This window comes from Tachyglossus aculeatus, chromosome 23 (genome assembly GCF_015852505.1).
Source record: "Tachyglossus aculeatus isolate mTacAcu1 chromosome 23, mTacAcu1.pri, whole genome shotgun sequence".
NCBI classification, from domain to species: domain Eukaryota; kingdom Metazoa; phylum Chordata; class Mammalia; order Monotremata; family Tachyglossidae; genus Tachyglossus; species Tachyglossus aculeatus.
This window is the reverse complement of record NC_052088.1, coordinates 35,244,094-35,306,080: the sequence shown is the minus strand read 5'-3', so window position 1 is coordinate 35,306,080 and position 61,987 is coordinate 35,244,094. Positions and strand designations below refer to the sequence as shown.

The window sequence follows — 61,987 nt, the reverse complement described above, 5'->3', positions numbered from 1 at the left end:
ACATCTCTTGGAAAAGACCACTCTCGTTTTTGAGCCTAAAACTGCAGGAAACAGAGCCCTCTAATACACTGGTTTTCTTCCCCACAGCTGTTTGTCTGGTAAAATATTACTTTAGTTTTCTTTCCTCTTGGCATTTCCCCTCTTAGCTACTAACACCTCAACCAATGCCTTTGTTCATATTAATGTCTGTCTCCCCACTCTAGGATGAAAGCTTGTTACGGGCTTATCTGCTCATTCCGTTGTACTTTCCCAAGTGCTTCGTACAGTGCTCTGCACATAGTAAGCATTCGATAAATATGATTGAATGAGTGATTGATTGATTGATTGATTGACAGAGGTCTTTCCTGACCCTCATTCTCTGTTCCATGCAATGTGCTTTCTGTACGGAGGAAATGGAACTTAACACACAAACATTTAAGATCAAATATTGTGGGGACACATATTTCAGTGGTGACAGGAACTAAGAATAGTTATTTACAGTGTGTTAACAACCCCTACTTGTCTGGATGCAGAACTATTCCTTTTGAATTCTTGAATAACAGCTTTGTAACAGTGACATGGAATGGGTACTTTTCTCATCCTTTGGCAAGAGAATGCAACAGTTCACATTTGGCCATAAAAATTCATTTTTGAATTGGAGCTCTTTTCTGCACAAATCTTCTCTCTAGATATCTATCTGGTTTCTGTTTGACTACCATGAACCTGTAGTTTTATCATTTCCTGTTGCTTTATCTTGCAGTATATTTACTGCAGGTGGAAAATGTTCTCAGTCCTTTTTCCCTCCTTTTCCTAGAGTGAAGATAAAAGGTATCATAGAAAAGTAGATTTCAGAGTAAGCAAATGCTATAGGAAGAGTACCGTATAAATTTCTTGGGTTGAGAGAGTTGTTTTTTGCTGTGAGAGAAGATCTTTTTAAAAGATTATAAAGACCTCTGATAATAGAGAACAAATCTTGTTTCCTTTAAGGAATTTCAGATCATGTGGGTAATTCATATATCAGTCCTTCTTTGTAAAACAATCCTAGATTTCAGTGGTGTAAGACATATTCATTCATTTCATCCATTCTCTCGTATTTATTGAGAACTTACCGTGCGCAGAACACTGTACTAAGTGCTTGGGAGAGTGCAATATGACAATAAGCAGACATATGTAAAAGCTAATAAGACAAACCCACCCCCACCAACCACCCAAAATGCTTTCATTTTGAAATGGAATACTGTGAGAAATTTACCTTGAATTACTTCAGTTTTCTTTGAAGGAGGCTGAAAGAGGTATTTAGGCCTTGATTCTTACTTCGCACATTTTAATTGCCATTTAATTACTATTTTGATTTTTCTAATTTCAAACTGAAGTGGTTTTGCAAAGGGTGAATTTTAAAATTAAAGTTACATAATTCGGCAAATGGAGGAAAAATCCTCATCCTGGAATTTGCCGTATTGCTCTGGGCCTCTCATTTTTTGGAGCGATCTTTTTCCAGGTGTCTGGGGTTCTTGAAATAATCACAGGAACATAGCCCAGATGGGTGACATTCTTTACAGACAGACAACTGTTCTCCCCAGCTTCAAAGGCTTACAGCTGGCACATCTCCTCCAAGAAGCCTTCCTGGATTAATCCCTCATTTCCTGTTCTCCCACTCTCTCCTGCATCACCCTGACTCACTTCAATTATTCAATCCCTCTCCCCACCCCACAGTAGTTACTTCCATTAGAGAAGCAGCCAGAGTGGCTCAGTGGAAAGAGCACGGGCTTTGGAGGCAGAGGTCAAAGGTTCAAATCCCACCTCCGCCACTTGTCAGCTGTGTGGCTTTGGGCAAGTCACTTCACTTCTCTGTGCCTCAGTTGCCTCATCTGGAAAATGAGGATTAAGATTGTGAGCCCTCCCAGTGGGACAACCTGATCACCTTGTAAGCTCCCCAGCACTTAGGACAGTGCTTTGCACATAGAAAACGCTTAATAATAAATGCCATTACTATATCTGTAATTTTACTGATTTATATTGATATCTGTCTCCCCCCCCCGCCCCAAACTGGAAACTCACTGTGGGCAGGGGATGTGTCTGTTACTGTGTTATATCATTCTCTCCCCAGCGCTAAGTACAGTGCTCTGCACACAGTAAGTGCTCAATAAGTATGTTTGATTGACTGTACAAAATTCCACTCTCCAAAGCCACAGGAAAACTGCTGCAAGGAAAACGATGTAGCCGATGCTCAGATTTGACACTTTCTTGATAACCGTGTTTCTCTTACTGAACATTCAGAAATGAACCACAACTTTTTCTCCATGAAAACAGTCCTGAACTCTGTGTTTAAATCCTTCTGGCCATTTCCCAAGGACCCAGTCTTCAAATAATTCACCACAGAGGGAAGATTGGTTGCTAACTTTATAACCATTCATGTGTCACCTCATCAGATTTAGAAAACCTCCATCATAATTAGGACTTCTGCCTCCAGATTCCCCTTCTCTTGAAAGCCTATAACGTTTAAAGTGTTGGCTTTTCAGTGCAGAAAACCTGGTAAAAGAGGATGAATTCAATAGAATGCCTGACTGAATGGTATTTCAAGGCTATTGTGTTTCAGAGTCACACGTGAAGAGGTGATAACAGGGTATTCTGGTCTTTCTTAATGTCTCATCTACATATCAACCTCCTGGAACCAGGCTCCCAAATCAGGACTATAAGGATAGTTCTCAGAAATTAATATGTTTCTTTCCTTTAGCGAATTACAAGCCCTGAAATGGTACCCTTACACCTATTTTAAATTAAATCATTTCCCAGAGTAGTTAGTAGACAGCAAACTTGAGTTCCCTAAGACATTCATTCCATCCGTGGCAACCTTTGAAACGAACAAAAAAATCCAATTCGAACTGGTTCCCTTCTTAGACCATGGACTGCTTTCTTCAGGTGAAGCATTTCTCCTTTTGAAAGTGCAAGAATCCCACTCAGACTGGGAAGAATCCTCCATGAACATGAGTCTGAATTCTGATCTCTGGCTTCAGGACTCTCGGTCAGCTCTCTCCCTGTTGATTCATTCAATCGCATTTATTGAGCGCTTACGGTGTGCAGAGCACTGTACTAAGCACTTGATCCTCCCTCCTCTCCCACTCCATAATAATTACAGTATTTGTTAAGCGCTTTCTCTGTGCCAAACACTGTTCTAAACACTGGGGTAGACATAAGGTAAGCAGGTTGTCCTATATGGGGCTCACAATCTTAATCCTCATTTTACAGATGAGGGAACTGAGGCACAGAGAAGCTAAGTTGATTTGCCCAAAGTCACACAGCTGACAAGTGGCAGAGCCGGGATTAGAACCCATGACCTCTGACTCTGGATTCTCTCCCTTCCCATGAGGCTGAGAGGCTTTTCAGCTGAGGGGCCTGGGAGCCAGAGGACTTGGGTTCTAATCCTGCCTCTGCCACCCTTCTGCTGTGTGACCTTGGGCAAGCCACTTCACTTCTCTGTGCCTCAGTTACCTCATCTGTAAAATGGGGATTGAGACTGTGAGACCTACGTGGGATGAGGACTAATAATAAAAATGATGGTATTTGTTAAGCGCTTACTATGTGCCAAGCACTGTTCTAAGCGCTGGGGAGACTACAAGGTGATCAGTTTGTCCCATGTGGGGCTCACAGTCTTCATACCCATTTTACAGATGAGGGAACTGGGGCCCAGAGAAGTGAAGTGACTGGCCCAAGGTCACACGGCTGACAAGTGGCAGAGCCGGGATTAGAACTCGCAACCTCTGGCTCCCAAGCCCAGGCTCTTGCCACTGAGCCACGCTGCTTCTCTGACTATGTCCAACTCAAATTGCTTGAATCTACCCCAGTGCTTAGCACAGTGCCCAGTGCATAATAAGCGCTTAACAAATACCATCATTATTATACACCCTCTAAAGATGCTGGGAGGATCAGAACTCTGACCAGGAGGCATTACGTGGGACTCTCCATGCCCTATGTCTACCACACTTACCCTGATCTCGAGAATGACTAATACAATCAATCATTCCATCATATTTATTGAGCACTTACTGTGTGCAGAGCACTTACTAAGCTCTTAGGAGAGTGCAGTTCAACAGAGTTGGCAGAGCTGTTCCCTGCCCGCAAGGAGCTGACAGTCTAGAGGGGGAAAATATGACCTACTTTGAAGATAATATAATAAAAAATATTATATAACACTATAAGAAAAATACTCTTTGTCAGATCTAACAGTCAGCATTAGCTACAGTGACATTGGAATAAAAATGGGCCCCCTTGAACTGAATAGGATAATAATAGAGAAGCAGCATGGCTCAGTGGAAAGAGCCCGGGCTTTGGAGTCAGAGGTCATGGGTTCAAATCCCGGCTCTGCCAATTGTCAGCTGTGTGACTTTGGGCAAGTCACTTCACTTCTCTGTGCCTCAGTTACCTCATCTGTAAAATGGGGATTAAAACTGTGAGCCCCCCCTTGGGACAACCTGATCACCTTGTAACCTCCCCAGCGCTTAGAACAGTGCTTGGCACATAGTAAGCGCTTAATAAATGCCATTATTATTATTATTATTATTATTATTAACAGTAATAATAATTGTGGTATTTGTTAAGATCTTACTATGTGCCAGACGCTGTATTAAGCCCTGCAAGGAAATCGGGTTGGATGCAGTCCCTGTCCCATGTAGGGCTTACAGTCTCAATCCCCATTTTTCAAATGAGACTCCTAAGGCCCAGAGAAGTAAAGTGACTTGCCCAAGGTCACACAGCAGATGAGTGATGGAGCCTGGATTAGAACCCATGACCTTCTGAACTTGCCGGTCTTTGCTCTATCCACTACGCCACACTGCATGGAGGGTAATGGTCAGATGGGAAATATCTGATGAGGTCTTAAAGTGGCCTCATGGAAATTTTTCATGCCTGAACAGTACAACTTGGCCTCTCCTTTCAAGTTTCCTATTGGATGGGCTGCACATAAAAAAGAAAACAACCCAAGGAAGCACTCATTTTATACCTCCCCTTCCATATAATAATAACAGTATAACTAATAATTACGGCGTTTGTTAAGTGTTTACTATATGCCTGACACTATAGTAAGTGCTGGGGTGGAATCAAGCAGTACGGGTTGGACACAGTCCCTCGTGGGGCTCACAGTCTCAATCCCCATTTTCCAGATGAGGTAAACTGAGGCACAGAGAAGTGACGTGACCTGCACAAGGCCACACAGCAGACAAGCGGTGGAGCTGGGATTAAAACCCATGACCTTCTGACTCCCAAGCCTGTGCTCTATCCATTACGCCATGCTGCTTCTCAACAGGGAATCATTCTCCCCAATTTCAAAGCCTTATTGAAGGCGTATCTCCTCCAAGGAGCCTTCCCTGACTAAACCCTCCTTTCCTCTTCTCCCACTCCCTTCTGCATCGCCCTTGCACTTGAATCTGCATGATTCATTTATTCACTAAATTGTATTTTTGAGCACTTACAGAGCACTGTACTAAGTGCTTGGGAGATTACAATAGAAAAATAAACAGAAACATTCCCTGCCCACACAAGTTTATAGTCTAGAGGGGCAGACAGACATTAATAGGAATAAATAGATGACAGATATGGATATCAATGCCATGAGGCTGGGAAGGGGAATGAATAAAGCGAGCAAGTTAGGGTGACACAGAAGGGGGTGGGAGAAGAGGAAAGGGGGCCTTAGTCAGGGAAGGCCTCTTGGAGGAGATGTGCCTTCACTAAGGCTTTGAATAATAATGATGGCATTTATTAAGCGCTTACTATGTACAAAGCACTGTTCTAAGCGCTGGGGAGGTTACAAGGTGATCAGGTTGTCCCACGGGGGGGCTCACAGTCTTCATCCCCATTTTACAGTTGAGGTCACTGAGGCACAGAGAAGTTAAGTGACTTGCCCAAAGTCACACAGCTGACAACTGGTGGAGCCGGGATTTGAATCCATGACCTTTGACTCCAAAGCCCGTGATCTTTCCACTGAGCCAAGCTGCTTCCCCACTTTATTCACCCCTCTCTTTTTATTGTTGTTGTTGCTGTTTTGTGGTATTTCTTAAGCCATTACTCTGTGCCACACACTGTTCTAAATGCTGGGGTAGATATAAGATAATTAGGTTGGACACAATCCCTGCCCAACATGGGCTTACAGTCTAACTAGGTGGGAGTAGGATTTAATCCCCATTTTGCAGATGAGGTAATAATAATAATAATAATAAGGATAATAATAATGGCATTTGTTAAGTGTTTACTATGTGCCAAGCACTGCACTAAGCGCTGGGGTGGATACAAGTTAATCAGGTTAGACATAGTCCCTGTCCCATGTGGGGGTTCATAGTCTCAATACCCATTTTATAGATGAGGTCAATGAGGTACAGACAAGTGAAGTGATTTGGCCCAGATCACACAGCAGATAAATGGCAGAGCTGAGATTAATTCTCTCTAGACTGTAAACTCGTCTGCTATACTGGTTTGTCCCAAGTGCTTAGTCTAGTGCTCTGCGCACAGTAAGTGCTCGATAAATACGATTGATTGATTGATGAGGGAACTGAGGCCCAGTGAAATTATTATCATTATTATTATTAATAATAATAATAATGGCATTTATTAAGCACTTACTACATGCAAAGCACTGTTCAAAGCACTGGGGAGGTTACAAAGTGATCAGTTTGTCCCACGTAGGGGGGCTCACAGTCTTAATCCCCATTTTACAGATGAGGTAACTAAGGCACAGAGAACTTAAGTGACTTGCCCAAAGTCCCACAGCTGACAAGCAGCGGAGCCGGGAAAGTGACTTGCCCAGGGTCACCGAGCAGACAAGTGGCAGGGTGGAACTTCTGGAGTCCCCCTCGTTCTTCCAGAATTACCAACTCCGCAGCTCTTCTGGCAGACGGGATAGAAATAAACGTACGAGGGGAAAAGGAGAGGGAGAAAACAACCAGCTCCAGACAAATGCCTTTCTGAACAAGTTAAAACCCGATCGGGTAGTAAACCAATGCCCCAGATCCGTGTATTCCACCTGCCAAAGCAAACAGAGCTACAAAGTGCCAGGCTCCATTCTCCTCCCTGCTAATCAGCCCAGGGAGAGGCATTAATGTTATTAGTCCCCACCCTGAGGTTGGCAGATATCGCATGATTTAGTCAAAGTCTCCCAGACTGTGTCGGCGAGGGGCAGACTGCCAAGCAGGCTGTCTTAACGGCCCTAAGGATAGCTGTCTTGTCAGCCAGGTCATAACAACGGGGAATGTTTCTTGGGAATCACGGCCTCGGGCCGTCCTTAATTTCTCAGTCGTAATAATAACGATAACTGCGGTATTTGTTAAGCGCTTACTAGGTGCCAGGCACTGTACTAAGCACTGGGGTGGAGACGAACAAGCCGGGTTGGACTCAGTCCCCGTCCCACATGACGCTCGCAGGCTTAACCCCTGTTTTCCAGATTCATTCATTTGTATTTATTGAGCACTTACTGCGTGCAGAGCACTGTACTAAGCGCTTGGGAAGTACGAGTCGGCAACATATAGAGACGGTCCCTACCCAACAATGGGCTCACAGATGAGGTAATTGAGGCCCAGAGAATAATAATGATAATAACTGTGGTTTTTGTTAAGCACTTACTACATGCCAGACACTGTACTAAGCTCTGGGGTGGAGAGGAGCAAGCCAGGTTGGTCCCACCTGGGGCTCACAAATTCCCATTTTGCAGATGAGCGCTTTACCAGCGTATAGTACAGGGCCTCCAGTGCTTAGTATGGTGCCTGGCACATAGTAAGCGCTTAACAGACACCATAATTATTGTGAGGTAACTGAGAAGTTAAGTCACTTGCCCAGGGTCACACAGGTTCCTTTGTAACGGGTTTCTACTTGGTCCCATCTGCAGGAATTGCTGACTCAAACGATCTTATTTATTGACTGCTTGCTGCATGCAGAGCACAGTGCAAAGTACTTGGGAGAGGACAATATAACAGGTGTTTTGGGTTTTTTTAATGGTATTTGTTAAGCACTAACTATGTGTCAGGCATAGTACGAAGCTCTACTGAGCAATCTGCAGGGTAGGCTGCTGCCATCTTCCAGTTTTCTCCCATAGAAGGTGGGCTTCTTCTCTGCTGTGTGACCTTAGGCAAGTCACTTCATTCATTCATTCATTCCATCATATTTATTGAGTGCTTACTGTGTGCAGAGCACTGTACTAAGCTCTTGGGAAGTACAAATCGGCAACTTCACTTCTCTGGGACTCAGTTATGTCAACTGTAATATGGGGATTGAGACTGTAAGCCCCAGGACAGGGACTGTGTCCAACCTGATTTGCTTGTATCCACACCAGAGTTTAGTATGGTGTCTGGCACATAGTAAGCACTTAACAAATACTATCATTATTATTTTCTGCCCACCTTATACTTTGGCACACCCCAAATCACCCCCCCTCTTCTGGCCCAGACTTAGCATTCATCAGCTCCATCTGCACTGGTCAAACTTTATAGCCAGGCTCATCCATGCCAACAACACGTAACGTTCATTCAATTCATTCAGTTTGTATTTGTTGAGCGCTTTCCATGCCAACGATATGTAACGTTCATTCAATTCATTCAGTTGCACTTACTGAGCACTTTGCATGCCAACAATATGTAACATTCATTCAATTCATTCCATTGTATTTATTGAGTGCTTATCATATGTAGAGCACTGTACTAAGCATTCGGAAGAGTACAATAGAACAATAAACAAATTCTCTGCCCACAACGAGCTCCGCCATTTCTCTGTCGTGTGACCTTGAGCAAGTCACTTCACTTCTCTGGGCCTCGGTTCCCTCATCTGTAAAATGGGGATTGAGGCGGTGAGCCCCACGTGGGACAGGGACTGTGTCCAATCTGGTTTGCTTGTATCCACCCCTGCGCTTCATACAGCGCCTGGCACATAGTAAGCGCTTAAGAAATACCAGTTATTAACTGTAGTGCCTGTTCTCAGCCCTCTGAAACTGAGCGAGGGTGTTCAACTCATCTTCCCTCCCTTCAGTGATACATTCTGGGGTACGTCATCACGAAGGCGATTTCCAAAATAAAAATTCACTTGCAGCCTTCCAGTAGGAAGCTTCTCACACGGTAGGGAGGTTGAAAATTTTATCGTTTGAGGGAGCTGACGATGGTCAGAATACCTGTCACATAATGTTGAAATCAGGGGATCGCGGAATAATGGAACAAGAAAAGACTTCAAGGGATCATTCAGCCCTGCTGCGGCTTAAATCAATTAGTCTTTAAACTACTTTGAGTTCAGCTCTCATAAGCTTTTAGGACGGGTACGGATTCAGCAACACTATTCTTTCAGGTCCCTAATCTTGCCTAATTTGCGCTTTCGAGATCTTTCCCCCAAATGCCCCATAGGATCAGGAAAGAATATTAACATTGCCAAATTGTACTTTCCAAGTGCTTGGTACAGTGCTCTGCATACAGTAAGCGCTCAATAAATATGATTGAATGAATGAATGAACATGAATCTGATTGAGCGAATTACAAATAAATTAGCACAGTGCTAAGTGCCTAGTATAGTGCTTTGCACACAGTAAGAGCTCAATAAATATGATTGAATGAATGAATGAACATGAATCTGATTGAGCGAATTACAAATAAATTAGCGCAGTGCTAATCGCCTAGTATAGTGCTTTGCACACAGTAAGAGCTCAATAAATATGATTGAATGAATTCGCCCCAGTGCTCAGTACAGTGACTGGCACTTAATAAGCGCTTAACTAAGACCACAATTATTAGCTGCAGTGCCAGCTCCTGGCCTCCCAAATAAAAAAAAAAATCAATTACATTTTTAAGTCAAACTCTCAGGGATGGAGTTCAATTATTCTTCTTGCTCACAGTCTTTCAGTTCGTGCCATTTCTTCAACCTTCCCTTCTTCACCTGTCACCCATCTTCCTTTCTCGATCACCTCCCTCTTCGGTCTGCTCTTCCACTCAATCCCCATAACGTTCTGCTCCTTGTGTTCTCTTTTCCCCCTATGGCAAATGAACCGGCCTCACTGTTTTCTTTCCAAGAAGATTGGCCCCATAGCAAATTTCTCACCTAAAAGCCCCAGCTGACGATCTGTTTGTTAGAAATATCATCTCTTTTGAAACTGTACGGAAGGTAGGAAAATCCCATTTTACGCTGCCAAAAGGAGAATCTTTCTTTTTTCGGTGGTGAGCTTCTGGAAGCATCCAAGTGTGAGACATTGTCAGCCTTTTCAATCTGGGCCACTCTCCCCCCAATTAACCCATCAAAGCCCCCTCCAGCTCTACCGCTTTTCAATGTTATACTTTCATTCTGGTTGAGAGATCTTACCGGCCCTCATTCAAGGAATGATATCCATGACTCTCCGGTGATTGTCCGGAAAGGATCGCTCTAGACCTTGGATGATTTATACATTTCCCTTCTATCTCTTGTTTCCTTTCTTCTTGCTTCCTAAATTCTACCCACCTTGGAGAGGGAAGATCCTACGCGTGTCCTAGCATCGTGAAGCATATCAGAAAACGTCCTTTTCCACGATGGGGGGAGCACTTGTTGTACTTGGATCAGTCGGTCCTTTTTTGATACGTGCAAAGTGGCAAGATGCACAGTAATCATGTTAATTGGCCACACGGCAAATTAGCCAATTTCCAAAAGGATTAATTTATAGATTAGCCTCCCCCCAAAAAAACTCAATTACTTTTACAGCCATGCATACTTCAGAGAGCTGGGTGATAAAATGCTACTTTGTTCAGCCCAATGGGTGAAACATTTGAGGACGATTCAAGGAAGAAATCATTAACCCAAAGAAAAGGAATAGAAAAAAAAGAAAGAAAACAGCAAACAGTAAAAGATCAGACTTCATTTTTCCCCCCGTTCACTTGTGCACACGTGTCTGGGTTTGATGTTCGATACTATTAGAAATAAATTTGCAGGCAATTGGCACGAGTAGCTGAATCTAATTAATTGCCTCTTAAATGTCATATCGTTACTGTGATCTTTACTGCTAACGAGGAAAGTGCGTTTTGTGTGGTAAGAAAGCAATAGGTCCACAAATCTGGCCTGTCAGGAGAGAACCCTGAGAACAGCTATTTCTTGCTGTAAAGAGTTTACAGTTCGAGATATCAGTGAATCTGAACTACCAGGCAGATAAAACCAATAACCATCCCTACTCGTTACTGGACAGTGAATGCTGATGCCAGCAGTTTTCCAAAATGGGGAAAATTAGAGAAGCAGCATGGCTCAGTGGAAAGAGCCCGGGCTTTGGAGTCAGAGGTCGTGGGTTCAAATCCCAGCTCCGCCGCTTGTCAGCTGTGTGACTTGGAGCAAGTCACTTAACTCCTCTATGCCTCAGTTCCCTCATCTGTAAAAAAAATGGGGATTAAGACTCTGAGCCCCACATGGGACAACCTGATCACCTTGTAACCTCCCCAGTGCTTAGAACAGTGCTTTGCACATAGTAAGTGCTTAATAAATGTCATAGAAAATGCAGTGAAAAAAACCCAGTTTTTCCAGATCTCTGAAGTGTGTAAGTTACCCGATAACTAAAAAGTGAAATAGTCAATGTTTATCCATCTGCAAAACTTTGTCCCTTGGGGTTCTGACTCTTTCTCTATTTTCTGAGCATTTCTCATCTCCTACTTGGATGGTGCCTTTAAATATGGCTTTGAATTGCCCCTCCTGTGCTTGAAACAACCCTGCAGAGAGCCTTTTTAATTACTCCAATGGGCCTTAACCGTTATTCTGCAAAGTTTCCCTTCTATTTTCCTTGATAGCACAACCAAATCGAGCCCCCTCATTGATAGCGTATCCATCTTAGCTTTAATAAATATGCAGCTGTACTTGAATATTGAATCTTCAAATTTCAGCCTCCTCCATGGGTTCTTATATGTCAAATGCAAATTGGGTTTTGCTTTTTCTAAAGGGTTGTCATATTCTCATGATTTCAACCCCCGATTTTTTCTAAACGACAACAGGGGCATTCAAAGGGGATTACACAACTATGAAAACCTAAAAGAAAATCCTTTACTTTGACCAACTAATAGACATGGAATGACATCTTGCTTATTTCATTTCATTTGAATCGTTATTTCCTAAAATGGGGTAATTTTTGCATAGTGTCAGGATTTCTGAGATCATGTGTGGAAATGCGATTTGAAAATAAAAGTTCTTAAAGTAAATGAATGCCCTGATTCACCCTTCCTGCTGAGAATATGCATTTCTTCTCATAAACCCTCCTCGCATTACCCCCGTTGAACTATTAACAGAAGGGAAGAATCAGTTGATTGCCAAGGAGGCATCAATCAGTGGTATTTATTGAGTGCCTATTATGCACAGAGCACTGTGCTACACATTTGGGAGAGTAATAATAATAATAGTTATGGTACTTGCTAAGTGCTTACTACACGCCAAACACTATTTTAAGCACCAGAGTAGATACAAGTCAATCGGCTTGGACTCAATCCCTGTCCCACATGGGGCTCACACTTGTATCCCCATTTTACAGATGAGGCAATTGAGGCCCAGAGAAGTGAAGTGACTTACCCAAGGTCACACAGCAGACTCGCAGGTTTAGAACTCAAGCCCTTCTGACTCCCAAGCCCGTGCTTTCTCCACTAAGCCACACTCTTTCTCCATCTGAAACATGCTCACCTCCTCGCATTGGAGAGAGCTGTGATGGTGGAAAGATGACTGGAAAGAGGAGCGTAGAGTTGGGAGGGCCAAAGGCATCAGAGATCCCAAGTGTGCTGAGTTGGTTCCTTCATTCATTTATTCACATTTATTGAGCACTTACCGTGTGAAAAGCAATGTGCTAAGCATTTAGGAGAGTACAGTATAATAGAGTTGATACCCACGATCCCTGTCCTCAAGAAGAAGAGAAGCAACAAGGCCTAGAGGATAGAGCACAGGCCTGGAATCAGAAGGCCATGAGTTCTAATCCCAGCTCAGCACTTGTCTGTTGTGTGACCTTGGGCAACTCACTTCACTTCCCTGGGCCTCAGTTCCCTCATTTGTAAAATGGGGATTAAGACTGTGAGCTCTGCTTGGGACATGGACTGTGTCCAACCTGATTAGCTTGGATCTCCCCCAGCACTTAGAACAGTTTCTTGCACATAGTAAGCGCTTAACAAATACCATTATTATTATTATTATTGTAATTATTTAGAAGCTCACAGTCTAGTGGATGCTCGTGTTTCTTGGATAATAATAATAATAATGATGGTATTTGCTAAGTGCTTACTATGTGCAAAGCACTGTTCTAAGCACTGGGGGGATACAAAGTGATCAGGTTGTCCCACGAGGGGCTCACAGGCTTAATCCCCATTTTACAGATGAGGTAACTGAAGCACAGAGAAGTTAAGTGGCTTGCCCAAGGTCACACAGCTGACAAATGGTGGAGCCGGGATTCAAACCCATGCCCTCTGACTCCCAAGTGCTTACTCTTTCCACTGAGCCACAGGAAGGAAGACTTCAGCTTGGAGTTCCATCTCCAGACTCAGGACCTTCTAGAATCCATCTGGTCTTGCCTTCTACCTTAATTTCTCCCTTCCTTATCTCTGGCTTTTTTATTTCCTTGACTGAAAGGCAGGGGATATGGCGAGAGAAGCAGCATGGCCTAGTGGATACAGAATGGGCCTGGGGGTCAGAAGGACCTGGGTTCTAATTCCCGCTCCAGTACTTGTCTGCTGTGTGACCTTGAGTACGTCACTTCACTTCTCTGGGCCTCAGTTCCCTCATCTGTAAAATGGAGATTAAATCCTCCTCCCTCCTACTTAGACTGTGTTCAACCCTGACTAATTTGTACCTACCTGAATGCACATAAGAAGAACTTAACAAAGTACTATAATTATTATGACCATAAGCTCATCCTCTAGACTATAAACTCATAATAATAATAGTAATAATGACGGTATTTGTTAAGCACTGTTCTAAGCGCTGGGATAGATACAGGGTAATCAGGTTGTCCCACGTGGGGCTCACAGGCTTAATTCCCATTTTACAGATGAAGGAACTGAAGCACAGAGAAGTTAGGTGACCTGCCCAAAGTCACACATCTGACAAGTGGTGGAACCGGAATTAGACCCCATGACCTCTGAGTCCCAAGCCCGTGCTCTTTCCACTGAGTCATGCCGCTTCGTGGACAATCAATCAATCAATCAATCTTATTTATTGAGCGCTTACTATGTGCAGAGCACTGTGTGTTTGGGAAGTACAAATTGGCAACATATAGAGACAGTCCCTACCCAACATTGGGCTCACAGTCTAAAAGACTGTGACAAGGAATATGTCTGTTTATTGTTGTATTTTCCCAAGCTCTTAGTACAGTGGACTGAACACAGTAAGCGCTTGGCAATGCTTGGCAACATTTGTTCTGCTGTCCTTGATTTTGGTTTCCCAGTTTCAGGGAATGTGCCTATTTAATGTCACGTTGTACTCTCCCAAGCACTTAGTACGGTATTTTGCACACTTGTCTTATGCCGTCGAGTCGTTTCCAACCCATAACAACACCACAGACACATCTCTTCCAGAACGCCCTGCTCTCCACCTGCAACTGTTCTGGTAATGGATCCACAGAGTTTTCTTGGTAAAAATCCAGAAATGATTTACCATCACCGCCTTCCGCGCAGTAAATGAGTCTCTGCCTTTGATTCTCTCTCTTGCTGCTCCTGCCCGGCACAGAAAAGTTTTGACTTGTAGCAGATTGCCTTCCACTCGCTAGCCACTGGCCAAGCTAGGAATGGAATGGGTAGGTCTCTGCTTGACTCTCCCTCTCGTAGTCGAGACTGATAGAGGACTGGAAACTCTCCAGGTGCCACCCTGAGGGGGGCTTTGCCCACAGTAAGCACTCAATAAATACGATCGAATGAATTGAATGAACAAATGATTGTTCTGCGCTTAGTAAGGGCTCAATAAATACCATTCATTCATTCATTCAATCATATTTATTGAGAGCTTACTGTGTGCAGAGCACTGTACTAAGCGCTTGGGATGTACAAATCGGCAACACACAGAGAAGGTCCCTACCCAACCGGGCTGATGATGGTAAGTGTTCTGAGATTCAGGATGGGGTGAGTACAAATTATCAAGACATTTTTGTTCTCAGCGCTTAGAACAGTGCTTTGCACATAGTAAGCGCTTAAGAAATACCATCATTATTACCTGAAACTGTCTAATAAGGGCTAATTTCAGTTCAGTTTTCAGGGGATGATCGACTTTGGGTGGATGATGGTAGGCCTTCGTGAGCTTTGAGAAGGGAAAAATTCCAAGACAAAAGTAAATCCACTTCTCTAAAACTTGAAAAGTTGACTGCTGCTCTTGGAGGTGGAATCAGAATTTAAATCAATCGGTCCATCAATCATCGGTGCTCACTGAGCGCATACCTTGTGCAGAGCACTTTACTAGGAACTTGGAAGAGTACAACAGAGTTGTATTCAACAAGAATAATGATACCTGGCTCTATTAAAAAGGCAAGCACCCATTTTGTTCCCTCCCTGTTGCTAGGCAAAGCCTTCTCTCCTTTTCCAGCTCAGCCCACACCCTCCGCTCCTCTGCCGCTAACCTCCTCACTGGGCCTCATTCTCACCCATCCCACCGTCGACCCCCGACCCACATCCTCCCCATGGCCTGGAATACCCTCCCTCCGCACATCCGCCAAACTAGCTCTCTTCCTCCCTTCAAAGCCCTCCTGAGAGCTCACCTCCTCCAGGAGGCCTTCCCACACTTAGCCCCCCTCATTCCTCTCCCCCTCCCCATCCTCCCCACCCTACCTCCTTCCCCTCCCCACAGTACCTGTATATATGTTTGTACAGATTTATTACTCAATTTATTTTACTTGTACATATTTACCATTCTATTTATTTTGTTAATGATGTGAGTTAGCTTTAATTCTCTTTATTCTGATGACTTGACACCTGTCCACGTGTTTTGTTTTGTTGCCCGTCTCCCCCTTCTAGACTGGGAGCCCGTTGTTGGGCAGGGACCGTCTCTCTAGGTTGCCAACTTGTACTTCCCAAGTGCTTAGTATGGTGCTCTGCACACAGTAAGTGCTCAATAAATACGATTGAATGAATGAATGAATGGATTCCCATTACATTAGACGTTTTTACTACGGCCAGGTCAGCTGCTGTTTCCAAGTGTCTGCAGCATCTCAGAGTGAAGTAACAAATCAACTCCAGGAAAGACTGTGAAAGGGTCTCACAGAGACGGATCTCCTGTGATAACCGGTCACTTCACTAAGCCGGAGCTGTAACAACTGCGCTTGTTTGTTTCTTTTCCCCTCCTTCTCACCTCCACACAGACATCTCGCCCACGTCCTGCCTCTGGTCTGAGACACCCTCCCTCCTCCTATCTGACAGAGAATGGCTCTCCCTTCCTTCAAAAGCCTTACTGAAGGCACATCTCCTCCAAGAGGCCCACCCTGACTGCACCCTCTTTTCCTCTTCTACCATCAATCAATCAATCAATCAATCAATCGTATTTATTGAGTGCTTACTGTGTGCAGAGCACTGTACTAAGCGCTTGGGAAGTACAAGTTGGCAACATATAGAGACAGTCCATACCCAACAGTGGGCTCACAGTCTAAAAAGGGGGAGACAGAGAACAAAACCAAACATACTAACAAAATAAAATAAATAGAATAGGTATGTACAGGTAGAATAAATAAATAAATAAATAGAGTAATAAATATGTACAAACATATATACATATATACAGGTGCTGTGGGGAAGGGAAGGTGCTGTGGGGAAGGGATCTACCATCCGCTTCTACGTTGCCCTGTCATGCTCCCTTGATTCGTGCCTCCTCCCAGCCCCACCAACACTTATGTCCATATTCATTCATTCATTCAGTCATATTTATTGAGCGCTCACTGTGTGCAGAGCACTGTACTAAGCTCTTGGAACGTACAAGTTGGCAACATATAGAGACAGTTCCTACCCAACAGCGGGCTCACAGTCTAGAAGGGGGAGACAGACAATAAAACAAAACATATAAACCAAATAAAATAAATAGAATAAATATGTACAAGTAAAATAGAGTAATAAATATGTACAAACATATATACACATATACAGGTGTTCACTTCACTAGGCCACACTACTGAAGGAAAACTTTGGTTATGCATAAGAAAATCTGTCATATTAAAATTTATATTAATATCTGCCTCCCCCATCTCCAGACTGTAAGCTCCTTGTGGGAAGGGAATGTGCCCCTTTATTGTTCCATTCTACTCTCCCAAGTGCTTAGCTCAGTGCTCTGCACAAAGAAAGCACTCAGTAAGTGGGTTTGTGATCCCTCATTCCCTACTCACCCCCCCACATCCCAGTTAGCTGCTTGGATCTCCCTGGTGAACATTTTCAAGTTGTTTCACCTAAACCTGTTTTCTTGAAGAGTGTGAGCTCCTCATTTCATCCACACTGCTTTAAACGATGAAGGTTTTGGGGCTGACAATAATTCAGAGGATTTATTTAGCTGTACAATTCATTCAGTCATATTTAGGGAGCGCTTACTGTGTGCAAAGCACTGTATTTAGCGCTTGGGAGACAAACAGATGCATTCCCTGCCCACAACTAGCCAATTGAGTCCTCACTCTCCTCCCTCTAAATTCAGAATCACTGGTGTTTGTTCTTTCACTCAGAGATGATTTTGTTTTCACTCAGAACTGGGAAGCAGCACAGCCTAATGGATAGAGCGCAGACCTGGGAGTGAGAAGGTCCCGGGTTCTAATCCCGGCTCCACCACTTGCCTGCTGTGTGATCTTGGGCAAGTCACTTCACTTCTCTGAGCCTCAGTTATCTCATCTGTAAAATGGGGATTAAAACTGTGAGCCCCATGCAGGACAGGGACTGTGTCCAAATTACAACTGTGAGCCCAACCTGGGACAGTGCTTGGCACGTAGTAAGTGCTTAACCAATACCATCATTTTGAGATGAGCATGGCCTAGTGGATAGAGCACGGGACTGTGAGTCAGAAGGTCATGGGTTCTAATACTCCACCTCAGGTCTGCTGTATGATCTTGGGCAAGTCACTTGACTTCTCTGGGCCTCAGTTACCTCATCTGTAAAATGGGATTGAGACTGCGAGCTCTACGTGGGACAGGGATTGTGTCCAATCTGATTTGTTTGTTTCCACACCAGTACTTAGTACAGTGCTTGGCACATAGTAAGCACTTAACAAATACCACAATTATTATTGTGGTAATAATTGCTATTATTATTAGTATTAATAATCTCAGTTCTTAGGACAGTGCTTTGCACATAATTAGTGCTTAAAAATACCAAAATGATGATTATTTTATTAAAGCATCTGCCTTCCTCTGAAGGACAGATTCAAACTGTTCAGTATGAGTGGCAGAATCCCCCTTGATCCACTCCATCCACACTCATCATCATCATTAGTGGTATTTATTGAACACTTACTTCTTCTTCTTCTTTAATCATATTTATTGAATGCTTACTATGTGCAGAGCACTGTACTAAGCACTTGGGAGAATACGATCCAACAGAGTTGATAGATCAATCAATCAATCAATCGTATTTATTGAGCGCTTACTATGTGCAGAGCACTGTACTAAGCACTTGGGAAGTACAAATTGGCAACACAATTGCCTATCACAATTGATACGTTCCCTACTCACAACAAACTTATGGTCTAAAGGAAAATAGGTCAGAAAAAGTCCCTGTGTGCAGAGCACTGGACTAAGAGCTTGAGAGTGTACAATATAACAATAAATGGTCACATTCCCTGTCCACAATGAGCTAGAGAAGCAGCGTGACTCAGTGGAAGAGCACCCCAGCACTTGGAAGTCAGAGGTCATGGGTTCAAATACCGGCTCAGCCGCTTGTCAGCTGTGTGACATTGGGCAAATTGCTTAACTTCTCTGTGCTTCAGTTACCTCATCTGTAAAATGAGAATTAAGACTGTGAGCTCCACGTGGGACAACCTGATCACCTCGCATCCTCTCCAGCGCTTAGAACAGTGCTTGGCACATAGTAAGTGCTTAACAAATGCCATCATTGTTATTATATTATTATTATAGATGGGGAGACGGACATTAATATAAGTAAATGAATGACAGAAATGTATATAAATGCTGCGGGGCTGGGATGGGAGATGAGTAAAGAGAGCAAGGCAGAGTGAGGCAGAAGGGAGTGGGAGAAGAGGAAAGGAGAGCCAAGTCAGGGAAGGCCTCTTGGAGGAGACGGGCCTCCATTAAGGTTTTGAAAGGGGGGAAAGCAATGGTCTGTTGGAAATGAGGAGGGAGGGCATTCCGGGGCAGAGACAGGACGTGGGCAAGAGGTCGGCGGTGAGATAGACGAGATTGAGGTACAGTGAGAAGGTTAGAATTAGAAGAGGGAAAGAGTCACAATCCAAGTGGGAAGGAGAACAGGCATTGACTCGCCATTTTGTAGATGGGGAAACCGAGACCTAGAGAAGTTGCAGGGGTTGCCCCGGGTTACATTACAAAGCAGAGAAGCAGCAGAGTCGGGATTAGAACTCAGGTCCTCTGACTTCTGGGTTCTTCCTCGTTCTTTCCTCCAAGCCACGCTGCTCTCTTCCTCCCTTCAAGGCCCTACTGAGAGCTCACCTGCTCCAGGAGGCCTTCCCAGACTGAGCCCCTTCCTTCCTCTCCCCCTCGTCCCCCTCTCCATCCCCCCATCTTACCTCCTTCCCTTCCCCACAGCACCTGTATATATGTATATATGTTTGTACATATTTATTACTCTATTTATTGATTGATTTATTTTACTTGTACATATCTATTCTATTTATTTTATTTTGTTAGTATGTTTGGTTTTGTTCTCTGTCTCCCCCTTTTAGACTGTGAGCCCACTGTTGGGTAGGGACTGTCTCTATATGTTGCCAACTTGTACTTCCCAAGCGCTTAGTACAGTGCTCTGCACACAGTAAGCACTCAATAAATACGATTGATTGATTGATTGCTTCTCCAGTGAGCCCTCTTTTGAAGCCAAGCCCTCCTGGTGTCCTGGCTCGAGGGAGATGGTCGTTTTCAAGGCGTCAGATTGTGCAATGTGTGAGATCTACATTACTGACAGAGAAGCAACAGTGACCTCATTGGCCCTCAGTTTCCTTCTCTGGAAAATGGGAATTCAGTAGCTGTCCTTCCTCCCACTTACGAGTGTGAACCCCATTTGGGTCAGAGACTGTGTCTGATCTGATTGCCTTGTATCTACACTGGTGCTTGAATCCACCCTAGCACTTAGAACAGAGGCTGGTACATAACAAGCGCTTAACAAATGCCACAATAATAACAATATGATTCCTGGCATGCAGTAGGCGCTTAACAAATACCACTACTATTATTAATAATAACGATGGCATTTGTTAAGCGCTTACTATGTGCCAAGCACTGTTCTAATCACTGGGGGGGATACAAGGTCATCAGGTTGTCCCACGTGGGGCTCACAGTCTTAATTCCCATTTTATAGATGAGGTAACTGAGGCCCAGAGAAGTTAAATGACTTGCCCAAAGTCACACAGCTATCTCCCCCTTCTAGACTGTGAGCCCATTGTTGAGTAGGGACCGTTTCTATATGTTGCCAATTTTTACTTCCCAAGTGCTTAGTACAGTGCTCTGCACACAGTAAGTGCCCAATAAATACAATTGAATGAATGAATGAATGAATGACTGTGGCAGAGTCAGGATTAGAACCCATGATCTCTGGCTCCCAAGCCCGTGTTGTTTCCACTAAGAGAAGCAGCATGGCTCAGTGGAAAGAGCACTGGCTTTGGAGCCAGAGGTCATGGCTTCTAATCTCGACCCTGCCTCTTGTCAGCTGTGTGACTTTGGGCAAGTCACTTAACTTCTCTGTGCCTCAGTTCCCTCATCTGTAAAATGGGGATGAAGACTGTGAGCCCCCCGTGGGACAACCTGATCACCTTGTATCCCCCCCAGTGCTTAGAACAGTGCTTCACACATAGTAAGTGCTTAACAAATACCATTATTATCATTATTAAGAGAAGCAGCGTGCCTCAGTGGAAAGAGCCCAGGCTTTGGAGTCAGAAGTCATGGGTTCAAATCTCAGCTCCTCCGCTTGTCGGCTGTGTGTTTTTCGGCAAGTCACTTAACTTCTTTGGGCCTACGTCACTTCATCTGTAAAATGGGGATTAAAACTGTGAGCCCCCCGTGGGACAACCTGATCACCTTGTAATCTCCCCAGTGCTTAGAACAGTGCTTAGCACATAGTAAGTGCTTAATAAATGCCATTATTATCATTATTATTATTATTATTATTTCCTAAACACAAGCTTACAAAATAGGTCGATACGATCCCTGCCTGCTGGAGTTTACAATCTAGCAGGGGAGATAAACAATAAAACAAATTACAAGGAGAGGAAGGGTACAAGGATATGGGAAGCAGCATGGCCTAATGGATAGGGCACGGGCCTGGGGGTCCAAAGGACCTGGATTCTAATCCCAGCTCTGCCATTTCTATTTATGATGGCATTTATTAAGTGCTTACTATGTGCCAAGCACTATTCTAATTACTAGGGTAGATAAGTGCTTGTAACCTCCCCAGCGCTTAGAACAGTGCTTTGCACATAGTAAGCGCTTAATAAATGCCATTATTTTTATTATTATTATTATTACAAGGTAATCACATAGTCCCACATGGGGCTCACAGACTTAACCCCCAATTTACAGATGAGGGAACTGAGGCACAGAGAAGTGAAGTGACTTGCCCAAAGTCACACAGCTGACAAGTGGCGGAGTCGGGATCAGAACCCACGACCTCTGACTCCCCAAACCCGGGCTCTTTCCACTGAGCCGCGCTGCTTCCGTTGTCTGCTGTGTGACCTTGGGCAAGTCACTTCACTTCTCAGTGCCTCAGTTACCTCGTTTGTCAAATGGGGATGAAGACCGTGAGCCCCTTGTGGGACAGGGACTGTGTCCAACCTGATCAACTCATATCTACCCCAGCGCTTAGAACAGTGTTTGACACGTAGTAAGTTTATTCTGGAGACTTGACACCCATCCACATGTTTTGTTTTATTGTCTGTCTCCCCCTTCTAGACTGTGAGCCCATTGTTGAGTAGGGACTACTCTATCTATGTCTCTCTCTATGTTGCCAACTTGTACTTTCCAAGTGCTTAGTACAGTGCTCTGCACATAGTAAGCACTCAATATTTAATATGGTTGAATGAATGAATGAAAGTACCATCGTTGTTATTATTATTATTCTATGCCCATAAGTACTTAGGGGTAGGCAATTGACATTTTGAACCTTATCCTCTCTCAGAATCACTTTCCCATTTCTTTCATTCATTCAATCGTATTTATTGAGCGCTTACTGTGTGCAGAGCACTGGACTAAGCGCTTGGGAAGTACAAGTTGGCAACATATAGAGACGGTCCCTACCCAACAGTGGGCTCACAGTCTAGAAGGTTTCGGACTCCTTGAAATGGAAGCAGACATTCTTCCTTCACTCTGACCAGGCCCAAGGAGGACGAAGAGCAAACTGAAGATGGACCCTGGCTATTCATTCATTAATTCAGTGGTACTTATTGAGCACTTACTGGGTGTAGAGCACTGTACTAAGTGCTCATATGTGTAAGCCAGCTCATCCCAGCCCATTCCAGGTGCTAAGCATCAGTACGGAAGCAGCATGGCCTAGTAGAAAGAGCACAGGCCTGGGAGACAGAAGATCTGCGTGGCTTAGTGGAAAGAGCATGGGCTTGGCAGTCAGAGGTCATGGGTTCTAATCCTGACTCTTCCACTTGTCACCTGTGTGACTTTGAGCAAGTTGCTTCACTTCTCTGTGCCTCAGTGACCTCATCTGGAAAATGGGGATGAAGACTGTGAGCCCCACATGGGACAACCTGATTACCTTGCACTTACCCCAGTGCTTAGAACTGTGCTTGGTACATAGTAAGCGCTTAACAAATACCATCACTATTAGTACTATTATCATCTGGGTTCTAATTCTGGAGCTGCCACTTGCCTGCGGTGTGACCTGGGGCAAGTCATTTCACGTCTCTGGACCTCATCTGTCCAGAGCGCAGTGTGGCTCAGTGGAAAGATCATGGGCTTTGGAGTCAGAGGTCATGAGTTCAAATCCCGGCTCTGCCAATTGCCAGCTGTGTGACTTTTGGCAAGTCACTTTGATTCTCTGGGCCTCAGTTACCTCATCTGTAAAATGGGGATGAAGACTGTGAGCCCCTCGTGGGACAACCTGATCAATCAATCAATCAATCAATAGTATTTATTGAGCACTTACTGTATGCAGAGCACTGTACTAAGCGCTTGGGAAGTACAAGTTGGCAACATATAGAGACAGTCCCTACCCAACAGTGGGCTCACAGTCTAGAAGGGGGAGACAGAGAACAAAACCAAACATATTAACAAAATGAAATAAATAGAATAGATATGTACAGGTAAAATAAATAAATAAATAGAGTAATAAATATGTACAAACATATATACATATATACAGGTGCTGTGGGGAAGGGAAGGAGGTAACACCTTGTAACCTCCCCAGTGCTTCGAACAGTGCTTTGCACATGGTAAGTGCTTAATAAATGCTATTATTATTATTATTATCTGTCAAATGGGGATGAAGACTGTGAGGCCCATTTGGGACAGGGATCGTGTCCAACTCAATTAACTTGTATCTGCCCCAGTGCTTAGTACAGTGCCTGCTGCCTAGTAAGAGTTTATCAAATACCACTATTATTATTATTATTATTATTATTGTTACGGATGAGAGAAGGTACAGTGCATCACCCCATCTGCCTGATTCGCTCCTCTCCCGACATACTGCTTTGCACACAGTAAGCATTCAATAAATACGATTAAATGAATTAAATGAATACTTCTCTCCCCAAACACTTTCCCCCAAATCCTCCCTTTCTCCTTCACAACATCTGGCACGCCTTGGCTCTAAAATCACACCTCCACCAGAAAGTCACCCCTGTACAGATTTATTACTCTATTTACTTTACTTGTACATATTTACTATTCTATTTATTGTGTTAATGATGTGTATCTAGCTTTATCTCTATTTATTCTGACGACTTGACACCTGTCCACGTGTTTTGTCTCGTTGTCTGTCTCCCCCTTTTAGACTGCGAGCCAGTTGTTGCATAGGGACCGTCTTTATATGGTGCCAACTTGTACTTCCCAAGCTCTTGGTACAGTGCTCTGCACACAGTAAGTGCTCAATAAATACGATTGAATGAATGAATGAATGAATAAGCACCAATCAGTGGTATCTATTGAGTGCTTTCTGTGTACAGAGCACTGAACTAAGTGTTTGGGAGAATACAATGTATTGTATGAGTTGGCAGATACAATCCATTCCCTCAAAAAGTTTGCATTCTACTGACATCATAACTATGTCTATATAAATGGCTATATTAACTATATCTAATATTGACACCTGTCCACATATTTTGTTTCGTTGTCTGTCTCCCCCTTCTAGACTGTGAGCCCATTGTGGGGTAGGGATCATCTCTATATGTTGCTGACTTGTACTTCCCAAGCTCTTAGTACAGTGCTCTGCACACAGTAAGCGCTCAATAAATATGATTGAATGAATGAATGAATGACTAACCCCGCATCAGGAGAAGCAGCGTGGCTCAGTGGAAAGAGCCCGGGCTTAGGAGTCAGAGGTCATGGGTTCAAATCCCGACTCCGCCAGCTGTCACCTGTGTGACTTTGGGCAAGTCACTTCACTTCTCTGGGCCTCAGTTACTTCATCTGTAAAAGGGGGATTAAAACTGTGAGCCCCCCGTGGGACAACCTGATCACCTTGTAACCTCTCCAGCACTTAGAACAGTGCTTTCCACATAGTAAGCACTTAACAAATAACATCATTATTATTAGTATTATTATTATTATCTCCCCACCCTATTTCCCCTCCCTCCTGCATCAATCAATAAATCATCAGTATTTATTGAGCACTCCCCACAGTGTGGCCTAGTAGATGGAGCCCAGGCTTGGGAGTCAGAAGGACCTGGGTTCTAATCCCAGCTCTGCCAGTTGTCTGCTGTGTGACCTTGGGCAAGTCATTTCACTTCTCTGGGCCTCAGTTCCCTCATTTGAAATATGGGGAACTGGGGAAATATGGGGAATATTGTGTCCAACCTGATTAACCTGTAACTACCCCGGTGCTTAGAACTGTGCTTGGTTCATAGTAAGCATTGAGCAAATACCATTATTATTATTAGTATTATTTTTATTTAAATCCCTATGAAAATCTCATCTCCATCCGAAGCCCTTCCCTGACTCATCTCTCATCCCCCCACACTATTTCTCCTCCTTACTGCATAAATCAAGGAATCAGTGGTTTTTATTGAGCACTTACTGTGTGCAAAGCACTGTAGTAAGCGTTTGGGAGAATACAATACACCGACACAATTGGGTATTCTCTAGACACCCAGAACTCATGCAGATTCTTATGTTTGGTTGCTTTTCCTTTAATTTATTTCTTCCTGGACATTCAAGAGCAGGGATCATCTCTACCAACTATTGTACACCCAACTGCTTAGTACAGTGCTTTGCACCCTGATAGTCTCAATAATAATAATAATAACGGTATTTGTTAAGCACTTACTATGTGCAAAGGACTGTTCCAAGCGCTGAGGAGGTTACACGGTGATCGGGTTGTCCCATGGGGGGCTCACAGTTTTTATCCCCAATTTACAGATGAGGTAACTGAAGCACAGAGAAGTTAAGTGACTTGCCCAAAGTCAAACAGCTGACAGTTGGCGGAGTAGGGATTTGAACCCATGACCTCTGACTCCAAAGCTCGGGCTCTTTCCACTGAGTCACGCTGCTTCTCGATGAATACTATCGACTGGATGTCTGTGTTCCCCATCCATGATTATTATCCTCGACTCCGCTCTCTCATTCACCCCTCACATCCAAGCCGTCACCAAAACCTGCCGGTCTCAGCTCCGCAACATTGCCAAGATCCTCCCTTTCCTCTCCATCCAAACCGCTACCCTGCTCATTCAAGCTCTCATCCTATCCCGTCTGGACTACTGCACCAGCCTTCTCTCTGATCTCCCATCCTCGTGTCTCTCTCCACTTCAATCCATACTTCATGCTGCTGCCCGGATTATCTTTGTCCAGAAACGCTCTGGGCATATTACTCCCCTCCTCAAAAATCTCCAGTGGCTACCAATCAATCTGCGCATCAGGCAGAAACTCCTCACCCTGGGCTTCAAGGCTGTCCATCACCTCGTCCCCTCCTACCTCACCTCCCTTCTCTCCTTCTACTGCCCAGCCCGCAACCTCCGCTCCTCCACCGCTAATCTCCTCACTGTACCTCGTTCTCGCCTGTCCCACCGTCGACCCCCGGCCCACGTCATCCCCCGGGCCTGGAATGCCCTCCCTCTGCCCCTCCGCCAAGCTAGCTCTCTTCCTCCCTTCAAGGCCCTGCTGAGAGCTCACCTCCTCCAGGAGGCCTTCCCAGACTGAGCCCCTTCCTTCCTCTCCCCCTCGTCCCCCTCTCCATCCCCCCATCTTACCTCCTTCCCTTCCCCACAGCACCTGTATATATGTATATATGGTTGTACATATTTATTACTCTATTTATTTATTTATTTATTTATTTTACTTGTACATTTCTATCCTATTTATTTTATTTTGTTGGTATGTTTGGTTCTGTTCTCTGTCTCCCCCTTTTAGACAGTGAGCCCACTGTTGGGTAGGGACTGTCTCTATGTGTTGCCAATTTGTACTTCCCAAGCGCTTAGTACAGTGCTCTGCACATAGTAAGCGCTCAATAAATACGATTGATTGATTGATTGATTGATTATTAACCCTATTGTTCTCTCCCAAGCCACAGTGCTCTGCACACAGTAAGGGCTCGACAAATTCCATCAATTTGCTCCAAGATGGATTTGGAGCCATTGTGACCGGATTCTCTTTAGGCTTCCATCTCATGGGACCTGCGTGGCCTAGTGGTTAGAGCCCGGGCCTGGGAATCAGAAGGTCTTGGGTTCTAATTGCGACTCTCCCATTTGTCTGCCGAGTGACCTCGGGCAAGTCACTTCACTTCTCCTCAGTTCCCTCATCTGGAAAATGGGGATTGAGTCCGTGAGCCCTAAGTGGGACAGGGATTGGGTCCAACCTGGTTTGCTTATCTCCACCCGGGTGCTCAGTAAGGTGTGTGGCATGTAGTAAGCACTTCACGAATACCACAATTATGATTATTATTACCCATTATCCCTTAGGGATTCGGTTGCCATGGCCTGTTAGTTCTGGCAGGTGACGTTCCACCCCGGATCCTCAAACCCCCCATCAATCCCTTCTACAAGATCAGGGACCGAAGCCACGGTTAAGGGAAATCCACCTCTATTTTTTAAATTTTTTTTTATTTTTCACTCCTCGTTTATTTACAAATACACATTATAACTTTTATATACATTGCACATTTACATGGTAGAAAAGTACAAAACTATATATTTAAATGAATTTATATTTAACTTGCCATGTTTGAAAATATAAAATTGCATCAGAAAAAAAGTATTATGAAAAGCAAGAAACTTGAACTGAGAAGTCTTTGATATACCTCTTTTTGGTGACACGGTGGTGAAAAAGAACTAATTGAAAGAGTCCAGCGGGGGCCAGCTTCATGGAAACTCCTCACGAGAGTTTCGGGGGGTCAGAATATGAAGGGAAGGCATGACCACCACCCCTCCACCATCGTACTGATCAAGGGGGATGAAGATTGTGAGCCCCACATGGGACAACCTGATTACCCTGTATCTCCCCCAGCGCTTAGAACAGTGCTCAGCACATAGTAAGCGCTTAACGAATACCATCATTATCATTATTATTATCAAGGGCGCTTTTGAATCATCTACAGATTTCACTGATTTGGACCCACGCATCTTTGCCGCTCCACAAATGGGCCCCGTCGCGGGCCAGGGGCGGAAGCGAAGGGGGCTTTTCCTCAAAGATGACCCCGCTGGCATCTTACATCTGAGTCAGTCAGGGTGCTTTTTGGTCAGTCAAGATTCCTTGTAAACAAAACCCCGAGGGATCGTGTATATACAGAACTGGCGGCAGAGAATCCAATAAATAAACCCGACGGCGTCTGACACGCAAGTTCGGTTAAGGTGGAGAAGGATCGAACGTCGGCGAAACGGAAGGGGACAGGTGGGATGGGCGAGCCATGGAGGAATGAACTTAAAACGGTTTGGGAGAACGAAGCTTTACTTTACAAGCAAGAGACCTCACAATAAATAACAAACTGCTCTTCCTTTAAAGAATAAATTTCTTCAAAAAACAAGGTGTACAGTCAACCGGACATTTTCGGTATAAATTATAAAACATGACACAGTATAAATAAAGGTCTAGCGCCTCAACTAGGGGCCTCGTCCTGGAGACTTCACACTGGATTTCCTCTCCCTCTCAAGTCAGCGTGAGAAGGCACCTTGTGGAAAGTCTGCAGGGCTGAGCTCCTTTTGTGGGTTCCGTCCCCCCCCAAATAAATAAGCATACACTTATTTACAATATGGACACTGATTTTTTGTTGCCCAAGGGCTATTTTCCAACGGGGAGGGAGGAGTTTACCACTCTAGAATTGAAGATATAGGGAAGCTGTAGTCCTGATCTTCATCTTCATCCTCTTCCTCGGGGTCTTCGTTTATGGCTAGATGGGGGAATATAGGGGAGCTGTTGTTTAAAGAAGGACAACAACAGCGCAGAAGCAGCTCAGTGCATGTTTTTAAAGCCCTCTGAAACAGCCACGATACAGCGTTGCATTTACGAGGACTCGTAGTGAGACGCTCTGTGGCGTCCGTGGTTATGCCGTAGGTTTCGGGTTTTTTTTGAAAAAACAAACAAACAAACAAAAACACACCCACGCCCACACACGCACACACACACACACAAACACACACACACACACACGACATTCATCTATGAAGTCAAGAACGGCAGAAAGTTCTGGAGAATCAATGGCTCAGGTTTATTGGCAGATTCCTGAAATCAGATAAAAAGCGCACTTGTGGTCTGGGCTAACTATTTTGCGTTCTTCAATCAGAGTTAGTAAGAGGCCGCTGCATAGCTCAGAGCCCCAGGGGCTAACGGAGCTGTTTTTTCTCTTTTAATTTATGGGGTTAGGTTCTATCCAAGCGTTAATAAAGCCAACAGCGAAGCACATTAAAGCAAACGAACTAGGACAGACAGCTAGAGAGGTGTTCGCGGAGGCAACCCGAAGCCGATAACATGAACTGTCTGAAAAATCAGAACCTCACGGGTATTCAGGGCCATCCCTCCGTCGATGGCTTTGATAGAGAGGAGGACCGTAAGCTCTTTGGGGGGCCGAAGGGGAAGGGGGTGCGGGGGGCTCCCCAGCGCTCAGCCCAGCGCTCTGCACACAGTAAGCGCTCCATAAATACCGTGGGTCGCTTGCCTGGGTGGCCGGCCCTCGACCTCCCGATTCCCGGAGAAATCTGGGTGCCCGGGAAAGGGAAGGGGGTGGCGGTGGGGAGGGATGTGCTTATTTTTGAAGGCTTAAGTCTTCGCGACCTAGAAGATCTCACTTACAGTTGCACGATCCGGAATGCTTGACTTCCAGTAGCACACCCGAGGAGCAGGCCGCCTCCTTCATGGCGCACTCACTGGGGTACGTGGCGTTGTCGCTGGCACACACCGCTTCGTCCGACCGGCTCTCGGGGCACAGCTCGTCACACAGCGCGCACCGCCCCCGGCCGACCTTGAAATCCCACAGGCATTTCTTCCCTCCGCTGCACTGGATGTCTTCACAGGACTTTGCTTCTATGAAATAAAGCGTCGGCGATGAGTCCAACCCGCTTCCCGCCTCTTCGCCCGCCCTCCGGCGCCTTCGGGCCTTTCTCCTCTAGCTGCCCGATGGCCTAGTGGATCGAATTCGGGCCCGGGGGTGGGATCAAAAGTCATGGGTTCTAATTGTCTGGGCCAAGTCACTCCCCTTCTCTGGGCCTCGGCGACCTCGTCGTAAAATGGGAATTGAGACCGTGAGCCCCAAGTGGGACGGGGACCGTGTCCATCCCAACTGGCTCTGCCACTTGTCTGCCGCGTGGCCTTGGGCAAAACACGTCACTCCTCTGTACCTTGGTTACCTCATCTGTAAAATGGGGATGATTTGCTGGTCTCCACCCCGGCGTTTAGTTCAAGGTCTGGCACGTAGTAAGCACTTCACAAACATCATCATCATCACCATCGTCATTATTATTATTCTCAATGATAATAATAATACTAATAGTGACGGTATTTGTTAAGCACTTCACAAACATCATCATCACCGTCATTATTATTATTCTCAATGATAATAATACTACTAATAGTGACGGTATTAAGCACTTCACAAACATCATCATCATCACCACCGTCATTATTATTATTCTCAATGATAATAATAATACTAATAGTGACGGTATTTGTTAAGCATTTAGTATGTGCCAAGTACTGTTCTAAGAGCTGGGGTAGATATGAGGTCATCAGGTTGTCCCATGTGTGCCTCACAGTCTTCATCCCCATTTTACTGATGAGGGAACTGAGGCACAGAGAATAATAATAATAGTGAAAATGATGGTATTTGTTAAGCACTTACTATGTTCTATGTTCTATAGTCTATACCCTATATTCTATACCCTATGTTCTATAGGGTATAGGGTTCTATACCCTAGCACTGTTCTAAATGCTAGGGTAGATACGAGGTCATCAGGTTGTCCCACGTGGGGCTCACAATCTTCATCCCTATTTTACAGATGAGGTAACTGAGGCACAGAGAAGTTAAGTGACTTGCCTAAAGTCACACAGCTGACAAGTGGCAGAGCTGGGATTAGAACCCATGAGCTCTGATTCCCAAGCCCGGGCTGTTGCCATTAAGCTATGCTACTTCTCTTCTCCCGCTGCCCCAACCTATAATTTATTTTAACATCCATCTCTCCATTGAGACTGAGGGCAGGGATCACATGCGCTGACTCTACTGTACTGTACTTTCCCCGTCGCTTAGTACAGTGCACTGCACACAGGATGCGCCCAATAAATACCACCGTCCGACCGAGTTCTTTCCCTCACTAAAGATCCCAAAAGAACCCGGGGCTTCTCGTTGCCCAGTCTGCCATTCCTGGGGTCTTTTGGCCGGAGGAAGAATCCTACCTGACAGAAGTCAGTTTCCCCAAAGTCACCAGGGCCCGAATAAGATGCTAGCCTTCGGATTTGGATTCTGGAGGCATTTTTTATTTCACAGTCTGGGCTCAGTGAGATCAGCCGGAGGATCCTCATCCCAGACGTCTCAACGTGAAACAATAAAACAGTTTTCCCATCTCTAAAATGGGGATTAACTTCCAGCTCTCCCTCCCCGCATCAGAGACTCAGGGACCCGAGTGGGATAGGGACTGTGTTTGACCTGATTTTCTTATTTCTACTGCAGGGCTGAACACCGTGCTCGGCATATAGGAAGTGTTTCACAAATACCACATTATTACGGAGAAGAAGCGTGGCTTAGTGGAAAGAGCCCGGGTTTGGGAGTCAGAGGCTGTGGGTTCTAATCCCGGCTCTACCACTTGTCTGATTTGTGGCCTTGTGCAAGCCACTTAACTTCTCTGGGCCTCACTTATCTCATCTGGAAAATGGGGGTTAAGACCGTGAGCCCCACATGGGACAACTTGATTAGCCTGTATCTACCCCAGGGCTTAGAACAGCGCTCGTCACATAGTAAGCGCTTAACAAATCCCTCTCTAGACTGCGAGAATGTTGTTGTGTAGGGACCATCTCTATATGTTGCCGATTTGTACTTCCCAAGTGCTTAGTACGGTGATCTGCACAAAGAAAGTGCTCAATAAATACAATTGAATGAATGAATGAATGAACAAATACCATAATTATTATTATTATTATGGTGAAAAGTATTCCACAACACAAGCTACATCAACGTTTCAGTGTTCACCGATTTGCAGTTTTATCTCTCCAAGAGGGCAATTTTATCACTCAGATGGGGGCATTTTTACTTGGTCCCTGCAAAAATTCCAGTTGAGCGAGAAGCAGTGTGGCCTAGTGGATCGTTCTAATCCCGGCTCCGCCACCTTGTCTGCTGGGTGACCTTGGACATATCACTTCTGTGGGCCTCAGTTCCCTCATCTGTACATTGGGTTTGAAGACTGTGATCCCCAAGTGGGACTACATCCAACTTGATTATCTTGTATCTACCCCAGCGCTTAGTACAGTCTAAGGCTGTAGAGGATGCTGAATTGTACTTTTCAAGAGCTTAGTACAGTGCTCTGCACACGGTAAGCACTCAATAAATAGGACTGAATGAATGGAGGAGCAGCATGGCATAGTAGATAGAGCCCAGGCTTGGGAGTCAGAAGGTCATGGGTTTTAATCCCAGCTCTGTCACTTGTCTGCTGAGGGGCCTTGGGCAAGTCACTTAACTTCTCCATGCCTCAGTTACCTCATCTGCAAAATGGGGATGATTAGGCCATATATCTACTATTCTATTTATTTTGTTAATGAGGTGCTTCTAGCTTTATTTCTATTTATTCTGATGACTTGGCGCCAGTCCACATGTTTCGTTTTGTTGTCTGTCTCCCCCTTCTAGACTGTGAGCCCATTGTTGGGTAGGGACCGTCTCTATATGTTGCCAACTTGTACTTCCCAAGCACTTAGTACAGTGCTCTGCACACAGTAAGCGCTCAATAAATACGATTGAATGAATGAATGAATCCACCCCGGTGCTTACTATAGTGTCTGGAACTTAGTCAGTGCTTAACAAATGCTATTATTATTATTATTATTATTATTACAGTGCCTGGCACACAGTAAGCACTTAACAAATGCCACAAACAAAATAACTAAAAAACTCAAACAGCTTTTCCAGTGCTTAGCAGAGTGCTCTGTACATAGTAAGTGCTCAATAAATGCCACTGATTGATGACTGATTGATTAAAAAAAAAAGTCTGGGCCGCACTCTTACTAGCGCTTATTCATTCATTCAGTCATATTTATTGAGCGCTCACTGTATGCAAAGCACTGTACTGAACTCTTGGAAAGTACAATTCAGCAACAGATAGAAACAATCCCCACCCAACAACGGGCTCACAGTCTAGAAAAGCGCATGCGCCACCAGTCCAGCGCTTAGAACAGTGCTTGGCACATAGTAAGGGCTTAACAAATACCATCATTATTATTAGTTCATGAAGGCAACTGCTTCCTTGGATCACCCTGGAGGCAGAAGAGCTCTAGAAAGGGAAAAAACTCTCTGCTTGGCGGAGCCAATGGGGTTAGGAGTGTTGTCTAGTCTCTTTTCTCAACGCCCCTCAAACCCCAGCTGGCTATTGTAAGCGTCTCTGTCTCTCTCCCCCTTTGGCCCCCCAATCCGATACCTACTGATACATTTTCCCTCGTAGGCTAATCCAATCGATCTGCCCAGCAGGCAGGTGGCTTTCCTCAGGTGGCAAGCACTTGAGTAAGTTCGTCCATCATTCCCGCACAGATACTGCTCCGGTGAGGGAGGGTCCGGGCAAATCCGATTACACGTCACGCAGTAGGCGTTGTTGGTCTGGTCCACCACACATGTGGCGCTCCCTGTGCAGGACACTTCCCGACAGGTCTCTGGAATAATAATAATAATAATTATAATAATGTTGGTATTTGTTAAGTGCTTACTATGTAGCAAACACTGTTCTAAGCTCTGGGGGGGGTTACAAGGTAATCAAGGTTGCCCCACGTGGGGATCACAGTCTTAATCCCCATTTTCCAGGTGAGGGAAGTGAGGCACAGAGAAGTGCAGTGACTCGTCCAAAGTCACACAGCTAAGTGGCGCAGCCGGGATTCCCAAGCCCGTGCTTTTTCCACTGAGGCAGGGCAGATGAACCGGCTGCGTGGAGCCCACCCTGGGAGACAAGGGAGGGTGGGGAGATGGGGAAGCAGTGTGGTCCAGTGGCTAGCACCCGGGCCTGGGATTCAGCAGGACTTAAGTTCTGCTCCTGGCTCTGCCACATGTCTGCTGTGTGACATCGGGCAAGTCATTTCACTTCTCTGTACCTCAGTGACCTCATCTGGATAAGTTGGGGGGGGGGGGCAAGAGCGTGAACCCCACATGGGACACGGAGAGTGTCCAACCTGATTAATGGACCGACTCTATATGTTGCCGACTTGTACTTCTCAAGCGCTTAGTACAGTGTTCTGCACACAGTAAGCGCTTAATAAACATGATTGAATGAATGAATCTCTCAGCACTCAGTGCAGTGCCTGGTCACAGTAAGCACCTAATAATAATAATAATGATGATGGTGTTTGTTGAGTGCTTACTGTGTGCCAAGCACTGTTTTAAGCGCTGGAGTAGAGATGAGGTAATCAGGTTGTCCCCCATGGGGCTTCAACCCCATTTTACACATGAAGGAACTGAGGCACAGAGGTCACATAGCAGGCAAGTGGCAGAGGCAGGATTAGAACCCATGTCCTCTGACTCCCAAGTCCAGGCTCTTTCCGCTATGCCATGTGCTGCTTAATAGTACTTAACAAGTGCTATTGTTGTTACGATTATTATTGTTATTAAATGTGGGACTTGAACATACAGGAATCACCACGTGGATGTGGAAAGTAAAGTCATTTTGGGTCCCCGGAAGTGGTGCGGCCTAGTGGGCAGAGCCCGGGCCTGAGAGTCAGAAGGACCTGGGTTCAAACCCCGGCTCTGCCACTTGTATGCTCGGGTGACCTTGGGCAAGTCACTTCACTTCTCTGGGCTTCAGTTCCCTCATCTGTAAAATGAGGATGAAGACCGTGAGCTCCGTATGGGACAGGGATTGGGTCCAACCTGATTAACTTGTTTCTACCCCAGTGTTTAGGTCAGTGCCAGGCCCGTAGCAAACACTTAATTTGCTTGTATCCACCCCAGCAGGGCGTACAGTGCCTGGCACATAGCGAATTCGCTTAGTACAGTGCTTTGCACACAGTAAGCGCTCAACAAAGCCATGCTGCAAAAGCAGCATGGCTTAGGGGCAAGAGCACTGGCTTGGGAGTCAGAGGATGTGGGTTCTAATCCTGACTCCGCCATTTGTCTGCTGTGTGACCTTGGACAAGTCACTTCGCTTCTCTGTGACTCCGTTACCTCATCTGTAAAATGGGGATGAAGACTGTGAGTCCCACGTGGGACAACCTGATGACTTTGTATCTACCCCAGTGCTTGGAACAGTGCTTGGCACATAGTAAGCTCTTAATGACTAACATTATTATTATTATTATTATTAATAATAATAATAATAAATGTGGTTAACAAAAACATAATTTGTTAGCATCCACCCCAGTGTGACTACCATTATTATTATTATTAATAATAATAAATACAATTAACAAAAAAATTTAATTTGCTAGCATCCACCCCAGTGCTTAGTACAGTGCCTCGTACACAGTAAGCACTTAATACCACCACTATGATTATTCAACAATAATAATAATAATAATGGCATTTGTTAAGCACTTACTCTGTGCCGAGCACTGTTCTAAGCACTGGGGGGATACAAGTTCATCAGGTTGTCCCACGTGGGGCTCACAGTCTTAATCCCCATTTTACAGATGAGGGAACCGAGGCCTAGAGAAGTTACGTGACATGCCCAAAGTCACACAGCTGACAAGCGGCAGAGCTGGGATTAGAACCCATGACCCGTGACTCCCAAGACCGTGCTCGTTCCGCCGAGCCGCGCTGCTTCTCTGTTCAATACCCTTCCAACCCAAAAACAAGCAAACTCAAAATTCCTTTCAGTTCCCCATCGTCCCCATGCAAGCTCGGGGGTCAGCGTTATCTGCCGACGCTGTCGTCTTCTCCCAGACACTTAGTACAGAGTCCGGTGGAGGTGGTAAGTACTAAACAGATACCAGGAAATGGAAAATGGGGCCTAATGGTCTTGTTAGGGCCTTGGGAAGGTGGGAGGGGTCCCGGAGGGGGGTGAGGAGGGGACGCAGACCTACTTTTACAACTCCCCTGGTACTGGACCTCCAGCTCGGGCTGTTCTTTGCACCTGGCCTTCAGCAAGGCGCACTCGCTCCGATAGGTCTTCCCATCCAGGCCGCACACGGGGCCCTTCCAGGTGACGCTCGAGCAATCCGGGGCGCAAACACAGCGGGGCTTGTTCTTCTTGTTCATCTTGCACTTTTTCCCCGGGCCGCAGTCCACGTTCTCGCACGTTTCTAGGAGTCGGGAAGAGGCAGCGGGTTTTAATGCAAGGGGGCCTGGGGAGGGGGGTTTGCTTCTGGCGCAGGAGAGATCCGCTCGGGGATAATACTAATAATGTTGGTATTTGTTAAGCGCTTACTATGTGCCAAGCACTGTTCTAAGCACTGGGGGGGCAGAGGGGTTGCAAGGTAATCAAGGTTGTCCCACGTGGGGCTCACAGTCTTCATCCCCATTTTACAGATGAGGTAACCGAGGCCCAGAGAAGTGAAGTGATTTATCCAAAGTCACACAGCTGATGAGTGGCGGAGCTGGGATTAGAACCCACGACCTGTGACTCCCAAGCCCGGGCTCTTTCCACTGAGCCACGCTGCTTCTCTGCTTCCCGGTTAATCCACACGGGGGTCCCGCCGATACACCCGGCAAGCTTGTTGTGGGTGGGTGATGTGTCTGTTTATTGTCCTACGGTCCTCTCCCAAGAGCTGAGTTCATTCCTTGGTTCAGTTGTATTTATTGAACGCTTACTGGGTGCTTACTGAGCACTTAGAGAAGCAGCGTGGCCTACTGGCAAGAGCCTGGCCTTAGGAGTCAGAGGTCGTGGGTTTTAATGCCAGCTCCACCGCTTATCGGCTGTGTGACTTTGGGCAAGTCACTTCACTTCTCTGGGCCTCAGTTCCTTCATCTGCCAAATGGGGACTAAGATTATGAGCCCCACGTGGGACAACCTGATTACCCTGTATCTCCCCCAGCACTTAGAACAGTGCTTGGCCCATAGTAAGCGCTTAACAAATACCATTATTATTATTATTTGGGAGAGCACACTAGAACAACTGATAAGGTGCTCTGCACATAGTAAGTGCTCAAGAAGTAATAATAATAATGATGGCATTTATTAAGCACTTACTATGTGCAAAGCACTGTTCTAAGCACTGGGGAGGTTACAAGGTTATCAGGTTGTCCCACAGGGGCTCACAGTCTTAATCCTCATTTTGCAGACGAGGGAACTGAGGCCCAGAGAAGTGAAGTGACTAGCCCAAAGTCACCCAGCTGACAGTTGGTGGAGCCGAGATTTGAACCCATGACCTCTGACTCCAAAGTCCGGGCTCTTTCCACTGAGCCACGCTGCTTCTCTGTAGGTTGGAGAGACCGATTGGGTGAGAGGGTTGGGTGGGCAGGGGGATGTGTCGCCGTACCTTTGCATGGGATGCAGTTAGGAGCGCCCCCGTTAAATATCATCCACTTGAAGAGCGTGTTGTCATTGACATCCTCCTCCGTCCAGGAGGTGCTGAGCCTCCCGCTGCGGCAACACTCCTCCTTGCTCAGCTCCGTCCGATACAACACCTGGCATCGTCCGTTCTTCGACTGGCGGAGCCAACAGTTACCGGCTGCAGTGGGGCGGGAAGACGGGGTGTGGGAAGGAAGAGGGGGGACAGGCCAGGAGGATCCCACAGAGAGTCACGGGTGGGAAAGGGGGAGCCAGGAAGGGAGGCCCAGGAGAGAGACCAGGATGGGTGTCCAGTGAGGGAGAAAGGGTTGCAGCAAGGTGGGAGAGGAGAGAAGGAGCGAGGTGGGAAGGAGGAGAGGAGCAATGGAAGAGGAAGAGAAGGAGCAATGTGGGGGGGGGGGGGAAGGGAGCAATGGAAGAGGGAGAGAAGGGGCAACGGGGGAAGGGAGCAATGGAAGAGGGAGAGAAGGGGCAACGGGAGAAGGGAGAGAGGAAGAGAGCAAGATAGGAGCGAGAGGAGCAATGGATGAGAGAGAGAAGGAGCAAGGGGGGGAAGGGAGAGATGAGGGGAGCCGGATAGGAGGGAGAGGAGAAATGGACAAAAGAGGGAAGGAGCAACAGAGGAAGGGAGAGAAGAGGGGAGCAAGATGAGAGAAAGAGACAGAGAGATAGAAGTGGGAAGGAGAGGAGCAATGGACAAGGGAGGAGAGGAGCAGTGGGAGAAGGGAGAAATTTACAAAGGAGGGAAGGAGCAAGGGGGAAGGGAGAGACGAGGGGAGTAAGATGGGAGAGAGAGAGAGGGAGCCAAGTGGGAAGGAGAGGAGCAATGGACAAAGGAGGGAAGGAGCAAGGGGGGAAGAGAGAGAGGAGGGGAGAGAGAGAGAGAGGAGGGGAGAGAGAGAGAGAGAGAGAGAGAGAGAGAGAGAGAGAGAGAGAGAGAGAGAGAGAGAGAGAGAGAGAGAGAGAGCGTCTCGTCAGGAAGGAAGGCGAGGAGCAGGTTGGAGGGAAAGCAGGAGCAATGAGTCAGGGTGAGAGGGAGCAAGTTGGAGGGTGAGCAGGAGCAAGGTGGAACGGGAGGGAGGTGGAAAACAAGGACCAGTGGGGAATAGGGGCAGAGAAGGTTAGCAGCGTCCAGTTCCCAGTGAGCCAGACACCACACGTGGCTGGCCTAGGGCCCACACTGGTGATTTTTCTCCCCGGGCCGGACCCTCCCCCCAGGCCCCCTCACGACCCCCCACGACCCCCAAGACTCCCCAGCCGGTGCAGGTTGTAGCCCACCTCCAGGCTCAGGAAGGAGGCGAGGCAAGCAAGGGGAGGGGGCGAAAGCCCACTAACCCAAGGCACTTGTGAAAAATGGAAAGGAGGCAGCGGGATGGGTCCATCCTGAAGCCCCCGAGGATTGGGGATATTTAATAATAATAATAATAATAATAATAATAATAATAATAATAATGGTCTTCTGTTAAGTGTTTACTATGTGACATCCACTGTTCTAAACACCGGGGCAGATACAAGGTAATCAGGTTGTCCCATTTGGGGCTCACAGTCTTATTCCCCATTTTAAGACCAGGCAACTGAGGCCCAGAGAAGTGAAGTGACTCGCCCAAGGTCGCACAGCAGACATGTGGCGGAGGCGGGATTAGAACCCGGAACCTTCTGACTTCTCACCCCCCACCCGGCCGGGGAGGGGAGGATCCCAGGGGTCTCTGGAGGGTGGGGAGAAGGGGGCCGGGGGCTCTGAATGCGAGCTGGGCAGGGGGTCTCTACAAAGGAAGAGAAGCAGCGTGGTTTAGTAGAAAGAGCCCGGGTTTAGGAGTCAGAGGTCATGGGTTCTAATCCCGCTTCTGCCACTTGCCAGATGTGTGACTTTGGGCAAGTCACTTCACTTCGTGGTGCCTCAGTGACCTCGTCTGTAAAATGGGGATTGAGACTGTGAGCCCCACGTGGGACAACCTGATTACCCCGTATCTACCCCAGCGCTTAGAACAGTGCTCGGAACATAGTAAGTGCTTAAAAAAACCCCAGCATTATTATTATTATCATTATTATCATTAATTATTCCAGGAACGGCTGCAGGGCCCTGGGCGCGAGCTGGGCAGGGGCTCTCTCCAAAGCGGACTCAAGGGGGGTCGCGCCGGGGGCCTCCGTGGTCCCTCAAACAAGCCCCCCTCTAGACACCCCTTCCCGTAATCCCGCCTTCCCAGCTCCACGAGGCGCCCCCGGAAAATTCCCGGGAGAGTCCGGGGTCCGGCCGAGGCGCCAGGCCGGGGGAATGAGTGGGTGGGGGGTCGCCCCCGGCCCGCCCTGGAAAGTTGGGGCCACTTTCTCAGCTCCAGAGGGAGGCGTGGACCCTCCCCTTGGCTTCCTCCCCTGGAAAACCCTTTTCCCGAGGTCCGGGGGGGCGGGATGGCGGGGAATGGGGATGTCGGGGGGTCGGGATGTCGGGGGCTACGACATCCCGGGGGGCTTGGAGAGGACGCCCCGGGAAGGGGAGCGCCCCGGCCGGCACCCAAACCTCTCCAGGGAGCGCAAAGGGGGTTGCGCCCGGCGCCCCCCAGTTGCAGCCCCGGTGCCCCCGCCGGGGTTGAGGGTGGGGGAGAGACGGGGACCCCCTCTGCACAATTCCAGCCCCGAGGTCCTTCCGGGGTAGGACGAGACGTGGGGACCCCCCTCCTCATCTCCGGCCCCTCGGGGGTCTCCCCAAGACGCAGCAACCCCACTCACCCTGGGCAAAGCGATCCCCCAAAGAGTGGCCCAAAAGGTCCAGGAGGAAATCCATGCCCAGCTGGTTCTTGGGGCGGGGACCACCCCCCAATTCCAGCCCCAAGGCCCCTCCAGAACCCCCTCCTCATCTCCGACCCCTCTGGGGTCCCCCCAGGACGCAAGAACTCCACTCACCCTGGGCACCGCGATCCTCCAGGAGGTGGCCCAGAGCAGCCGGGAGGAAATCCATGCCCAGCTGGTTTTGGGGACTGGGAACACCCCCCCCCCACCCCCCACACACACACCACACACAAATTTCATCCCCGAGGTCCCTCCGGGATAGGACGAGTCCAGAGGACCCCCCTGCCCATCTCTGACCCCTCTGGGGTCCTCCCAGGACTCAACAGTTCCACTCACCCCGGGCAAAGCGATCCCTCAGGAGGTGGCCCAAAAAGACCAGGGGGAAATCCATGCCCAGCTGGTTTTGGGGACTGGGGACCCCCCAGATTCCATCCCCAAGGTCCCTCCGGGATAGGACGAGACGGGGTACCCCTCTCTCCATCTCCGACCCCTCGGGTGTCCCCCCAGGACCCAACAACTCCACTGGCCCTGGGCAAAGCCATCCCCCAGGAGGTGGGCCAGAGCAGCCAGGAGGAAATCCATGCCCAGCTGCTTCTTGGGACTGGGGACCCCCCAAATTCCATCCCCAAGGTCCCTCCGGGATAGGACGAGACGGAGGGACCCCTCTCCCCATCTCCGACCCCTCGGGGTCTCCCCCAGGACGCAAGAACTCCACTCACCCTGGGCACCGCGATCCTCCAGGAGGTGGCCCAGAGCAGCCAGGAGGACATCCATGCCCAGCTGCTTCTTGGGACTGGGGACCTCCCAAATTCCATCCCTAAGGTCCCTCCGGGATAGGACGAGCCGGAGGGGGACTCCTCTCCCCATCTCCGACCCCTCGGGGTCCCCCCAGGACGCAAGAACTCCATTCACCCTGGGTATCGCGATCCTCCAGGAGGTGGCCCAGAGCAGCCAGGAGGAAATCCATGCCCAGCTGGTTTTGGGGACTGGGGACCCCCCCAGTTCCATCCCCAAGGTCCCTCCGGGATAGGACGAGACGGGGTACCCCTCTCCCCATCTCCTACCCCTCGGGGGGGTCCCCCCAGGACGCATCAACCGCACTCACCCTGGGCAAAGCGATCCTCCAGGAGGTGGCCCAGAGCAGCCAGGAGGAAATCCATGCCCAGCTGGTTTTGGGGACGGGGGACCCCCCAAATTCCTTCCTCAAGGTCCCTCCGGGATAGGACGAGACGGGGTACCCCTCTCCCCCTCTCCGACCCCTCGGGGGGTCCCCCCAGGACGCATCAACCGCACTCACCCTGGGCAAAGCGATCCTCCAGGAGGTGGCCCAGTAGGAGCAGGAGGAAATACATGCCCAGCTGGTTCTTCCGATTGACCATCCTCGGGGCTGCGAGCGAGCGGGCGAGCCGGGCCAGCGGGTCCGCGGGCGTCCTCGCGTGCGGGTCGGGGTGCGGGGGCGCGTCTGCGGGGGGCAGGGAGGGCACGGGGGGCCTTGGCCTTGGGGGCGCCCACAGGGAGCGGAAAAAGCGCGCAGAGGCTCCGGGCGCAGCCTGCCTTTAAACCTCCATGGGGGTCTCAGCGTTTGCGGTGGGCGGTCTCCCGGGGCGGGAGCCTGTGTGTGCGTGTGTGGGGGGTGCGTGTGTGTGTGTCTGTGTGGGGGTCTGGGTGTGAGCCCGGGGTGCGGGAGAGTGTGGACGTGTGTGTTTGTGGGTCTGTGGCTGCCCGTCTCTGCGCGTAAGAGCGCGCGGGGCTGCGGGGGTGGGGAAGAGTTTTCAAAGTTGGGTGGGTGGGAATCAGGTGACGCCCGCCCTCCCCCCAGTTGCCCACCCCCTCCCCCCTCCCTTCCCGGGCCGGACACCCCCCTCCCCTCCCCTCCCCCCCACCCCTGGAGCCGGTGGAGGTGCGCCCCAATCCCGGTTGGCATCTGGGAAACCAGGGCCATTTGGGCTCGCCTTTGCGCAGCCGGGAAAGGGGAGGAGACCCCGGGGCGGGGGGACTTGGGGCGGGGGCCCGGGACCACCCAGAGGGCCCCCCGGCTCCAGCCCACACCCCCACACCCCTCCCCGGGGACCCCCTCCGCCCCCCACCCGCCCCCAGGGCCGGCTCGCTGCTGCCCGCCCAGGCTGGGGATGGGGAGGCCCGCAAGGACTCAGTTTCCCCGTCCGGGACGAGCCCCTCCCCCCCCAAAGTTGGAATACCTCGGGGCTACGTGTCCCCGGACCCTGGGCGCCGGAGGACCAGGAGGAGGAGGAGGAGGAGGAAGAAGAGGAGGAGGAGGAGGAGGAGGAGGAGATCTCTGATGGGCTCCCCCGGGAGATGGGGAAGGGGAGGTGTCTCTGCCTGTCTCTGCCCCTGGGCCTATGTCTCTGCGGATCTCTCTCCTTGGGGTGTCTTGGCTTCTGCCGGTCTCTCCGCCTCTGCCTTTCTGTCTCTGCCCCTGTCTTTCTATCTCTGACTGTCTTTCTAATCTCTGCCTTTGTCTCTGCCCCTGTCTTTCTGTGTCTGACTGTCTTTCTATCTCTGCCCCGTCTTCCGAACTCTGACTGTCTTTCTACCTCTGACTGTCTTTCTGTCTCTGCCCCCGTCTTCCTATCCCTGACTGTCTTTCTGCCTCTGCCCGTCTTCCTATCTCTGCCTGTCTTTCTGTCCGTCTTTCTATCCCTGCCTGTCTTTCTGTCTCTGCCCCTGTCTTTCTATGTCTTCTTTTGTCTCTGCCTCTGTCATTCTATCTCTGCCCGTCCTTTCAGTCTCTGCCCGTCTTTCTATCTCTGCCTCCCCACCTCTGCCTTTGTCTCTGGCCCTTCCCGTCTCTTCCCTCTGTGTCTCCGTCTCTCCTCTTCCCGGTGTGGGTCTCTCCTCCCTCTTCCCTCCCTCTTCCCTCCCTGGAAATAAAGAAGATTGCAACATCGCGAATGCACGTCTCCGGCCCCATTGCGTTAGCTCGCCCAACTTGGCGGTCTCTCGTTTATAATATTGTTGGCACCGCTGAATGAAACTGAGTAGGCGATATTTCCTTTTATACAAAACGATTACTTAACGGAAAATGCGAGATGATTGTTTATTCAAAAAAGCTCCCTTTTAAAATGCCTATTCTTTCTCCACCCGCCCCCCGAAAGACGACAGACGGTGAAATATGCAGACAGATTCCTTGGGCCTTTCGCAGGTCACCGGGGCTAGTGTTTGGCCCTGGTTTCGTGCCGCCCCCCTCGCCCGTCCACAACTGCAAATAACTCGGCGATAACAGATTTTTTTCCACCAACTGCTGGAGATAGTGCTAATCTGCGCAGAAAAGATCCCCTTACAATGGGATCTGTCTGGGCGGCCTCCAATGGAGGCCGGCCGGAGTGCGGCCTGCTAATATTAGGAGACAGTTGTTTGGGTGGCCGGGGGGCTCAGACGGCCCCCCGGGCCCGCTGGGAAAGTGGGCCATGAATCACCCGGCCGGAGGGCGAGGCACCTGCCAGGACTTCGGTCGCCCAGAGGGCAGGCCCGCTGGCCCCGCTGGGCCGGGGAGGGAGGCAGGCAGGGAGGCAGGGAGGCCGGGCCCGGGGGGCGGGGAGGCTGGGGGGCCTGGGGCCAACTCAGGAACCCCTGGGGATCTGCCACAGTCCAGGCTACTCTTTCCCTCCCTCCTCCACCCTCTCTCTGCTTTCCCCCGCCTCCCTCCTTTCCCCTCCCTTCCCCTTTCCCTCCTTTTTTTCCTTTCCTCCCTCCCTGTCTCTTTCCCTCTCCTCCTCCCTCTCTCCCTCCCCTTTTCCCTCTTTCCCTCCCCCTTCCTTTCTTCCCCCTCTTCCCTCCCCTCCCCTTTCCCTCCTTCCTTCCCCTCCCTTCATCTTTCCCTCCTTCCTTCCCCTCCTCCCATCCTTCACCTCCTTTCTTCCCTTCCTCCCCCCTTTATCCTTCCCTCCTTTTCTTCCCTTCCTCCCTCCCTTCATCTTTCCCTCCTTTTTTCCTTTCCTTCCTCCCTGTCTCTTTTCCCTCTTCTCCTCTCTTTCCCTCTTCCCCACCTTCCTTTTTCCTTCCCTCTCTCTCTCTCCCTCTTCCTTTCTATGTGTAGGAGAGTTTCTCACCACCCCTTGAAAGCTCTCTCCCCCTTCTCCTCCGCTTTCCTCCTTCCCTCCCTCCCTTCGTCTTTCCCTCCTTTTTTCCTTTCCTCCCTCCCTGTCTCTTTTCCCTCTTCTCCTCTCTTTCCCTCTTCCCCACCTTCCTTTCTTCCTTCCCTCTCTCTCTCCCTCTTCCTTTCTATGTGTAGGAGAGTTTCTCACCACCCCTTGAAAGCTCTCTCCCCCCTCTCCTCCGCTTTCCTCCTTCCCTGTTTCCCTCCCCTTTCCCAATCCCTCTCCCTCCTTCCAGTTGAGCGTTAAAGCAGGGTTGTTGAGTGCCCTCTAATGGTAGCCGACACGAACAATTAATCGCAAGATGCCCCTTAGCCATCAACCGCCAATAAATGGAGAATTTCCAAAGATGAATCGCTTCCTTATTCAAAGGGGATGGCTTTGATTCCTAAGTTGTAGCTGGCTGAGAAAAGTGTGGTTTTCCCTTCCTTCTTCTCCCCAGGGAGCAGACGGAGCTTGAAATGTGTGTGTGTGTGTGTGTGTGCTGTGTGTCTGTGTGTGGACACAGACACACACACACACACACACAAGCGTTCGCCAACTGATAACTTTAGACAATTGAGCAGAATCAGAGCCCCAGTAGCAGCTGGTTTTCCAAGTCAGAAACACCCCCCCAACCCGGATCAAACATCCTCCTGATGGAATCAATTAATGAATCAGTCGTTGGTATTTCTTGAGCGCTTCCTGTGTGCAGAGCACTGTACTAGGCGCTTGGAAGAGTACGACAGAACAGAGTTGTAGACGCGCTCCCTGCCCACAACGAACTTCCAGTCTAGGGCAGCCGGGGCCCCTCTAGGTCAGAGCATCCGCTTCAGACAAGGAAGGGGTAAGAGATTCAGCTGTCTGTTGCCAGCACAAGGTCATAATAATAATAATGATGATTATAATGATAATTATGGTATTTGTTAAGCTCTTACCATGAAAGCGGTTTGAAGAGTTCTTTTGGGCATTGTTACCAGTGGGTAATTACTCTTGTTTCCAAGTTTCCATATCCTGATGGGTGGGAATTCATTTTCAGAGCTCCAAACCCACTGCAGCTATGTTGGCTCAAGGGAATCTGTCTCTCACACTTTCCTACCGCCCAGCACCAAAAAGGGAGACAGGATTGGATGTGATTGTGCACATTTTACATATACACTCCCACTGATCCAATGTAATAACAGCAATAATAATGATAATATTAATAGTATTTCTTAAGCACTTCCTATGTGCCAAGCACTATATTGAGTGATGGGGGAGACACAAGAAAATCAGTTTGGGCACAATCCCTGAATTACATGGGACTCACAGGTGGGAGGGAGAACAGATATTTAACTCCCAATTTACAGATGAGTAAACTGAGGCTCAGAAAAGTTAAATGATTTGCCCAAGGTCACACAGCAGGCAAGCGACAGCAGGATTAGAACCCGGGTCCTCTAAGTTCCGGGCCCGTGCTTTTTCCACTAAGATGCACTGCTTTGCCGTCTAAGTGCATAGAGCTGTTCTCTGTCTATTTGTCTTATTTCTCCCAGTGTCTGAATTCATTCAATCGTATTTATTGAGCTCTTACTGTGTGCAGAGCAGTGGAAAGAGCACAGGCTTGGGAGTCAGAGGTCATGGGTTCTAATCCCGACTCTGCCACTTATCAGCTTTGCGATTTTGGGCAAGTCACTTAACTTCTCTGTGCCTCAGTTCCCTCATCTGTAAAAGGGGGATTAAGATTGTGAGCCCCACATGGGACTATCTGATCACCTGTATCCCCCAGTGCTTAGAACAGTGCTTTGCACACAGCAGGTGATTAACAAATACCATTATTATTATTATTATTGTTATTATTATTATTACTTAGTGCTTGGGAAGTACAAATTGGCAACATACAGAGACAGTCCCTACCCAACCATGTCTTTCTATCTAAATATATACATAATACAGAAAGTGAAAGGGAGAGACACAGAGAGAGAGAGAGAGAGAGAGAGAGAGAGAGAGAGAGAGAGAGAGAGAGCAGAAGAAGCGCGGCCTAGAAGGTAGAGCTCCACCAGTTGTCTGCTGTGTGACCTTGGGCAAGTCACGTAGCTTCTCTGTGCCTCAGTTACCTCGACTGCAAAAGGACGATTAAGAATGTAAGCCTCATGTGGGATGTGGACTGTGTCCAACCTGATCATTCATTCCTTCATTCATTCATTCATTTGCATTTATTGAGCGCTTACTGTGTGCAGAGCACTGTACTAAGCGCTTGGGAAGTACAAGTTGGCAAGATATAGAAACGGTCCCTACCCAACAATGGGCTCACGGTCTAGAAGTGGGAGATTAGCTTCTATCTATCTCACGTTCAATGCCTGGCACGTAGTAAGCACTTAATAAATGCCAGTGACAAAAGTGAGGGAGGGGACGAAGAGAAAGAAAAGACAGAAAAATCGAGAGACAGAAAGAGAGCAATATCCTACATATTTAGGGAAGCAGTTTGGCTTAGTGGAAAGAGCCCGGGCTTTGGAGTCAGAGGTCATGGGTTCAAATTCTGACTCTGCCAACTGTCAGCTGTGTGACTTTGGGCAAGTCACTTAACTTCTCTGTGCCTCAGTTACCCCATCTGGAAAATGGGGATTAAGACTGTGAACCACCCCCCATGGGACAATCTAATCACCTTGTAACCTCCCCAGCACTTAGAATAGTGCTTTGCACATAGTAAGTGCTTAATAAACACCATTATTATTATTATTATTTTTACTACATTCAAAGATGTGGTTCATTCATTCATTCAGTCATATTTATTGAGTGCTTGCTGTGTGCAGAGCACTGTACTAAGCACTTGGGAAGTACAAGTCGGCAACATATACAGTCCCTACCCAACAACGGGCTCACTGTCTAGAAGGGGGAGACAGATTGAAAAGAGTAGTGAGTGATGGATCCTTCCACACTGTTTACAGATGAGTATAGGTTCTTATTGCTCATTCAATCATATTTATTGAGTGCTTGTTGTGTGCAGAGTACTGTACTAAGCGCTTGGAAAGTGCAATTCAGCAACAGAGACAATCCCTGCCCACAACGGGCTCACAGCTCAAGGGGGTTGATTTATATCAGGCTTGGGTCTGCTTTTAACGTTCCCTCTTTCAGCAGCGATCTTCACAAAACTTTTTTCCTAGGAGAGCAACCCCTGTGCCTCGCCTACCTTTTTTTGTGTGTGTGGCATTTGTTAAGAGCTTACTTTGTGTCAAACACTGTTTTAAGCCCTGACTAGGTTCAGGTGAATTAGGTCGGACACAGTCCCTGTCTTGCATGGGGCTCACGCTGTAAGTAAGAGGGACAACAGGTATTTAATCCCCATTTTACAGTTGAGGAAACTGAGGTACAGAGAAGTGAAATGACTCCTCCAAGATCACACAGTGGACAAGTGGCAAAGGTGGGATTAAAATCAAAGTTCTCTGACTTCTAGGCCTGCATTATTGGGAAGCAGCAAGGAATGGTGGATAGAGCACCAGCCTGGGACTCAGAAGGTTGTGGGTTCTAATCCTGGCTCCACCACTGGTCTGCTGTGTGACCTTGGGTAAGTCACTGCACTTCTCTGAGCCTCAATTCCCTAATCTGTAAAATGGGGATTGAGACTGTGCACCCCACGAGGGACAGGCACTGCGTCCAAGCCAATTTACTTGTATCCACCCCTGCGCTTAGTACAGTGTCTCAGTAAGTGCTTAACAAATACCACAATTCTTCTTCTTCTTCTTCTTCTTTTTTCCACTAGACCATTCATTCATTCAATCGTATTTATTGAGCGCTTACTGTGTGCACAGCCCTGTACTAAGCACTTGGGAAGTACAAGTTGGCTACATGTAGAGATGATCCCTACCCCGCAATGGGTTCACAGTCTAGAAACGGGCTCACAGTCTTTTTCTCACCAGGCCGTGCCACTTCTTGGTCCATTCCTGTATTTTCCCTCTCTACAATGGGAGCTCGTTGTGGGCAGTGACTGTGTCTACCAACTCTGTTGTATTGTACTCTCACAAGTGCTTAGTACAGTGCTCTGCACACAGTAAGTGCTCAATACATTTGATCGATTGATTGATAACCTACCATTATCTATGCTTCGCCATATCTAGAAAACATTCATTTTGCCCTGGGAGATTGGCATTCTCCCTGTCACTTTCCTGAGTTCATAACGTGCTCCAGAATCTTCTTGGTCACCTCATGCTGCCATTGCAAGTTGAGAGCGATTCCAAGAAGATAATAATAATAATGATGGTATCTGTTAAGCGCTTACTATGCGCAAAGCACTGTTCTAAGCACTGGGGGGATACAATAATAATAATAATAATAGTATTTGTTAAGCGCTTACTATGTGCAAAGCACTGTTCTAAGCGCTGGGTAGGTTACGAGCTGATCAGGTTGTCCCACGGGGGGCTCACAGTTTTAACCCCCATTTTACAGATGAGGTAACTGAGGCCCAGAGAAGTGAAGTGACTTGCTCAAAGTCACACAGCTGACAGTTGGCGGAGCCGGGATTTGAACCCATGACCTCTGACTCCGAAGCCCCGGGCTCGTTCCACTGAGCCACGCTGCTTCAGGTTGTCCCATGTGGGGCTCACAATCTTAATCCTCATTTTGCAGATGAGGTAACTGTGGCCCAGAGAAGCTAACTGACTTGCCCAAAGTCACACAGCTAACAATTGGCAGAGCCGGGATTTGAACCCATGACCTCTGACTCTTTCCGCTGAGCCACGCTGCTTCCAGAAACCGGATTTGTCTTCTCTGGCAGGACTGCTCTCGTCCCCCACTATTGCCCAGTTTGCTGTCTTCGTTTCTCAGCATCCAACTTTCTAGCCTGTCCCTTGCTCTTGACTCTCCTGCCTTGATCCTCTCACTCATGCTGTTCCCCTGGCTTCCCACACCAGACAGGCTACACGTTTCAAAGCTATCCTAAAATCCCTTTTTCGACTGTAAGTTCTTTGTGGGCAAGGATCGTGTGTTCCAAATCAACCGTTTTGTACTCCCCAGGGCACTTACTGCAATGCTCGGCACACAGAAAGTGTTCAAAAAATATCACTGACGAATTCATTCATTCAATCGTATTTATTGAGTGCTTACTGTGTGCAGAGCACTGCACTAAGTGCTTGGGAAGCACAGAATTGATCCCATCTCCTCTAGCAAGGTTTCTCTGATTTCATTTCTCTGATTCCTCCTAGAATGTAAGCTTGTTGTGGGCAGGGAATGTGCCTGTAATGCTGTGGGGTTGTGTTGTATTCTCCCAAACACTTAGTACAGTGTCCTGCTCCCAGTAAGCACTCAATAAGTACCATTGATGGATTAATTGCCCAGCATCCTGAGCCACATCATCCCTTCAGTCAACTCTTGCACATATAAACTCAGTTTCACTCATGTTAGTGCTCATTTATATATGTGTACTCAATTCTTAATTGTGACTACTTTAGTAGCCGATATTTTTATGTTTGCCTCCCTGTTTGAGTGTAGGCTCCTAATAGGCAAGGAATTCAACACTTCTTTTGTATTGTACTGTCCCAAGCGCTTAGTACAGTGCTCTGTACATAGTGAGTGCTCAATAAATACCGTTGAGCCTCCGTTACCTCATCTGTAAAATGGGGATGAAGACTGTGAGCCCCACGTGGGACAACCTGATGACCTTGTATCTACCCCAGCTCTTAGAACAGTGCTTGTCACATAGTAACTGCTTAACAAATACCATCATTTTCACTATTATTATTATTCTCTGTACCTCAGTTCCCTCATCTGTAAAATGGGGATGAAGACTGTGAGCCCCACATGGGACTATCTGATCACCTGTATCCCCCAGTGCTTAGAACAGTGCTTTGCACATAGTAAGTGCTTAACAAATACCATTATTATTATTATTATTGTTATTATTATTATTACTAACTGCTTGGTAAGTACAAATTGGCAACGTATAGAGACAATCCCTACCCAACCATGTCTTTCTATCTAAATATATACATAATACAGAAAGTGAAAGGGAGAGACACAGAGAGGGACAACCTGATCAACTTGTATCCCCCCCCCAGCACTTAGAACAGTGCTTCGCACATAGTAAGTGCTTAACAAATGCCATTATTATTATTACTGTTATTATTATTGATTGATTGATTCTTTATTCTGGAGTTCTAATTTTCCAATACAGTGCATTGCACCAAATGGATCACTCAGTGGCATTTGCTGAGCACTTTCTGTGTGCAGAGCACTTCACTAAATGCCTGGGAGAATACAATACAAAAGAATTTTTTTATGGTATTCGTTAAGCGCTTTCTATGTACCTAGGCACTGTACTGACCGCTGGGATAGATACAAGCTAAACAGGTTCGACCCAGTCCCTGTCCCGCAGAGGGCTCTCAGTCTTAATCCCCATTTTACAGATGAAGGAACGGAGGCCGGGAGAAGTGAAGTGATTTATCCAAGGTAGGGGAGCCGGAATTAGAACTCAAGTCCTTCTAACTCTAAAGCCCGTGCTCTATCCACTAGTCCACACTGCTTCTCAGCGTTCGTAGACATATTCCCTGCCCACAAAGAGCTTGAAGTTTAGCGAGAGGAGCACACGCCTGTTATTATTTGAACACAATTAGATGAAGAGCAGTGTGGTCTAATGGAAAGAGCAGGGGCCTGAGAGCCAGAGGTTGTGGGTTCTAATCCCAGCTCTGCCATTTGTCTGCTGTGTGACCTTGGGCAATTCACTTCACTTCTCTGGGCCTCAGTTACCTCATCCATAAAACGGGGGTTGAGACAGCCCTCAGCAGGACAGGGACTATGTACAACCTGGTTTGCTTATATCCATCCCAGTGCTTAGTACAGTGCCTGCCACATAGTAAGTGCTTAACAGATACCATTATTATTATTACGATTCTGGGGCGGGGGGCAGACCCACCCCTAAATTTCCTCTCCACCCAGAGAAGCAGTGTGGTCTGGTGGATAGAACCCGGGCCCGGGAGTCCGAAGGACCTGGGTTCTAATTCCGGCTCTGCCACCTGTCTGCTGTGTGACCCTGGGCAAGTTGCTTCACTTCTATGGGCCTCATTGAGGATTAAAACCACGATCCCCATGTGCAACAGGGACTGCGCGTGATCCAATTAGCTCGTATCTAACCCAGTGCTTAGTACAGTGCCTGGCACGTAGTAAGCATTTAACAAATACCATGAAATATAGCTCTCCATCACCTTGCCCCCTGCTCCCTCACCTCCCTTCTCTTCTTCTCCTTCCCAGCCTGCACACTCCGCTCCTCTGCCACTAACTTTCTCACTGGACGTCCTTCTCGCCTGTCCTGCCGTCAACCCCTGGTCCACATCCTACCTCTGGCCTGGAATGCCCTCCCTCCTCACATCTGCCAAACTAGCACACTTCCCCCCTTCAAAGCCCTGCTGAAGGCTCTACTCCTCCAGAAGGCCTTCCCAGACTAAGCCCCCCTTTTCCTCTGCTCCCCTCCCAATTATCCCAACTCTCTCCCTCTCCACCCCCCCTTCCCTCCCCACAGCACTTGTGTATATATGTACGTGTTTAAAATCCTATTTATCTACATTAATGATGTGTATATATCTGTAATTCTATGTATTTATATTGATGCTATTGATGCCTGTTTACTTGTTTTGATTCCTTTCTCCCCCACTTCAGACTGTGAGCCGGTTGTGAGCGGGGATTGTCTCTATTTGTTGCTGAATTGTACTTTCCTAGTACTATGCTCTGCACACAGTAAGTGCTCAATAAATACGATTGAATTGAATTGAATTAAAAAAAACAACCCACAAAAGCCCAGATACGGTGACTCTTCCAGGTCAGAGGAGAGGTTACTGGTAGTGCAGTCTGAAAAGTACAAATTGCTTTGATGGCTCTGCCCTTGTGGATAAACAGCTCAGTATTTGCTTTGCGATACAGACGCTTCCTGTTTTTCCACAAGACCTTGGTTAGCATTGACCAGTCTGGCACAATGCTTGTTCTGATTCCCAAAGTCCATCAGCAAACGCTGCGCTGTTGTTGCATGGGTTATTAGCTGGCCTTATTCCTGGAAACGAGGCCCGGGAAGGTCAATATTAGCAGCACGGGGGCCTTTTCATGTGCATCATCAAGAGATCAGTCGGATCGCGGAGGGATGGGCGGGTATCACACACCTGTTCCGTCACACGGTATGAGACTGTGGCCTCGGCTTCCCTTCATGGGTTCATCTCCTTTAAGTGTTCAATTTCGGATCTGTAAATGGCTAAATGTCAGAGGTACATTTTCCATCAAAATGCTTTCTTTCATTTATCGTGGGCCTTCTTTTCCAACTTTTTTTTTCTTCTTTCCTTTTTACTCTGCCAACAAGTAAATGCAGATTTCAGAAAGGCACAACAGGGCGACTTTGTCACTCTGTTTCTGGGCGGGACGCACACAAAAAGCCTCTGTTCTCCGACTCGGTCCGCTTCAAAATATAGTTTCTTCCCAAAGTTTATTCATTTTAAATATTAGAGTCTAGCAAACATTACCATTAAACTTGTGAGACCATCTCGCTCCACTCTTGGACTTTACTGCTTATCAACCGACAAGCAGTCAGGATGTCTCTAGCTTGGTTTCAGCCCTGAATGGGTTTTGGGGCAACTTTATGAAAACACAGAATCCAGTGGACTCTTTTTGAGGTTTTAAATGCTAAATCCAGAGCTTTTTTTCGGCGGGGGTGTGCAGAGATGAGGGACAGAGAAGTGAACATTACGCTAAAGCACAGACAGCTGGTCAACAGAACCATTGCACTGGAGAATGATTTTACAAGTAGGCTTCCAAACCAGACTCAATGATTCTGTCCTATAAAACGGTTTCATTGAATGGTGTGGTTTCTGAAGTTCTCGCTCCTTCAGAGCTGGAGAATTCATTCTCCGGGAAGGGCCTTCTCTTTTCTCCTGCCCGAAATCTTTGGAGTCATTTCATATCGGGAAGAGTGCGGTGATTAGAACAGGGTGGTCAACCCAAGGGAGGTGAGGACAGCGGGGATTGAACCCTTACCTTTCCCTGCAAGGAGGGCGTTTCTGTTTTTGTTTAATTTTTGCTTGCTGTTCCACTGCTGGCTGCCCGTCTCCCCCGCCCAGCAGTAGACTATGAACCCCACGTGGGCTGGGGACCGTGGCCGAATTCGTCTTCATGAACTCCTCCCCGGGTTTAGTATGATTCAGGGTGAGCATTTAACTTACCCAACGCTAGTCTTGATTGATTGTTGGACTGGATTCATTTGGACTGTTGCCAAGTTTTGCCACTAGAGAACACTGCAATCCCACACAAATAGGGGACATTTTTTAATTTAGATGGCCCGAAATCTTCATACTGGATCATTCATTCATTCAATCGCATTTACTGAGTGCTCACTGTGTGCAGAGCACTGTACTAGTTTTAGAGTCACTTACTTGTAGCCTTCACAAGTGTCCCCCTCCCCTGGCCGACCCCCCCGGGTCCTCTGGTCTGCAAATTGTGGTCATTCAAACTACCCATATTAATGTGGCAAAGCTGAAACAAAAGGATCGGAAAAATCAGCTAGCCAAGACTAGATTTTTTAAATCGCCCCTTAGGGCATGTATGCGGTACTTGAAGTGACTCAAGCTTCAAAATGAGTAATTAATTTATTATTATTATTAGTATTATTACTGAATAGGCAACTTTGGAAATAAGGGACTCACAGTAGGGCTCTGCTTCCAGTGGTAAAGTTTTCCAGCCAAAGAATCTTACGTGAGCGCCGTGCGGAGCACTGAGGATGACACGTTGAGTATCTTTCTCGGCGCTTCATTCATTCATCCATTCGATCGATTGCATCTATTGAGCGCTTACTGTGTGCAAAGCACTGTACTAAGCTCTTGGGACAGTGCAATAGAACAACAAATAGGCACCCTCTAGACTGTAAGCTCGTTGTCGGCAGGGAGCGAGCCCACCACCTCTGCTGCAAGCTCCCAAGCGCTTAGTACAGTGCTCTGCGCACAGTAAGCACTCATTAATACAGCTGATTGATTGGTACAGTGTCTGGAATATAGTAAGAGTTTAACAAATATCATGAAAAATAAGAATAAAAAAATAGCTGTAAGGACGGACCTGTTAGGTTAAGGTGCTATTGGTCCATAAATGGATCCCGTGTGTAGAATTGGGAAACTTGGCATTCGCTTCACAATGTGCCATGCTTCTCCTCACCCGAGTTCATTCAATCCTTTGTTCATTCAGTCGTATTTATCGAGCGCTTACTGCGTGCAGAGCACTGTAGTAAGCGCGTGAGAGAGTACAATACAAAAATAAGCAGACTCATTCCCTGCCCACAACGAGCTTATAGTTTACAGCTGGGTTTTCATGGGCAGGGACAAGAAAGCAGTGTGGCTTAGTGGAAAGAGCCTGGGCTTGGAAATCAGAGATCGTAAGTTCTAATCCCGGCTCCGCCACTTGTCAGCTGTGTGACTGTGGGAAAGTCACTTAACTTCTCTGGGCCTCAGTAACCTCATCTGCAAAAAATGGGGATGAAGACTGTGAGCCCCACGTGGGACAAGTTGATAACCTTATATCTATCCCAGCGCTTAGAACAGTGCTAGGCAAATAGTAATCCCTTAACAAATATCATCATCATCATTATTATTGTGAGGCCCTTTGGACTGTAAGCTCATTGTGGGCAGGGAATGTGTCTGTTTATTGTTGTTATCCTCTCCCAAGCACTTAGTACAGTGATCCATGTACAGTAAGCACTCAAAGAATACGACTGAATGAACGAATGATAAGCATCAATTCCTGCATGCTGATTCTTGGTCTGGAAGTCTGGTGGCTTGGATCCATTCTGGCTTTGGAAGTCTGGCAATCTGGGACAGTTCTTGGTCTGGAAATCTGGTGGTCTGGAATGATTCTCGGCCTGGAAGTCTGGCAGTCTAGGCTAATTCTTGGTCCAGAAGTCTGGCAGTCTGGGCCAGTTTTTGATCTGGAAGTCTGGCGTTCAGGGCCGATTCTTGGTCTGTAAGTTTGGTGGACTGGGCCTGTTCTTCGTCTGGAAGTCTGGCAGTCTGGGAAGATTCTTGATCTGGAAGTTTGGCAATCTAGGCCAGTTTTTTGTCTGGAAGTATAGCAGTCTGGGCTGGTTTTTGATCTGGAAGTCTGGCGGTCCAGGCCGGTTCTTGGTCTGGAAATCTGACCATCTGGACCGGTTTTTAATCTGGAAGTCTGGCGATCTGGGCCAATTCTTGGTCCTGAAGTCTGGCGGTCTGGGCCGGTTTTTGATCTGGAAGTCTGGTGGTCTGGGCTGGTTCTTGGTCCGGATGTTTGGCCAACTGGGCCGGTTCTTCATCCAGGAAGTCTGGCGGTCTGGGCCGTTTTTTGATCTGGAAGTCTGACGGTCAGGGCCAATTCCTGATCTGGAATTCTGGTGATCTGGGCCGATTCTTGGTCAGAAAGTCTGGCAGTCTGGGCAGGTTTTTGATCCGGAAGTCTGGCGATCTGGGCTGGTTCTTGATCTGGAAGTTGGGCTGACTGGGCCTGTTCTTCGTCTGGAAGTCTGGCGGTCTGGGAAGATTCTTGATCTGGAAGTTTGGCAATCTAGGCCGGTTCTTTGTCTGGAAGTATGGCAGTCTGGGCTAGTTTTTGATCTGGAAGTCTGGCGGTCTAGGCCGGTTCTTGGTCTGGAAATCTGACCATCTGGACCGGTTTTTAATCTGGAAGTCTGGCGATCTGGGCCAATTCTTAGTCCTGAAGTCTGGCAGTCTGGGCTGGTTTTTGAAATGGAAGCCTGGTAGTCTGGGATGGTTCTTGGTCTGGATGTTTGGCCAACTGGGCCAGTTCTTCATCCGGGAAGTGTGGTGGTCTGGGCCATTTTTTGATCTGGAAGTCTGACGGTCAGGGCCAATTCCTGATCTGGAATTCTGGTGATCTGGGCCAATTCTTGGTCAGGAAGTCTGGAAGTCTGGGCAGGTTTTTGATCCGGAAGTCTGGCGATCTGGGCTGGTTCTTGATCTGGAAGTTGGGCTGACTGGGCCTGTTCTTCGTCTGGAAGTCTGGCGGTCTGGGAAGATTCTTGATCTGGAAGTTTGGCAATCTGGGCCGGTTCTTTGTCTGGAAGTATGGCGGTCTGGGCTAGTTTTTGATCTGGAAGTCTGGCGGTCTAGGCTGGTTCTTGGTCTGGAAATCTGACCATCTGGACTGGTTTTTAATCTGGAAGTCTGGCGATCTGGGCCAATTCTTGGTCCTGAAGTCTGGTGGTCTGGGCCGGTTTTTGATCTGGAAGTCTGGTGGTCTGGGCTGGTTCTTGGTCCGGAAGTTTGGCCAACTGGGCCGGTTCGTCGTCTGGAAGTCTGGTGGTCTGGGCCGATTCTTGGTCTGGAAGTTTGGCAATCTAGGCCGGTTCTTGATCTGGAAGTCTTTCTGTCTTGGCCATTTCTTGATCTGGAAGTCTGGTGGTCTGGGCTAATTCTTGGTCCGGAAGTCTGGTGGCTTGGGCCAGTTTTTGATATGGAAGTCAGTCAGTCAAGGCCGATTCTTGGTCCAGAAATCTGGTGTTTTGGGCCAATTCTCGGTCTGGAAGTCTGGTGGTCTGGGATAATTCTTGGTCCGGAAGTCTGGCTGTCTGGGCCGGTTTTGGATCTGGAACACCAGAGGTCTGGACCAGTTCTTGGTCAGGAAATCTGGCACCCAGGCTGGTTCTGGGGAAGGGGTGGCTGTTCTGGGAATGTCACAAAGGAGGGGACTGGGAGGGCTCTACCACAGCAGACCAGGATTTACTTGGCGGTAGTGTGACCTCGTGGATAGAGCCCGGGCCCGGGATTCAGAAGAACCTGGGTTCCAATCCCGGCTCCACTGCTCACCTGCTGTGTGACCTCGGGTGAGTCACGTCACTTCTCTGGTCCTCAGTTCCCTCACCTGTAAAATGGGGATTAAGACTGTGAGCCCCACGTGGGACACGGACCTGTCCAATCTGATCACCCTGCATCTACCCCAGCTCTTAGAATAGTGTCTGGTACATAGTAAGTGCTTAAATACCAGAAAAAAAAAGATAACAACAGGAGCAGGGACTGAGAAGAGCCTCTCAGAATAGTGTCTGGTACATAGTAAGCACTTAACAAATACCAGAAAAAAAGATAACAACAGGAGCAGGGACTGTGAAGAGCCTCTCAGAATAGTGTCTGGTACATAGTAAGCACTTAACATGTACCAGAAAAAAAGATAACAACAGGAGCAGGGACTGAGAAGAGCCTCTCAGAATAGTGTCTGGTACATAGTAAGCACTTAACATGTACCAGAAAAAAAGATAACAACAGGAGCAGGGACTGAGAAGAGCCTCTCTGTCCAACACCGCTTCAGACGTCATCACGTTGCCCTCTGCACCCGATGTGAGCGATTGCGTCATGAGCCCCCCGGGTGGGTGGGAGAACTTTGGATCCTCGCCTCAGCATGGCCAGATATCCGAAGCCGAACCTGATCCCAGGATTCCTTAGCCCCAAGAGGAGGGTGAGATTCCGGGTGGAGGGGGGATGGCTTTATAATCCATTCATCAACTGCATCTGGAAATGGCAAATCTAGAAGCTTTCGGTTTCCTTCCACCCCGTGGATCGAACGCAGAAGCCGCCCTTTGGAGAAAAAGAAAGTTTTCAGGGTTTCCGACGTCCGTGGCTCTTCCCCTCCCAGACTGCACAATGCTTTTACCCCCTTTGACCATGGCTCTCTAGGAGAACCTCTCTGTTGTGGATTTTCCCGGCAGTCGGCGGTTAGGAGTTGACTCCGCAGTGGTTTGTTTCCATTCTTGTACTTTGCACAACTAACGAGCCATCTCCTGTGGATGTCTACCCTAGTGGGATGGAGATGGCACTCAGCGGGGATTGAATGTTGGAGGGTCTGATTGCTTCAGGACCCGATTTGGGGTGATTCTGTCTCACCCCTGGATGGATGATGGGAAGTCAATCAGTCGGTCTATTATGCTTACTGAGTGCTGACCACCAGCAGAACTCTGTACAAAGCACTTGGGAGAGTACAATATAGCAATAAACAGACACATTCCTTGCCCACAGTAAATGAATGAATAAATGAATCATGGCATTTCACTCATTCAGTCATATTTATTGAGCACTTCGTGGCTTAGTGGAAAGAGCACGGGCTTGGGAGTCAGAGGTCATAGGTTCAAATCCCGGCTCCGCCAATTGTCAGCTGTGTGACTTTGGGCAAGTCACTTAACTTCTCTGTGCCTCAGTTACCTCATCTGTAAAATGAGTGCCCATTGTTGGGTAGGGACCGTCTCTATATGTTGCCGACTTGTATTTCCCAAGTGCTTAGTATAGTGCTCTGCACACAGTAAGGGCTCAATAAATACGATTGAATGAATGAATGAATGAATGAATGAATGAGGTTTAAGACTGTGAGCTCCACCTGGGACAACCTGATTACCTTGTATCTATACCAGAGCTTAGAACAGAGCTTGGCACATAGTAAGCGCTTAACAAATGCCATAATTCACTTACTGTGTGCAGAGCACTGTGCTAAGCACTTGGAAGAGGACAGTGTAGCCATAAACAGACTCATTTCCCACCCACAGTGAATTAATGAATTAATGAATGAATTGTGGTATTTGTTAAGTGCTTACTATGATTCTAGGTGCTGTGGGGGATTCATTCATTCATTCATTCATTTATTCAATCGTATTTATTGAGCGCTTACTGTGTGCAGAGCAGTGTACTAAGCATTTGGAAACTACAGTTTGGCAACAGATAGAGACAATCCCTACCCTGTCCCTCATGGGACTCCCAGTCTTAATCCCCATTTTCCAGATGAGGAATTGAGGCCCAGAGAAGTGAAGTGACTTGCCCAAGGTCACAGTGAAGTTGACCAAGTGCTCAAAACTACCATGAGGCTTTTCATTCATTCAGTTGTATTTATTGAGTGCTTACTGTGTGCAGAGCACTGTACTAAGCACTTGGAAAGTGCAAGAGACTTTTATAGCTGGTCTGTTAGACCTATATGGTCAACTCATCTTCAATCAATCAATCAATCGTGTTTATTGAGAGCTTATGGTGTGCAGAGCACTGTACTAAGCGTTTGGGAGAGTACAATAGAATTGAGTTGGTAGACAAGCTCCCTGCTTTTCATCTTCACCTCTCCTTACCCGTATGGAAGGTGCAGCTCCTCAAAGGGGCCTTCCCTGACTAAGTTCTCCATTCCTCTTTTTATGCATTCATTCGTTCATTCATTCAATCACATTTATTAAGCGCTTACTGTGTGCAAAGTTCCGTAATAATGATAATAATAACAATGGCATTTATTAAGCATTTACTATGTGCAAAGCACTGTTCTAAGTGCTGGGGAGGTTACAAGGTGATCAGGTTGTCCCACGGAGGGCTCACTGTCTTAATCCCCATTATACAGATGAGGTAACTGAGGCACAGAGAAGTTAAGTGACTTGCCCAAAGTCACACAGCTCAGTCACCCAGACTGAACCCCCTCCTTCCTCTCCTCCTCCTCCCCATCCCCCCGCCTTGCCTCCTTCCCCACCCCACAGCACCTGTATATATGTATATATGTTTGTATGTATTTATTACTCTATTTCATTTATTTTATTTGCACATATTTATTCTATTCATTTTAATTTGTTAATATGTTTTGTTTTGTTCTCTGTCTCCCCCTTCTAGACTGTGAGCCCGCTGTTGGGTAGGGACTGTCTCTATATGTTGCCAACTTGTACTTCCCAAGTGAATGAATGAATGAATGAACAATTGGCAGAGTCAAGATTTGAACCCATGACCACTGATTCCAAAGCCCGGGCTCTTGCCACTGAGCCATGCTGCTTCTCTCTCTATATATATAAGTGCTGTGGGGCTGGGAGGAAGGATGACTAAAGGGAGCAAGTCAGGATGATGCAGAAGGGAGGGGGAGAAGAGGAGAGGAGGGTTGAAGTCAGGGAAGGCTTCTTGGAGGAGACGGGCCTTCAAAAAGGCTCTGCCTCACTCTGTCTTGCTCCCTTTATTCATCCGCCACCTCCCAGGACCACAATCACTTATGTCTGTGTCTGTCGCTTATTCATAATAATGTCAGTCTCTCCCTCTAGACTGTAAGCTCGTTGTGGGAAGGGAACATATCTGTTTATTCATTCATTCGGTCATATTTATTGAGTGCTTACTATGTGTAGAGCAGTGTACTAAGCGCTTGGGAAGTACAAGTCGGTGACATGTAGAGACAGTCTCTATGCAACAACGGGCTCACAGTCTAGAAGAGTGAGACAGACAACAAGACAAAACATGTGGACAAGTCATCAGAATAAATAGAATTAAAGCTAAATGCACATCATAAGCAAAATAAATAGATAGTAATTATGTACAAGTAAAATAAATAGAGTAAATAGAGTAATAAATCTATACATACATATATACAGGTGCTGTGGGGAGGGGAAGGACATAGGGCGGGGAGATGGGGAGGAGGAAAGGAAAAAGAGGGCTCAGTCTGGGAAGGCCTCTTGGAGGAGGTGAGCTCTCAGTAGGGCTTTGAAGGGAGGAAGAGAGCTAGTTTGGTGGATGTGTGGAGGGAGGGCATTCCAGGCCAGGGGAAGGATGTGGGCCGGGGGTCGACAGCGGGACAGGTGAGAACGAGGCACAGTGAGGAGATTAGTGGCAGAGGAGCAGAGGGTGCGGGCTGGGCTGTAGAAGGAGGGAAGGGAGGTGAGGTAGGAGGGGGCGAGGTGATGGACAGCCTTGAAGCCGAGAGTGAGGAGTTTCGGCCTGATGCGTAGGTTGACAGGAAGCCACTAGAGATTTCTGTGGAGGGGAATAACATGCCCAGAGTGTTTTTGCACAAAAGTGATCAGGGCAGCAGCGTGAAGTATAGACTGAAGTGAGGAGAGACAGGAGGATGGGAGATCAGAGAGGAGGCCGATGCAGTAATCCAGTCGGGATAAGATGGGAGATTGAACCAGCAAGGTTGTGGTTTGGATGGAGAGGAAAGGGCGGATCTTGGCGATGTTACGGAAGTGAGACCGGCAGGTTTTGGTGATGGATTGGATGTGACGGGTGAATGAGAGAGTGGAGTCGAGGATGACACCAAGGTTGCGGGCTTGTGAGATGGGAAGGATGGTAGTGCCGTCTACAGTGACGGGAAAGTCATGGAGAGGGCAGGGTTTGGGAGGGAAGACAAGGAGTTCAGTCTTGGACATGTTGAGTTTTAGATGGTAGGCAGACATCCAGATGGAGATGTCCTGAAGGCAGGAGGAGACCCGAGCCCGGAGGGAGGGAGAGAGAGCAGGGGCAGAGATGTAGATTTGGGTGTCATCATCCTAGAGATGATAGTTGAAGCCGTGAGAGCGAATGAGTTCACCAAGGGAGTGAGTGTAGAGATAGATAGATAGATAAACAATCTGTTTATTGTTGTATCTGACTCTCCCAAGCACTTAGGACAGTGCTATGCACACAGTAAGCGCTCGATAAGTACAATTGACTGACTGACCATTAGAAGCAGCATGGTTTAATGGATAGAGTCCAGGCCTAGGCATCAGAAGGTCATGGATTCTAATCCCAGCTCCACCGCTTGTGTGCTAAGTGACTTTGGGCAAGTCACTTCAGTTCTCTGGGCCTCAGTTCCCTCATCTGCCAAATGGAGATTGAGACTGTGAGCCCCACGTGGGACAGAGACTGTGTCCAACCCAATTTGCTTGTGTCCACCCTAGTGCTTAATACAGTGCCTGGCACGCATTAAGTGTTTAACCAATGCCACAATGATGATGATGGTGATTTAATAATAATAATGATGGCATTTATTAAATGCTTACTATGTGCAAAGCACTGTTCTAAGCGCTGGGGAGGTTACAAGGTGAGCAGGTTGTCCCATGATTTCTTCTCATGTGT

At 47.5% G+C, this 61,987-nt stretch overlaps 1 protein-coding gene and 1 non-coding gene across 4 annotated transcripts; both read right to left on the bottom strand.

The window, feature by feature from the left end:
- Positions 1-14,644: 14,644 nt before the first annotated feature.
- On the bottom strand, positions 14,645-14,782 carry LOC119944834. The gene has a single exon (XR_005455982.1). It is a non-coding gene; the product is annotated as a small nucleolar RNA SNORA7 (small nucleolar RNA).
- Positions 14,783-27,370: 12,588 nt separating this feature from the next.
- Positions 27,371-41,559, bottom strand: FST (follistatin). Of its 3 annotated transcripts, none has more exons than XM_038765640.1 (6): positions 41,393-41,559; positions 37,280-37,471; positions 35,885-36,103; positions 33,305-33,529; positions 29,480-29,710; positions 27,371-28,580 (listed from the first exon to the last, which is right to left on the bottom strand). In XM_038765640.1, the coding sequence occupies exons 1-6, from the start codon at positions 41,472-41,474 to the stop codon at positions 28,498-28,500; spliced, it is 1,032 nt and encodes a 343-aa protein (XP_038621568.1). In that variant the 5' UTR covers positions 41,475-41,559; the 3' UTR covers positions 27,371-28,497. The 3 variants fall into 3 exon arrangements, with proteins under 3 accessions (XP_038621568.1, XP_038621569.1, XP_038621570.1); XM_038765641.1 differs by having other exon boundaries at positions 28,507-28,603; XM_038765642.1 differs by having other exon boundaries at positions 28,541-28,912.
- Between the last annotated feature and the right edge of the window lie 20,428 nt (positions 41,560-61,987).

What these genes read in the sequence shown, in the direction of transcription:
- FST (XM_038765640.1), bottom strand. Translation starts at nt 41,474, where the DNA reads ATGGTCAATCGGAAGAACCAGCTGGGCATGTATTTCCTCCTGCTCCTA. An exon ending in TAACTGCATCCCATGCAAAG is followed by an intron (nt 36,104 to 37,279) that starts GTACGGCGACAC and finishes CCCGACTCCTAG; the next exon opens with AAACGTGCGAGAACGTGGAC. An exon ending in GTACCAGGGGAGTTGTAAAA is followed by an intron (nt 33,530 to 35,884) that starts GTAGGTCTGCGT and finishes TTATTATTCCAG; the next exon opens with AGACCTGTCGGGAAGTGTCC.